At 46.7% G+C, this 67668-nt stretch overlaps 1 protein-coding gene and 3 long non-coding RNA genes across 4 annotated transcripts in view; 1 reads left to right on the top strand and 3 right to left on the bottom strand.

Annotated features, from left to right (window-relative positions):
- Positions 1-18033: 18033 nt before the first annotated feature.
- Positions 18034-20931, bottom strand: LOC121141435. Its single transcript, XR_005878350.1, has 2 exons — positions 19805-20931; positions 18034-18866 (listed from the first exon to the last, which is right to left on the bottom strand). It is a non-coding gene; the product is annotated as an uncharacterized LOC121141435 (long non-coding RNA).
- A 631-nt stretch (positions 20932-21562) lies between these two features.
- Positions 21563-24207, bottom strand: LOC121141168. Its single transcript, XR_005878063.1, has 2 exons — positions 24124-24207; positions 21563-22004 (listed from the first exon to the last, which is right to left on the bottom strand). It is a non-coding gene; the product is annotated as an uncharacterized LOC121141168 (long non-coding RNA).
- A 31597-nt stretch (positions 24208-55804) lies between these two features.
- LOC121141429 lies at positions 55805-59817 on the bottom strand. The gene is made up of 2 exons (XR_005878343.1): positions 59685-59817; positions 55805-56765 (listed from the first exon to the last, which is right to left on the bottom strand). It is a non-coding gene; the product is annotated as an uncharacterized LOC121141429 (long non-coding RNA).
- Positions 59818-59855: 38 nt separating this feature from the next.
- The window catches only part of Asic2 (acid sensing ion channel subunit 2), a 1047597-nt gene continuing 1039784 nt past the window's right edge, over positions 59856-67668 (top strand). Inside the window, exon 1 of the mRNA XM_005076970.4 lies at positions 59856-60410. Coding sequence (XP_005077027.1) covers positions 59856-60410 — 555 coding nt within the window. The remainder of the gene's footprint in view (positions 60411-67668) is intronic.

The following is a 67668-nucleotide window of genomic DNA, read 5'->3' as shown; positions in this document are numbered from 1 at the left end:
CCAGGCAAGTGGCAGGGGGATAAACCAAAGCAGCTAGCAAGGAAAAGCCTCCCTTTACAGTAGTTGACATAGATTTTAACATTTTCCAGCAAGATGGCCAGCTAAATATTTCCACTGTGGAAGAACAGCTCTGTCTGGTGAAAACCTAACAAAACAGAAGCAGAACTTGGAAATGGACTTTGGGAAGCAGAGAAAAAATTTTGTTAGTGCCAAAGGGACTTCTCTGCAGGTCCCAGACAGGCCTGGAGGCCAAAGATGGATGCATGTGCTTCAGCACCAAGTGCCGTACTAAGAGGCGGTGCATAAAAACCCTTTCTTTCTTCATAGTCCAACATTGTTAGACACTGAGAGTTTGTGGACTTTCCAGCTTGATTGGTCATCTGGCTTCATCGACAAGTCTGAGAGCAATAGGTGGGGTGTGTCTGGACTTGCCCTTCCATGATGAGACAGTCATCTGCTTTGAGGGCAGTGTCCAAACCTTTAAGTCCACATAGATGCTACAGCTTTGCAATTGCAATGGCAGCCTTGGGTGAAGACTTCAGAAGGCATCATGGAGCAAGGACCAGGTAAAGCTTTGGGTATTAGGGAGCCAGCAAGGCATGGTTACTCTTGTGGCTTCCATGAAAGCAATGACAGCCATGAGCTTTGGCCATTGGAAAATGGGTCAGGTAACCTAACCCCTGCTTTGTCAGAAACATCAACAGGACTCATGGCTTGACTGAATAGGTTCTTCATAGTGCTTGGACATGCTGAGAAAGTTGGATGGGACACTTTCCTCCTGAGATTGAAAGTTTGGGGTGACCTGAGCTTTTGAGGCTCTGAAGTAAAATGGATTACTCCATAATAGATATCTATTGTTCTCTATGGCTGGCCCAGTATACAACCATGACACCTTCTTCTCTCCCCTTTGCCCCCAGAAAAGTTAGGAAAACTTCATATTCCAGCATTTTATTAGAAGCCTTATCATTATGCAATTCTGATTTAATGCCAATTTTAGACAGAAAAGTTTGGGTATTTACTGAGTGCCTTCTAAACTTCTATCCGGTTAGTAAGGGAAGGTTTTCAAAACTACAAGGTTCCCCAAACCACAATTCATTTTATGTCCTTGATTATTTATTACATTGTTGGACCCCCACAAAAGTCCTTGTAGTCTAAGTGAACTGTATTGTTAGTCTGGATTGTTTGTTTGCTTATTTTGTGTTCTGAGATAGGACCTTAATATATAGCCTAGGATGGCTGAAACCCACTATGTAGTCTACATTGGCCTCCAAATCATGATTTTCCTGTCTCAGTCCCCCGAGGGCTGGGATTACAGGTATACACCACTATGTCCAGATTTATCCATTTTATGGATGGAGAAATTGAGGCATCCAGACTGATGTGCCCGAGTAAAAGAGAGCTGGGGAGTAGAGGCTCTAAGGCTCTGAAATTTGAACCCAGGGCTATTTACTCTTGGGCTAGTCTTCTTTCTGTTCTACAGTGCTACTTTTAGGGCCTTTCTTCTTGAACCCCTTCCTCTCCTTGTTCTTCTCCTTTCTCCTCATCCAAAGACTTGATTTTGCCTCCTGACATCCTGCAAGGGCTTGCTTGGTAAGAGGGTGGAAGGTGCAGGGAATTTGAGGGAAGGTGGCTCTCACATTTCCTGTGTATGTCTCCAGGAGAATCCATCAGGACATTAGGGTCTATCTGCCAAGGCCACATCTCAGATAATTGTTGTCCTGAATCTCTCTATTCCACAATACTCAACTTGGCAGCCTGATCCTTAGCAGCCTGCATCAACTCTGTTGGGTCCCTTTGCCACTTTCCAACCTCCTTTCCTCCCAGTCCATCTGGTGTTAGGCACTTTCTCACCAGCCGCTCATCCCAGCATCTCTAGGCTTCTGTTTCCCCACATGCTCATGCTAAGACCCAGCTCATCTGTTGTGATCATCTTCCACCCCTGACCACTCAACTTTAGGTTGTTGTCTTTCTTGAGGACTTCCTATCTCCTTGATGGCAAATGGTTTAGAAAGTCAGCAGGCTCTGCAGTGCCTGTCACTTCCTGTAGACTCTAGAGTCTAGAGGATTCTTATGTCTTCTCTGCCATACTCTATGGTATCTCTTCTGTCCTTCACCATTCCTATTACAGGCAGTGCCATAATCTTGGACTTGTCACTGTCATAAGTCTTAACTTCCCCAGTGAAAACAGAGACTATGAGACAAGAATTCCCCAGCGCCCACTTGGAAACGTCTGTCTTCATGTTAGTGCATCTCCTCTGTCTCAGATGGAGAGCTGCTTGCTCTTGGTGAGGGCCATGTTCTGCTTAAGGACTGGCACTCATTGTTAGGTGTGGGCCTTTTGTCACTTCCTGCCTTATTTCTTTCACCCACATGTAAATTGCCCTCATTGTTTAAAACATGCGTTTTCCTTAATCTTATATCTCCTTGAGCTTCTCCCATCTCTCTCTGTCTTTTTGTGAAAAACACTTTAACAGATGTTTCTACATTCTCATCTCCAATAGTTCCGTATCCAATTGCCATTTATTGTCCACATTCATAGTTCAACTGAAATTCTCAGAGTCTCAGTGATGTCTTCATTTCCTGATATGAAGAATTCTTTGTAGCTCTGATCCAACTTGAACCCAGCCTCCCCAGAACCCTGCTCACTATCTTATTTTTATGCAGGTCTCCACTCCCTCCTCATATCACTCCTTGCCTCTTCTTCCTGCCTCTTCTATTCCTCCTTAAGGACTGGAGCCCCTGCCCCACACACCAGGACAGTTTTCAAGATGGTGGTTGGTAATCCATTCTGATCTGTGGTCATAATACTCTTTCATGCTTAAAACAAATACAATTAGTTTTCAGAACCTCAAATTAGAAAATTCCTCATTTAAATTTGGATCTCCGGATTCCTTTATAAAGCCATTTTGTCAGTACTGAGTACCCAGGATGTTAGAGAAGCAATGGTCCATCTCTATGAACCATTTACAGGGCCACCAGCCTCTCTGCCATCTTATACTTGGCCCATTTCATGATCTTGCATGCCTGACCCCCGGTGTGGTACGGTTTAGGGTCTTTCCACTATGACTCTCACATTTTCCATAATTCAGGAAGAGACTCGGACGAGCTAAGGACTTCGGCTTCCTTTACTCACTGGATGTTCACACTTGGATGTTGTTCAATTCCAATGAATTCACTCTTTCTTTCTGACCTCAATCTTCTCTCTATATATTTTTTTTTCTTCAACTAGATGGAATATGCCTCCAGGGCAGATGTAAAACTTGCACGTGAGAATGCCTGGAGGGATCAAGGTGGCTGGGATTGTGCAGGCCAGTTTCTCAGTTATTCTATATACTGTCTTGGGGTGTCTTGTGAGGGAGTTTATGGAGAACTTGGGGAATGATCTTGGTGCTGTTCAAACTACACTTCGATGCCATCGCTACAAGTGCCAGGCACCATACTGGATGCATGGAAAGCAGCTGTCATAGCCATAAAGCCTGGTTCGTGTCAGAGCCACTTTCTTCCCTTGAACCTACACCCATGAATCACATCTCAGGGAGGAAGCAGAGAACCCGTTTTTCAACCTATCTTGCTTCCTTCTAAAGCTAAGAGTCACTGATATTGACCCATTCGGATTTAGAATGTTCTTGTGTTCATTTCCTCTCATCTATTCCAGAAGCCCCTGACTCACTTTGAGTTCTATTAGAATAACCTTCCAACATTTCTTGCCAAAAGAAGTTCAGCCACCCAGTTTATACTTTATGTGGTAAGCTTATTTTTCTTTCCCAAGTCATCCACATGACCTTCTAAAAATGTCTCAGCAGCCCTCTGTACATTCTTGACAGTGTGTGTGTGTGTGTGTGTCAGTGTATGTGTGTGTGTGTGTATGTGTGTGTTTGTGTCTGTGTATGTCTGTATGTATGTGTCTGTGTATGTGCATGTGTATTTGTGTGTGTCTCTGGGTGTGTATGTGTGTGCACGTGTGTGCATGTATGTGTTCATGTGTGCGTGCCTCTGTGTGTGTGTGTGTGTGCATATGTGCAGGTCAGAGGAAACCTGTAGAAGTATGATCTCTCCTTTCACCATGTGGGTCCTGAGGACTGAACTCAGATTGTCAGGCTTCATGGCAAAGGTCTTTATCCACTAAGCCATATCTGTGGCCTAAAATTCAACTGCTGAGTGTGGCCACCTTGAGAAGGGAATATTTAGTCTCATGTCAACAACCACAGCTCTTTAAATACCCTTTGACTGTAGTGACACTCCCAGAGCACCACCCTTCACAGGTAGTTTGCCTTACCTGAGAAGGCAGCTGCCCTTTTCTGGGATGTTTTTCCATTGTCTTTTCCCACACAGACCTCTGAATTCTCTTAGTGTGCTTTCCTTTCCATTTAATAGACTTGATTTTGTGTGTGCTTGAAGTAGGCTAGGTGTGCACAGTCTCTCTACCACACATGCTGGGATAGACAGGACTTCTAATTTTCCTTTGACTATATTCCAATATGTAAGGCAGGGTCCACCATTCATCCATCTACCATTCATTTATTCATTCACTGAATAAGTGGTAAGTAAGTGTTGGGCCTATGCTGGACACCAGACAAGTGTTTGTTGAAGGAATGAATGATTGGATGAATGAATGAATGGTTGAGAATGTTTAGACTTCTGCTAAACAAAGGATTAAAGTCTGCAAATAATTCCTGGCTGAGTCTGACCTCAGAGAAGACAGACTCACGAGACTCACCCCTCCACTGAGTCACTGCCTGACCTTGGCCAAGAGGACAGCTATCCAACTCTCTCCTCTGCAGAAGGGAAATGACACATCTGCAGATTCTCCCTACATCATTTTCTGTCTCCTTTTCACTTCCAAAGTAATTGTCAAAGGGAGAAGGACTTGACTTCTGGAGAGTTCCACATATGGCAGGATATGAGGCTGGATGCCCTAGATGCACTCTTTTTCTTATTAAACATTTTTACGTCATATAATATCTTTTGATTAGGTTCTTCCTCCCCATACTCCTCCCAAATTCTCCTCAGGCATATACTTAACTGCATTTTGCTCTATCTTCTTGCAGTCTTACAAGCTGAACAGGATGGGAACCATCGTGCCATTACACAGAAAGGGACCCCAGTTCTCTGGGCAAAAAATGTATCGGGGCAAGAAAGGGTTAGGAAGCCTGTCTTCTTTATGCCCAAATAGCGCAGTACAAATGCTCCAACACTGCTTTGCCGGGCATCTTACAGGAACATGAGGCTACACACAAAGACTGAAAAGCTGGAGAGGTCCACAGTAGGATGCCACACCTCAGCCCAAACTGAGTCCTTCTCATTCCTGTCTCCCGGATGTGTTTTGCAATATAATTCTTTTATCTTCACTTCCTTGGGCCAGACACTAAGTCTCTGGTTCCCTTTCCACTCGCCAGCTTCTGTGCTTGGTTTTGCTTAGCGTTATTGTTTCCAGTTCCCCATTTTATGCTATTTCTCACTTGATTTTCACCTCTTTGGAAATCGTCATAGACAATACAGTTTTGGTGACATCAGATGCCCCATTCTGAAGGATGATGCAGACTTTTTCCATGGCAATGGTAGCTTCTAGGTATTCTAGGAAAATATGTCAGAAAAGCTGACTCTGGTCAGCTCCACCCTTGATATTTGTGTCTTGTAAAATAGACTGGTCTCCCAGCTTCATGGGGTGTTGGGTCCTTGTGGTAGCCTTTAGAGAAACTTAGCTTACTCTTTTCACTCTAAATCCTTATCCGCCGTGTGTGGCTTTTTCTCCTCACTGAGTTCAGGGTACTAGCATTCTCCAAACTAGGGGATGTCCCTTCCACCAGTGAGCACAGGTTTCAGGTATGAGCACTGGTGTCCAAGCCCTGTTCCACAGACTGGGGATCTAAAAGCATAGATCACTCAGAAAATGAGTGACTTGGCACCGAGTGGCAATGTAGACCCCCTGTTAGTCTTTTAGGAAGGAGTTTTTCTTTTATTACAAGGTCTGTGGAGAAACACTGGGGATCCCTGGTGAGTTCTTTGCAAAAATCTCTGATCATGGATTTTGATGTCTTTTGTAATCACTTTTATTTATTTCATATCTTTAACCCATAAGGAAGTGATCTGATGGGAGCCCTCACATGCAAAACTCTTTAGAGACATGGCTTAGGATGTCTGATGCATCGATAAGGGAAACTGAGGCATAGGCATGTTAATGTATTTATCCCAACACTGCAGGGACACTGGCTGTGTTCAATAACCATTCCAAGGTCACCAGACATCTGATCTCAAAGCAGAACTCTTCCAATGTTACATTGTTGCAGTAATCAGCAATCCAGAGGGATTTGTCATGTGTTTTACAAGTTGACCAAGCTCATTTGCATACATTCTCTCTGGTCTGATATTTACAGTGTCCTGCTGTAAAGGCAGAGTTACATTGAGATCTGTTCAGAGAAGTTAAATGCAAAACAAGAACATACAGACAAAACAAACAAACAAAACCTAAGTTTATGGTTGTTAGGAGTTTTTGCTCTCACATACTCATCCTAATTAAAGACATTTGAAATGAGATTCCCCGGAAACCTTGCCTCTTTACAACCTTATGGCAACCTTCTCAAGTGAAGCTCTTTCAGAGGGGAAGCTGAGGTTAGAAACACACTAAGTAAACTGGCTCAGGAGGATCACAGCTTCAAGGCCCTTTCTATTCCCCGGACATGCCTCCTGTGTCCCAGCTCCAGGCCTCCTGGGAAAACCCCAGGCTGTGGTCTCAGGAAGCCAAGTTCAGGGCAGTGGCCAGCCTGCTTCCTATCCAGAGCTCTCTCTGACCCCAGCCAGGTCTCTGGGTGGGAGGGGGTCCCTTGGAGTAGATGAAAGGTTTCTGTGAGTCTCCATGTAAGTCTGGAAGGAAGTTGGAACAAGATAAACAATTTTTCAAGCTACTGGCGATCCCTTGATAGGTCTCAGAGGAAGACCTTGTTTATGTTGCTACTCATTCACTCATTTGTTCACCCACTCATCTTTTACTAAAGTCTTATCAGAGGCATTCTGTGTTGAGCATCATTGCTAGGTGCCTGGGATACAGGGATGGAAAGAGCAGAGTTTAGAACTTTTAGAGGTTGAGATTTGGGCCAGCAGATTGAATGAAGGTGTAAGCGTGTCCCCGCCTCTTCTTTTAAGCTCCAAGTCCAGCCCCATCTCACCATCCCAATTATCACCACCCTTCACTAGTATCTGTCAGTTAAGTGTTTATCCTGTTGCTTTGACAAAATACCTGACAACCTGAGCAACTTAAGGAGAGGGGTTTTTTTGGCCTCATAGCTTGAGGCTACAGTCCTCCCCAGCAGAGAATCCATGACAGCAGGAGCTCAAGGCAGCTAGCTTCTGCAGTCAGGAAGCAGAAGCAGGGATGCTGGTACTCAGTTCACACTCTCCTTTTTATTCAGGCTAGGACCCCAGCCTATGGATGGTACTGCCCATGTTCAAGACGGGTCTTCCTGACTCAATTAACCCAGACTAGAAATTCCCTCAAAAACATGCCAAAGTCTTGTCTCCTAAGTGTTTCTAGGTTCTGTCAAGTTGTCAATCACACTAATCCTCACAGTCCTGAACAATCTTCCTTTGGGTTTTGCCAGACTCCTAAGTGGACATTCTGCCTGCAACCTCACTCCTCCAACCCAGCTCCACCCTGCTGCTAACACACTCAGAAAGGCCACACGGACCATGTGTTTTCTCTGCTGAGAGTTCTTCAATGCCCCCCTCTGTCCTTAGTATGCCCACAATACTAAGAGCTCAGTCATAGTGTGGTATCTGCTTAGCACTCCAACTTCAACCTTCCCTTCTTTCTCCATGGACTCGGGTTCCTCAAAAGCCTATCTTATTTCAAGGGATCTCCATGTCCTTCTACCAAAAGGCAGGCTTCTGGGTCTTTGTGCAAGCTCCTGTCTCCTTTCTATGACAGGTCTTCCCCTTTGCCACTAGGCTAATATCTCCTGATCTCACAGGGCCCCTATCAGTGGCCTGTGTCTCCTGGGAGTCATGGGAGGAACAAATGACTTATTCACTGATGGATGGATTTATATGTCACCTAGACCACATAAAAAGCTGCCCAGAGAGCTAGACAAACATTAATGAGTAGCCTTGCTGAAGAACACTTGCCAATGTGTAGGCATCTTCCAGTGTACTGAGGGCCCAAATGGGACAAAGGGGAAGAAGAAAGGCCAATTTCTCCCCGTGTCAGAGCTAGGACATCTGTACTCTACTGACTTTAGACATCAGCACTTGATCCTCAGACCTCTGAACACAGACTAAGACCTGCCAACATTGGTCCTGGTGGTTACACACTTGGGCCACTGTACCAGCTGTCCTGGGCCTCCAGCCTGGAGATGGGGCTTTTCAACTTTCACATACCAGCCGATTTTTTTGTAAGTATTCTCTTCCTGGGCACATGTAGCTAACCTTTTCTTTTTGGTTCTCTGAAGAACACCGACCAATGCATTCTTCTACAATTCTACAGCTTGCCAGATTGCTCCATTCCATTGGCATCTCATTCCTCCTGCCTGGGTGAAGCTTGGTTCAAAATGGTGCTCACTAACAATATTCTGAAGGGGAAGCACAGGAGAAAGTCTGTAGGAAACTACAGTGCTGTCTGCTCTAAAGCACTTTTAAAGTGTAGCTCACTTAGCCTGCAGTGATGGGCAGCTGGGGGAGAGAATGTGCCCGGTGAGGGGAAACCATGGGACTCCCATGAGTCCTGCAGATGCTGTGGATGAGGCGACAGCTTAGTCACTGCATCAGGGAAACTCCAAATGCATTCCTATGTCCAGTCCTGTGACATGGGCTCCTGGGAAAGTTTCCAGAAGGAAAATAAATATCCTTTGGCCTTTCTCTTTTCTCCCAGTATTTGTTTTAGCTCCAAGGCTGGGGTTCTAGTCCAGAATACTTGTCTCACTCAAGCTAACAAAGATGAGCTTTGAAAACTAGAGGATCGGCCATGGGTACTGTTGACTTACTGGACTTAAGAGTTGGAAGTCTCCCACCTGTCAACTTTTGGGGGTCTCCTGGACACCTCAGCAAACTCCCTACTGCTGTCCTGCCTTGGGTTCATCCCCGTTGCTGACATGCTCTGGTAGCCTTCCCCAATATCGGAATGCAGGTACCTCTGGTGATAGCTCCCACTTCCAACACTTCCAAAGGCTGTTTCTTTCTGATGGACTCTTCCATATACTTTCTCACTAAATTAATAGGGAGCCTTTGCGGGACAGACACCAGAGCTGCCATCAGCACACACATTCTTGCTCTGCTAAAGCTCTCGTGATCCTCTCAATAGCCCTGTGACCAGAGTGATGTTTCCAACTCTTCCCTTGTGTGGACAAGAAACTGAGATGTGGACAGAGGATGCTACATAGGCAGAGGAACACAGATGAGGTGTGTGGTTTGCTTCTTGTCCAATTGTCTTCCCGTGGTGCAGTTCTCTCAGAGGCTTACTGGTGCCTCTGCTTGTAATGATACTGCCTCTAACAGCCAGAACCCAGGGGTTGTGGTGCCACCAATCTCATTGCCTCCTTCCCAGTTTTGTCTCCCTGGGCTCAGGCTTACTGATGAACAAGCCCTCATATTGCTTTTAAAGTTCTTCATATTAAAAACAGAAAGCAAATACTACTTGGTGAATAAATGGATAGACAGAGCAAAGAGAGGTAGATTTGACACCCTAGCTGCATGGTGGCCTTGGAGCTGAAGTATGAGAGAATGTTAAGAAAATGTGACTTGGACACTTCATCTACTTATCCAGTCATGGGATCTGGAATTCTCGGGGCTATGGTGTGTCTTTCTGATAATGCTTACTCTCAATGTTACCATCCTACTTTAAGGACTTTAAAATAAGTTTTAATCACATTATTCTCTTGTATGTATAAGAGGTATTCTTTAGAAGGATCCCTTTTTCTAATATAAATGAATGCACATGGGAAGCAATCATTTTATAAGCACCATAAATCCCAAATCAGTATTACTTCCCCCAAATGCAACCAGAACAAGCTTTGCTTTTCAATTTGAACTTGAGGCAGATTTCTGTCTAATGTTGTGAGCTTACTTGAGGGTGGTGAAAGAGGGAAGAGGAAGAAGATAAGGAGGATGCGAAGAAAGATAAAGGAGTGGGAGGAGAAGAAATAAGAGGAGGGAGGGAGGAGCATGGAGGAGGAGAATCTGGAGGAGGGAGAGATCAAGTGGGAGCACTGACATTTTTCTCTTGGAGATCAGAGGAGAAATGAAGAGCATGCTCTTCTCCTAACACGATCCTTGTCTGTCTCAGGTCACAGCCTGTGTCACCATGAGGTATTTATCAAAGTGACTCCCACTGAACCTTACTTTGGCAGTTGTGTCCCGCAACCAGATAGAACTTGTGTTTTGCAGAAGGTAGCAGGCTCCAGGTAGAGTCCAGACAGGCATCCTTACAATGCCATTAGGATGCTAAGCATCGATGGGGAAGCCCCGAGAAAGATCGGCTCACACCTCCTTTTTCACATATGTGGCTCTGAACAGAATCCGGGGCCTGGGACAAGGAAAGTTGACTGCTATCACCTAAGGGAGTCTGCATGGCTGGACATTTGTTCTCCTTGTCTGTCAGAGATTCTGGGATTTGAGGAGTTCATCTCATAGGCAGCCCCTGTTTGCAGTCCACTTTTCAGAAGCCAGAAAAGATGTGCTAAAAGCAGTCAGAGGAGGTTCTGAAAGGACCTGTAGAACCACGAGGACAGCGAAGCCTGGGTTTGGGGTTGAGAGGGGGAGCTGCCAGCATACACTGAAAGACCCCACCTGTCACAGGAATCAGGTAAGCATGAGCTTCCTTAAGCCTCCCCGTTTATCTTCCTTCACTAGTCAGTTGATGAATATGGAGGCCCAGAGAGGTTTAGTGCCAATGAAGGGTACATATGTGGAAAGAGATAGAACTAGGAGGTGTTCCGGGTTCTTTGATTCCAAGTGACCTCTCCATGGCCCACTCCCTCCCTCTGGTGAGTGAATGAAGTGTAGGCAAGATGAGCTCTCACATTAAGAAAGGAGTTTACCATCTGGCCTCTCTGATATCTGGTACGGTCATAGCTGTGTGAAGTGACTAACTTCTCCTATTCTCTTTAGAGGCATGAAAACAATGGTAGGTCAATAAGTTGAAGAGATAATGAACACACCCTGAAGTCACTTTCACTGTCCTAGCAATTATCCAGGCTAGGAGTTGGTCTGTTTGTCTGTCTTGCAGTATGAGAGAATTCCCTGGGAATTCCCAGATCATTAGAGACTAGCAAGGTCCAAGCTAGGAGGAGGAGTGGGGTGGCTGGCCAGCTTCCTTTGGCCACTGGACATTCTGAGTTGGGTTGGAAAACTGCTGGAATGTGACCTACTCTCAGGGTTTAGAGTTCAGGCCTGTCTGTGGGATTCATCCTGCCTTTGTGGGAGGTACTTCACAGAACTGGGACTTTCCCATTGTCAAGATGGGGAGGAAATTCCACACAGTCTCTATGGCTCAGAGCATGAATGTGGATCTGGCAGGGTAGAAATGGGGTGTGAGGTGTAGAAGATACTTGTATAGACCAAATGTGGCAGGGATGCCCTGATGGGTGGCAGGGCTTCTCTGATGGTTAGCAGGGTTGCCATGATGGGTGGCAGGGTTGCCATGATGGGTGGCAGGGTTGCCATGATGTTGTGCTCCAGGACCTGGTGATCAGAAAGCCACAGTCAGGAGGACCCTGACTGCTTCAGGCCCTGCCCTAGAGGCATATCCTTTTTTTCTGCTTCCTGGTCTCCAGGGCTACTATGGATTGGGTCTTTGTGCCAGAGTAGAGCTGGCCAGAACACTGTAGCCACCATGATGCTTGGAACGGCTTCAGCTTCAGACCTGTCTGGGCATCTCGACATTAACTATCTCTACAGGTCACTTTATCACCATACTATATAACCATTATATCCAGTGCCTCCATTTACTAGGTTCCTCCTGTGTATAGGCTGTGACAAGTGCTTAGAACTGTTTGTATCTAAGCCTCGGAGTCACCTGAAAACTGTATGTGATTGTCTGACACTTCCAGGTCTAGGAGAATGGCTCCTCTGGAGACTATGAGGGCTCTCCAGACTAAGGCATGACATGAGCTCAGCTGTGAGGACTCCTCCACTAGGCTCCACTTCCCAGGTGTTCTAAGTGGGAAGAAAGAGGCTTGGAGCCTGGACTTCTGCAGCTGTATGTTGAGATTGGGCCATCCTCTTAGAACAGTGAGTAAGATGGAGCCAGGTAAAGTAAGAAATGGGCCCATCAGTTCTAGAAGCCAGTCTACTGTATGTGAGCACCTGCCTGGGCATAGAGCTCTATCTGTTTTTTAAGGACATAAGAGAGAAGACTCTAGAACTTGACCCCTCGATGTGAGTAACTGCTCTGCTGCTTGTGTTGTGTGACCATGACCAAGTAACATGGTCTTGTATCTCCTCTGTTTCAACATCTACAATGCAGAGTGGTGGTTCCTGAGACCTGGGGTTGCTGCCAGGATCTGGTGAGTTAAATAAATAAATGCTTGCCAGTATCTTAGAATAGTACATGGAAGAGATCATCACATGTAAGCTATTGTTGTCAACCTGCCACCTGGCTTCATGGGTGTTGATTGTTCTGTGCGAGTGATGAGACTGATGCTTCTGGCCCTGCTGTGTATCACTTTATTTCCTTGGCTTGGCCTCATCACCTAATGAGGAGAACAGAGCCAAGGAGATTCTTAAAAGTTCTAGTGTAAGGGTCCCTGGGCCCTTCCCAGGGGGAGCCTGTGTTGCCTTATAGATGAAGTAGACTCCCAGGGCTATATGTAGACTTGTGTATATGTGTTTGTGTGTGCCTGTATGTGGATGTATGGATGTGTATGATTGTGCATGTGTGTGTGTGTGTGCGTGAGTGAGAGAGAGAAAGAGAGAGAGAGAGAAAGAGAGAGAGAGAGAGAGAGAGAGAGAGAGAGAGAGAGAGAGAGAGAGAGAGAGAGAGAGAGAGAGAGAGAGAGAGAGAGAGAGAGAGAGAGAGAGAGAGAGAGAATTATAGATAGGGCCCTCCACTGTACGGGTTAGGTCTTATGGCATCAAGTTCAGGTACACAGGGTGAGACCCTGCTGAGAGGATGCTATTGTCCAGGACATGCAGAGGGAAGTCACAGGAATCTAGCAGGTTGAGAAGATGAAGATGAGGTGGTATCACAGCAAGGCCAGTTGCTCCCAGGCACCATGTCTGTCTGTCTGTCTCTGTCTCTCTGTCTCTGTCTGTCTCTCTCTCTGTTTTTCTCTCTCTCTGTGTGTGTGTGTGTGTGTGTGTGTGTGTGTGTGTGTATGTGAGCGTGGGTGCGTGCGGTTCATGCCTGTGTGTTCCTGGTACTTGACCAGGAGATGCAGAGATACACAACGTGGAAAGAAATGAGCACAATTCATTTTCAGTGCTTTAGAAAAACCCCTGTTGACAGAGTGGGAAAATGAAATTTGTTTAGAAAATGTGTCTGCCACTGTTATTGTTGAGGTTTGAACATCTGTTTAGAGTAGATGTAGTTAGAATGATCTGAAGCGTCTGTCTTCAGACAGCTGTCACCATCACTTTCATGGTGTGTGTGTGTGTGTGTGTGTGTGTGTGTGTGTGTGTGTGTGTTTGTAGTAAGTAATGGCCATTTAGTACCAACAGCTTCCGTGGTGAATGTTCAGAGACTCTGAGCCATAGCAAAGGCAAAAATATAAGCATACTATACACTGAAATGAAGAGATTAATTGCTCAGAGACTGTCAATGCTTCCTCCTTAGAGTCAGGATGCCAATGCTACAAACACCTGCTCCCCTGGAGGGACCATTAATCACACTCACTACCTGCTTGTTGCCCTAGATAAAAGAACATTGGAGTCAAAGGCAGGAGGGACTTAAGTAGAGCAGCTGCCCGAGTCAGCCACCACTCTGTAAACCTGAATGAAACTCATTCACTCAGCTAGATTTATTTGAACTGTTCTCTGGGCTGTCAGAGCCATCCCAATTGGAAGGGACAAGATTCTTTTTATGTCTTTCCAGCAAATGCCCATTTATGGAGCTGTGTGTGTGTGGGGGGGGTACGTGCGCACACATATAGACTCATCGGGACGGAAGAATGACAGAAGTCATGTGAGGAAGGATGTGCATAGTAGCAGGGAGGAAGCGCTAAGTCCTCTGTGTATTGTTAAAAGGAGTGTGCATGTCTATCTGCCATGGTCAATAGGGACAGAAAGATGACACCTGCTGGGGAAGGATGTCCCTTCTGGAGGAAGAAAGAAAGCTCACAGTTAGAGACCTGTGTCACGCTATCTCCTTCTTTCCAAGCCTCTTTCCTGTTAGCAAGCATCCTTGTCAGCACTGAGCTATACTCAAAGCTCTTAGAGTGCCCAGCACACAGTAGGGCTTCTTGGTACTGTTTGAACCCAGCCGAACTGAGATGATCAGAGTCAGACCACCAATGGGAAAGAGATGAGCACAAAAGATATTAGATTAAATGTGTTTTAATTTAAGGTTTCCTCAGTGAACATCAACATTATGATATTCAAGACCATTGGGGTCTCTAGAGGGAAGGAGCAATATTAGCGACCAATGAAGAAGAGCAATGAAAAATGGAAGATTCCGATGAATGGAAAGGAAATGGGCTCGAGTTCATTAACCAGTGCATCATATTATGTGTGAGGCATTCTTGCAGGGCACGTCACATGAGCTTAGAAAACCTCTGTCACCAGTCTCCTCTTACAGATGAAGACCCTAAAGGATGTAATCTGCCCAGGGAAACGATGCTAATAGACCACAGGTGCAAGATTCAGTGAGTGCTTGCTGACACACATGGTATGCAAATCTCCTCTTCTAGCAAACACCCTTCCAGAACATTCTACACACTGTGCTGCTTTCTGTACACACAGCCCCAATGCTATTCAGAGCTTCAAATGCAAGGAGCATCCACAATAATTATCCCAATGCTGTCATTACTGATAGTGGAGACTAAGAGGGTAAGAGCAATGGTTGGGACATGCCATTCAGAGCAGAGGCCAGGGACATGTGTGAACAGGGGCCTTGTTTTGTGTCTCAGCTGCTCCCTGCTAAGCTTGGAAATGCAGCTTCACTTGGATTCCTGGATGTTCGGTATGTTTTCTGCTCATTTGGGCTTTGAGATGCAAGCTCCAAGGCCTTATTTTGGTGTTTGGCTCACATACCACATCTGTTGGTTTGCTTTGCCACTTCTGAGTCTCTGTGTCTGGCTTGATTTATTTAATTCCAGATGCCTGAGGCTGCTTAAAATAATGAGGTAGGGGAAGAAAATTTAACCTCAAATCAGACCTTTGGAGCTATTGGATGTAGCTTATTTATTTTAGTGATTCAGGCATTCAATGAAGAGTCAAGGGTCTGGACTCTCTTGTCAAACAGTTGGTTACTAGGCCTTCCATGCATTGGAGACCATTCTTCATAGCCTAGCTAGGTCTATACACTCTGTAAACTAAGCATTCAGTACTAAGTCCTTATTCTCAGTTGTCAAGGACTCCACTTAGTGTTTACTATGTCCTTGTAACACCTTGATGGCAAGGGCCAAGTCCTTGACACCAAGGAGCTCAGGGCCTATGGGCCCCCCAAAATGAACTGAGTTCTATCATGTCACCCACTGCTGCAGGGTTTGTCCAGCATATAGGATCTGTTTCAAAGGATAACAACACCAGCTCTGGGGTTTCAGATCACGGACACTGGCTTTGCTTAGAGTTTTATCCTTTGTGGTGAGCATACCCTATGCTGTCTGGAAGCATGAAGGGAGTTGGGATGGGGACTATTCATCGTCAGCTGAAATGGGACACTTTATGGTACTTCCTTTGACTTCAGAAAGGGCAGATGTCACTCTCTGCAAGTCTAGAAACTGAGTGACAAGGAGTTTTTCTGCCTTAGTTTTCAAGATTATCTTGGGACTATTTGACCAGGGTCTATTCTTTTTTTCTGAATCTGTGATGTCAGAGATGGCCTGGGTCTGTCCTTCCTCCACCCTCTGTCCTCTCTATGTAGGAACCATCTGGAATCCTGGGAAGTTCCCAAGAAAGGATGACTCATCACACTGAGAATTCACTGTAAAAGAAACAGAACTGTTAACAGAGATCCAGGCATCTTCTGGCCCCAGGAGGGTGAAGAAAAAACCACTTTGTTCTAGTTTACCTGTGATAGTGGCCTCCCATCTCTAGCCCTGTTATGTGTAGTCTTTCCTTTTTTTTCTTCTTTAGTTCTCCCTCCCTCCCTTCCTCCCTCATTCCCTTCCTCCCTCCCTCTCTCCTTTAAACACACCTAATCTAATTAGGGCTTCCAGCATGGGTGCAGGACCATGGACTGAAGCATGGTCAACTGACCAAAAGCCACATGCCTAAAAATAACTGACTTTCCATCCCTCCCACAGCCATCAATTGTCAACATTTCCTTAGCTAAGGGTGGGGCTTAGTGAAACATTCCCTATACTTTCTGTAATCTTGATTGCTTTGATGTTAGGCAGGTCTAGGACAGTCACAGTCACTGGAAGTCCTGACATGACCAGAAAACACTGCTTTTTTATTTTCTAGCCATCCTTCACTCCCTCTGTTCTTCACTCTTTCTGTCCCCTTCTCTGTAGTGCTTCCTGCACCTTCTGGGGAAAGGTTATGATACAGATATCCAACTTAAGTCTGATCCTGGAGTCTCATTTTGACAGATGACAGACAGACTTGGTGTGTACTTCCAAGGTTCAGCACCTCCTCGTCTGAAACCATGAGGCTGAACTGCTCCAAAGTTTCACTCTCCATTTGTAAGAAATCAGAGTGTCACCACAGCCATCTGTAAAGCGTGCGCCCTGTTTTCAGAGTTTCATGCCACAAAAAGGAATGGGGAGGAGGTAGCATGAGGGTCAGGAATGTTGGAAGAAATGTTTGCATCCTGTGTTCTTTTACACAGATCCTCAGATACACAGACACTTCCGCCCTTCCACTGGTCTTTGTGCCTTATGTGAGACTCTAGGTTATTTTAAGGAATTACTTGAATAGTTGTGGAAATGTGTAGACATTGTCACTCTACCCAGCAATATTCATTCCATCTACTTATCATAGAAGAGGAAGCTTGTATCAAACAGACCCACAGTTTCTATGAATGAGCAAGGGAAAGGTTGGGGCTTTATGGCACAGTCCAGAATAGATCTGTGGGTGAGGTTCCTTATTTTACACTCGGCTATTCTGGAACTCAGCTTCTTCTGCCTACTGTGTCTGCTGTGGCTTTGGACTCTTTCTGGCATTCTCTGAGTCCATCATAAATGAGAGATGGACTGGGATGTGGAGACACACCTCCTCTAAACTATTGCTTCTCTGGTGGTCAGGGCTCTTCCACCCTCATCTCCTCAGTAAGAACTTGTCTGTGGCCCTCTGCAGGGACCTGGGAAATGTGCTTTACCTCAGTGTCCTGGAGGAGAAGGCAACTGGGGGAAAATGGACCACAAAAGTCATTATCTGAGATGAGGACAAATACACATCCTTTATTTTATCTTGTTTGTATGGGGCTACAAATGCACCCCTAATATAGTCATCCTTGATAATCCCCATAAAGACGATTTGGGGCCCTCTTCTCTTGAATAGTTCTCACCCTCTGGAGGCTATGTGTGGGGGAACTCACTCTGACTAAACATGAGACTATCAGGGAGAAGTGAAATCCACAAAGCAGCTGCCCACTCATATTCTAGAGTTTTCAGGTGGGTGGCATTTTTATTGATCCATTGTAGGGTAAAAAGGGACATTTAAAGAACACCCTGACCCTGAGACCAGAGCCAAAGAAACATACCCTGTCCCTAACCAACTCAGGAATTAAAATCTAATCAATATCTAAGCACAAAATCTAACCAATCTCTGAGCTTGTCCCAAGCTCAGGAATTGAGATCCTATCAATCCCCACCCTGAAAATCTCCACCCCAGAAAGCTCTGCCCCTAAGAATCCCTGTATGAGCCCTGTACCTGTTCCTTTTTCCATCCTGGCAGAGATAGCCACTTTTCTGGATCCATCCCTCCAAATTAATATCTTGAGTGAAGTTTGTTGTAAGAACTTTATTTTTTTGGAGCAGAGCAGAACAGAGATGTGACAACTTTCACTGGAACAGAACAGAGTTGTAATGACTCTCACTAGAGCTGAGTTGAGCCAGAGCAAAGGAGAACTAGAGAAACTTGCCATGCTGGAGCCAAATTGCCACACTGCAGTGAAGCTGAGCAGAGCTGTAACATTTCTTTGGAGCAGAGCTGTAACAACCTCACTGGGGAAACTCTCCCCTTCTAGAGTAAAGTTGTTACACTTGCATCATGGAGATCTTTTCCTGGAGCAACGACTGTAATACTTTGTTGGGGAAACCATCCCATCTCCCCATGCTGGAACAGAGCTGTAACATTCCTGTTAGGATACCTTTCCCTTCAGAGCTGTAACACAGTCATGACTTCTCCAGTCACAGTTTAAACCTCACAATCCTGCACTCAAGCAATGAAGGACCAGGGGATAAGCACTTGGAAGAAACTCTTACATTATGTGTCACACAGTAGGTGTAATACCTGCCACAGAGTAAGTATACAGTAAATGGTAACAGACATTTAATAGGTCTGAGTTCTTCAGGTGCCAGGAGGGTTACACTGATGCTAGTTAGTTCAAAGACATCGTGGTCACTGGCAGCAACCTTTGGTTACTGGGAGCTTGTGAAAATCCAGAATCTCTGGTCCCAACTCAGAGCTCCCAAGTCAGAATTCACTTTGGTAAACTCCACAGGGGATTCTTCCATCTGCTGTGCTTCAGATTCTCTGTGACAGATGGTGTCTCTGAGGTTCTCTAGGCCTCTCCACTGGGCTGACACAAAAAGCAGAATGGGGGGACAGGGCTGGCACTGTGGACAGGGCAGAGAACGGGAGACAGTTACATTGACAGTGCTATTTCCCATCAAAGGTCTCTTTTTCTGTCTTTGTCATTCAAGATAAAGTGTTTGTCCTGCTCTTTCACTCACTTAGTTGATACACACCCTGCTGAGGCCATCCTTCTGCATTCCTTAGGAAATAAACTCTCTCTGTTTCTGTCCCTATGTCTCTTTCTCTTTCTGTGTGTATTTGTGTGTGTCCATGGATACACATGTGTGTGGAGGTGTCATTCCTCAAGAACTACCCATCTTGTGTTTTGAGATATGATCTCTCATTGGTCTGGAGGTCATCATATAGGTTTGACTGACCACCCAGCCCCAGGGATCAACCCATCTCCTCCTCCCCAGTGTTGGGATTACAACTGTATGCCGCCACAGCTAGCCTTTTAAAATGTGGGTTCTGGGGGGATCCAGAGCAGTCCTCCTGCTCACAAGGCATGCACTTTGCTGACTGAGCATCTCTCCGGCCCATCCCTCAAAGCTGCAGGATGATCAAGGACAGATACAGGTCTCTAATAATTGGATGTGGATAGAGTGATGTGCTTTTAGGGACTAATTGGCCATTCCAGGGGATCAAAGGAGGATTGCAACACCTCTAGTTATTATGGGAGGGAGGTGAAGGTTGTCATGGTGACAGGAGAACTGAAACAATGAACAGGATGTTGCAATAGTGTCTTTAAAAACGTTCATAGTCAATATTCTTTGTATTGTATGTGAGGAAGTCATATCCTGCCTCTGAGGGGTTGGGAAACAGAATCAAGTTAACCATAGTGATAGTGAGAAATGCATAAGATGCCTCCCTCCCAGTCCTTTACCTCTCTTACTATCCAAGCCTGGGTAGCAAAACCAAATTTTGAACAAAATAGCCCCTTGCTGTTTGCCTGATACTTTAAAGACATTTGCTTACTTACCGTGTACAGTAGTACATTTCCTCGGTGCATACAATGCAGTAGAAGCTGGGCCAGCTTCCAGACTCTCGGTGAGGACGAAAGCAGACATAGACTCTTCTCCCTCCCTCACACTGACTCTGCAGTGGGTTTGGAGGAGGTTTATTGAGCATTTACTGCATGTGGGCCCCAGTTCTGGGCACAGCAGCTGGCAAAGCACCCTGCTAACACTCCTCTGAGCCGGGGCTTTTATCAGCCTTTGTCAAGACTTGGGTAGCTGAGAAGCTCAAATGCTTAACTTGCCCACGATCAGACACTGGCTGTTGGGTCAGGAAAAACACGTGCCCTGAGCTCTGGAATGCTCATTCCTCTGGAGCTCTACATTTCTGCAGTGACTGTGGAGCCAAACCTTGAAAGCTTAATAGGGTGTGGAGGCAGAGGAAATAAAAGTTGAGGAAGCCTAGGAAAGGGGGTGAAGGAGAGGGACAGCCAGGGAACAATTTTGTGGTAAGGAACGTGGAGGGGAAAGCTGCCTCAGGGAAGGACAGGCCTGCCTAGTTTGGATGTAGCAGAGGCTGTAGCGAAAGTGAGAGAAGAATGAGGTTGGAAAGGTAGACTGCAGCCAGGTGATTAAAGCCTTGAGGGATGTTCCATGAAGATGGGACTTTGAGGGACAGAGAACCATAAACACACAGCAGCATGAAGTGATCAGAGGTCTGATTAAGGAAGATCACTCACTTGGGAAGATAGAAGATCTGTTTGGTCCATTCAGCTGTGATGCCTAAAAGCATCAAAAGATTATGGAACAGTACGTTAGAAAGCTGTCACCAAGGAGTCAAGACCATGATGGGGAAGCCCAAAGAATCAGCTGACCTGAGCTAATGAGAGATCACTGATCACAGTCTGACAAATGGGGAACCTGCATAAGACCAAACTAGACTCCCTTAATATAGGTGACAATGGTGCAGCTGGGACAATTATGTGAGGCCACTGGCAGTGGACCCAGGATCTAACTCTAATGCAGAAACTTAGTGGAGCCCTTTCTATATGGAGATATACCTTGCATAGCCTAGACACAGAGGTGTGGGGGGTGGGGAGGTGCCTTGGTCTTGCCTCACAAAATGATGGGACAGACTTAGTAGCCTTCCTAGGGGAGGCCTTACCCTCTCCCAGGAGCAGAGGGAATTGAGGGAGTGGAAGGAGAAGAGGGAGGGGGAACTGGGATTAGAATGTAAAAAATAAATTATTTAAAGGAAAGCTGTCACCATGCTCTACCTACTAGTTAGATAGATAGCCATTTCCCTGGTGTGTGTGTGTGTGTGTGTGTGTGAGAGAGAGAGAGAGAGAGAGAGAGAGAGAGAGAGAGAGAGAGAGAGAGAGAGAGAGAGAGAGAGAGAGAAGAGAGAAAGTTCCAACTCCAGGGGGAGCATGTGAAACTATAAATTCAGTATGGCCTTGGTGTACTTGGAGTCCTGCATTCTTCATCAGCCCCCCAGTGACACAGATGCCACTTGTTTAGGGACCATAGTGTGTATTGAGATGCAGAGAATGATGGCAGCCTGCAGGGAGGCTCCACTCCACCCAGCAGCTCGGCTGCACCTTCTGTATAACAAGTCTCAACAACCAGTAGGAGATTAGGACCACTTTCCTTGTTTTACTGATAATGAAGTAACATTTCCAAGCTTTGAGTAAATGTGTTTAAAGCTGCAGGGACAGGCTAACTCCATCACTGCATCCTTCACACCCTGCTGAACAAACAACATGCAGCCAGAGTCAAAGAACTTCTCATTAAACTCCAGGCCGTTTCAGCAGAAAGCCTGACTCTGTGTATTAACCGCAAGAGAGCACGGATCATTACTCATAGCTGAAAAGGAAGGAAAAGGCAGTTTTCTCTTTTTGTCTTGTGATCAAGAAGGGCGCCTTTAAGGAAGAGGTTTGCATGACTGGGTAAAGATGGGAATGCTCGGAGGTCAGCAAAGCCAGCTCTTAAATGACAGCGTTTGATTGGTATTAGTGCAGAGGGACTGAGGAGGAAATGGGGTCTTCTGCCTGTGATGCGGCCACGGGTACCATGGAGAACACACTCTTGCTGTGTGACAAGGCAGTGCAGGCAACCCAGGAATGTCTTCTTTCCCCTGGGGGGAGGGAATGTAGGGATCCAGGACATTACGTAATCTGCTGTTGCAACACCCATGCTGGGGTTTCCCGTTTCCTCCAGCCAGATCTGGAAAGCAAGAACAGAGGCTGATGGGTGGCAGTGTTAGGCTTCAGACTGGGCAGTCCCTTTTAAGCACAAAGACCTAGTGACTGAGAGCAGTGTTTGCCCTTAGACCGTCCATCTGTCAGTATGTGTGCTGACCAGTGGTTGTGCTTGACATTGAATCTCATTGTCCGCTAGCTTGGGTGGCAGGGGAGGTGTGATACATCATGACCAGTCCCCACATTACCTGATATGTCTTCCTTAAAAATACCTTATTTTTGTAAATTAAAACATAATTGCATAATTTCCCCCCTTCCTTTTCCTCCCTCCAACCCTTCCCATGTACTAACCCTTACTCAAATCCATGCCCTCTTTTTCTTTGATTTCTCTTTGTTACATGTGTATTTAAAAATGCATAAATATGTAAATACAAGCCGCTGAGTCTGTGTAGTGTCCACTGTATGTATATGACTTGGGGGCTGACTACTTGGTGTTGGATAACCGATTAGGGCACTCATCCCTGGGGAAGACTAAGCTCCTCTCTCTTAGCAGATATTAATTGCCTGTAGTTCTTTGTCTAGGAGTGGGGCCTCATAGGTTTTCCTCTTTCTATATTAGTGTATTTGTTGATGTTGTCATCATTTGGGTTCTGTTTGAACCAGCTGACTTCTGAGGTGGAGAGTGAGAGTAAAATTTGTTTTTAATGTATTCTTCTATGTGGTTCTTACAGACTTCAAAGCTTGGGAATTAACTATTCATAGACTCCATGAGCAAAAAGAGAGACCAGAGAAAGAAGGTATACTCTGGAGTCAGATAAATCCCCCAGACTTGGCCCCTACCCTTGTAGCTTATTACTTATGTGATTGTGTGCCAATCTGGGGACCTCACAGATTCACATCTGTAAAATGGGTTTATGGTGCTTTGCCTAGACTGTTGGGTGAGAGTCACAAAAAAAGGAAGTGTCCAAATGCCTGCTACACATCAGCTGCCTAAAGTCTGCTTTGTGGGTTTAGATTCCGGAGCTCTTGTTTCTCTTGCTCTTTTTCTTTGGTAGTTTTTGGTGTGTGCTGTGTACATGTGGTGTTTGTGCTTGTTAGTGTGGATGTTTGCCCATGTGTGTGGATGCACACATGTGTGAATGTGGAGGTCAGAGGTCAATACTATGTATTTTCCCTCAGTTTCTCTCCATCTTTATTTTTTGAGACAGAGTCCCTCACTGAACCTAAGGCCCATGGATTTGGTTAGACTGATGGCCAGTGAACTTAGGGGATCCGCCTGTCCACTAGACCCCAGGACTGGGTTTACAGACATGTGCCACCGAAACCTGGCTTCTTTTCTACAGGGGTTCTGGGTATCTAAACTCAGGTCCCTGTGCTTGTATGGCAGACATTTTACCCAGTAATCTATCTCCTTAACCTTGATCTTGTTTCTTATTAAGTAGTCTAGGGGAATTAAGCTGCCTGATACATTTCCATTGAGGGGGTAGAGGGGCTTGAGGAGCCTGGGTTACTGAGGTGATGCTAACAATCCTGTTTTTAACAGGGTTGAGGGGGAAGTTGAACTCATACTCTACACATTTAGTCATTCACATGAGGCTTAAGATGGACTAACAATGTGGAACAACTGCTTACAAAATACAAAGGAGTCAGATCATGAGACTCGTAAGTTCTAGCATGAGAGACTTGGGGTCTCACTTTGGAAACCCTCACACACTAGGAGCAGGAAGGAGAGGAGAGTGTCTCATAGTTCAAGGAGAGGACATAGGATGGAGAATGGAGTCAAGACCACAGAACCGAGTACAGGAAGTGGAAAGAGGCAGCGCATTGCTGTGTGTGATGATTTCAAATCACAGACTAAGGAAGTGAGCCAAAAGAGAAGAACCTTGGGCATAAGCGTGCCATATAAGATTAGGTTCCTTATATGGGAGATCTTCCGTGCCAGCTACTAAGATGCTGAGCTCCTCCAATGGCAATGTTGGATACCAGTTAAAGCCCATTGCCCAATAACCTCCAAACCTGTCATCCTTTCCTCCAATTCCAAGTGTGAAAATAGATTTAGAAAGAGAAGTAAGAAGGCAAAGTTACACATTTCAGCAGGAGTGAAGCCAGGGTCTAGATGCCGGTGCACAGTAGAGAATACTCACCTCTGTGTTAGACTCTGCTGCTGAGCAGGGGAAACAGAGAAGGGGCGAGCAGCCTAGGGAAGCAGTGAGGCCTGTCACTGCACGTGACCATCTGTGAAGGATTTCAGGAAAATTCTTTCTTGTTTTTTAAAGCAGTATAGTTGATCCTAGGAGTTAACCCTTAGACTCACCCCACTCACTGATTCAGCCCCACCTCATCATCATACGATTTCTGCAGTCTAAGTGATTGGCACAGGTCCATTAGAGACAGCTTTTAAGAATGACTGGAGTTGTCTGTTACGTCCTCAACATCCCTCTTAGTCCTGAGAATGTATAAGTAGTTGACTATGCTTTTGACACTGGGGTGACTGACCCTCCATTCAGCCTTGGTGTTTTTAGAAACAGCTTGAAGTCTCTGGCCCCAGGAACTTGCCAACCCCTAGTGCCAAGCCTTAAATCCTGAACATCTCCCAGACACACTGTGGAGAAATTCCATGCTGGGGAAAAGCCAGGATTACCAATGAATGGAGATGAGAAATGCGAATGCTGGTTGTTTTCAGGAGTAGAAAAAACATGACTTTGGACTTGAATGTAGAGCCCTCACTGATTAAAGGAGCCCCCTGAGTGAGTGACGTAACACTATAAAGTCTTGGTTTGAGAATCAACCATCCACAGAACCAGGCAGAATCCAGAAAGCCATGCAGGCACACAGGATTGTGCACACACTTGATGCAAGCAGGTGGTGAATCAGGCTGTGACCAAGCTAAGAACCACACAGCTGATGTTGGAGATGAGCCCCAACACACATCCAAAACTCCTGAGGAACTTACTGCTTCCAGATAACTGCAGAAATCCAAGTAATCACGTCCCGACTTCAAGAGTGAGCGATGGGAAGACTGTGGCGGCCACACCTGAGCCCCCTCCTCCACAAACATACAGCTATTGCAGAGTGGCCTCTGAAAGCCAATGGAATAAAAAGACAAACAAACAAATAAAAAAGAAACACTAAAACCTGGGGGAGACTACATTCTTTTAAAAATTTGTATGAAGGTAAGTTTTGCTTGCATGTATATCTGTACACCATGTGTGTGCCGGGCCAGTAGAGACTATAAGGGACAGCACTGTATGTCCTGGATCTAGAGTTACAGATGGTTGAGTGTGTCCAGGTGGGTGCTTCAAACCACAACCAGGTCCTCTGGAAGAGAAGCCAGTGCTCTTAACCACGGAGCCATCTCTCCAGCCCTGAGACTTCACAGAGTTCTTCACTATATTATTAAAAATGACCAGTTTCCAACTAAACTTAAGACATTAAAAGAAAAAGCCCAATAGGCTAAAGCATATATAAAGACAGACAAAATGAAACACAACAAAAGAGCTCAATATCACTCCACATCAGTTATCCCTAAAGAAGTGCATGGTTTTGCATTTATTAGATTCAAATATAACTATCCAAACCTCTACGTTAAGGATTAGAAAAAGGATAGTGACTGAAAACTAGAGGTAGTGGAAAGAATAAAGTAATAAATACTAGGACAAACCACACTAAACAGAAAATATAAAGATAATAAAGAGGACAACGACTCAGCAGTTGACAGTGCTTGCTGCTCAGCAGCAGACCCAGGCTTGGTTTCCAATGCCCATTTAGTGGCTCACAACTGCCCCTACTTGCTGTTCCAGGAGATCCAGAGCCCTCTTCTGGCCTCTAGGGGACATATATTGGCCAATAGGAAAGCAAGATAGGTGGGGCTAGGAGTCCTCGAGCAGGATTCTGGGAAGGAGAAACACAGGGAGTCATCATGTAGCTGCCATAGGGGTAAGAAGTCCAGACCCTTTTCTCTGGTAAGAGAAATACTTAGATTAACAATTATGGAGTAAATACTTAAGTCAGAGCTATCCAGTATGGAACAGCAAGGCCAACAGCTTCATAATTAATACAGCGTCTTGTGTGTTATTTGGGGACTACAACGTGGCAGAGACCAGGCGACTGGTAGGGAAAAACCAAAGCAGCTGGCAAGGAAAAGGCTTCTCTCTACAGACATAGGCACAAAGGTGGTGCACACACATGCATGCAGGTGACAATTCGTACATATAAAATAAAAATAAATAAGTCTTTTAAAAATTAGAGGAAAAATGGAAATTGGTTTTTTTAAGAGAACAAGAAAACTGATGTACTGAATAAATGCAGAGTGAACCATTGCTATCACTCTCAAAAGGGACAAGACAGATGGTGTTGTCATTGACCTCCAAAATGGGAAGGGGTCTGAGGACATAAGATGATGTCATAGGAGCCTTCACAGCTCTCACCCCATCCTGGTGAGAGAGCGAATCACTCCATGTCAGCCAAGGGAGAACTAGTGTGGCAGCTTTTGCAGCTCCTTCTGGAAAGTGCCTTTTACATTTTTACTAATTATATTTATTGTGTGTGTGTGTGAGTGTGTGCATGTGAGCATGTATGACACACTCACACAGAGGTGGTGTGGCATACTCTAGTGTGTTTTTGATATGTGTATGTGTGTGATATGGTATATGGGTGTGTTTTGTGATGGTTGTGATTTGTGGTGTATGTATGGTGTGATATGTGGGGTATGTTTTGTGTGATGTAAATGTATGATGTGTGTTTGTGGCATGTGGTGTGTAGCATGTATGTTAGAGAGATGTGGGGTGTGTGTGATATGTAGAGAGTGTGGTGTGGTGTGTGGTGGTGGTGTGTTTGTGCTGTGTATGTATGTTTAGTGTGGTGGTGTGTGTGTGTTGGTATGTTTAGTGTGTGTGGGTATGTATGTGGGGGATGTTTAGTGTGTATATGGGGGTATTTAGTGTGGTATTTTTAGTGTGGCAGGACTAATGATGCTTGTGGATTTTTTCTTTCGTGTGTGTGTGTGTGTGTGTGTGTGTGTGTGTGTGTTCTAGGCTCCACATATGTGAAAAAAACATTTGTCTGAGCTGGTTTATTTCATTTAGATGATGTTCTCTAATTCCACCCACTTTCCTGCAAATGCTATAATATTGCTGTTTTTCATGACTGAAATGCCATTGTGTGCAGAGCGTATTTTCTTTATCTATTCATCTCTTGAGGGCATCTGCGCTGACTCATCCCTTGCCTGTCATCAACAACGGACATGCAGTGTCCTGAGACTTCTGCTTATCACTGTGTAGGAGATTTTATCCAGGCCAAAAACAAAAGGCACCAGATGTCTAGATTGAAAAGAAGTGAGATGTATTTGTAGATGACAAGATTTTATACCAAGAAAACCCAAGAAGCTGAGTGTGGTGGCTCACACACATAATCCCCAAACTTGAGAGGCTGAGGCAGGAGGACTACCAGGAATCTGAGGCCAGTCTGAGACACACTGTGAAATGCTATTTAAACAACAGCAAAAATCGTAAGGAGTCTCCATAAAGCTTCCAGCAAAACTAATGACTCAACTCGGCAAGGCCATGGGGGCTGTGAGCTTGCCAAGTAAAGAATTACTTATATTTCTGTACACTGGTAACTTAAAGTGACACTAAGAACTAGTTTTGTTTGTGACAGCACCTCAAAATACTTCATAGTAAACTGAGTCGATGCAGCAAAGATTATAAAACACTGAAAGAAGATGAAAGCAAAACATGCCCCTTGCAGAGAAGTGCAAGCTATAGATGAAACCCAGAAAAGGTGGAGTCTGGAGGGCCCTGAAGCTGACTGGGGGTTTCTAAGACCCAGAGAAAGAGAAAATCACTACAAGGCTATGGGGTTTCTCAGTCATTCTGGATTAATAGTGCTGATGGCTGCCTGACTGTATTATGAAGATGCTAAGGTCTGCCTTGAGCAGTAATGTGGCTGAGCTATCTTTCCATTTTCTAAGCTTTGTGATCGCAGATGCAGGTCTGTGACTATTGCTGGGCATACCCATGACATACCACATCTGATGGTTTTCTTTCTTCCCTTCCTTCCCTTATCTGTTCCTTAAAGGGTCGTTCTGGCCTCCTTGTCTCTAAGAGTCTCTGCCAGATACATCATCATGGTGAACTCAGAAGTCAAGTGGGGCATCTCATGTCAGCTCTGGTTTTCAGGGGCTTGATGGTCTCAGGCCCCAGCCTTACCTCCAGGATGTAGGATGAAGTCTGAGACATGAGCCGGAAGTCATTTCATCCACCTGGGGTCTTCTTCCATCCTTTGTTAGTGAATGTGAGGTCACTGGACCAAGAGAAATGGTGTGTGACTGGCAGTTCCTCTAGTAAGCCTCCCTGGACATATGTTCTCATATGTCTATTTATTTCCTTCATCCTGCATCCAGAGAAGGTCTGATGACATAACTAGGCCAAACCAGACCCAGATGCACAAGTCTGCTTGACTTGAGCATCCTTAGATAATGTCCCTGCATGTATTTCCTCTGCCTTCCTGTCTGTTTTTCCAAGACTCCCCACATCCATGTGCCGAAGTGCTGTGGCCACAGTCTGGAGGGTGCGTTGGGTGGTGGGGAGTGAGGTCTGTGTGGTTGGAATGGAATGGGAAGTGTCTCAGAAGGAGAAAGACCACAGCTGCACTCAGACCTGCCTGTACTATACAGCGTTCTGGACGCAATGCCAGCTGTGATTGCAAGGACCCCTGTGGCCCAGCAATTTCAGATCTCAAGACATCAAGGGAAAGGGGGAAGCTAGGAAGAAAAATCTCTTTTCTGGATTTAATAAAATGAAAGGGTGAGTTCTGTGCCCAGAAATTCCATTCACCGCAGAAGTATTTTCAGTTTCTATTAGTAGGGACAGGACAAAGATGGGCCTACAGGAAGACGAGAGTGAAGAGGGGTGGAGGAGGGGTGCAGCAAGGAGGGGTGCAGCTCTAAGGATAAATCTTGGACAAGATGGGGTCTGTGGCAGGACAGAAGCCTAGAGTGGAGGCTGGTATTCACTGTCTAGTCAGCTCTCTCCTTGCATGGGGACGCTTGCCATGTCAAGTGGACATGGCCAAGCCTCAGGCCAGCTGTGTGCATGCTGAGGTCCTGGGGTGTAGAAGTGGCCATCGGCGCAAGAGGAAGCTCACAGCAGCAATCCAGATGGAGAAATGGGGAGACCAGCAGAATAGAACCCTAGGAGCCCTAAGGTGTCCCAGTGAGGCAGGTGGACTCCACTGTGGGTGCGGGGCTGGGGCAAGAGCTAAGGGAGATGGTAATAGACGGGGAATCCCCATGGCTAGAGGCTGTGGACCCACAGGCCTTGATGGATACTGGGTCATTCTGAAAGACACTAAGAGGCTACCTGGGAATAATTTTAGTGAATGAAGGAAGTGGTGAGGGATTGTGCCAGGTACTCAGGGCCAAAAGCTAAGTGTAGGAAGGTTGATTGGGGTTGGGGATTAGGGGTGCCCTATTCTCAGATTGTGGTGCGGGGGATCGGAGATCATTGAGGGAATCAACGGCAGGCTGTAGGCTGTCCATTAAAGAAATCACTCTCAGTGGTACATGTGGGAGACAATTGAGTCCTGAGTCAGGACTCATGATCAGGACTGGGAAGATGGAAGCCTGTAATGGAAGGGCTCACTGTCAAGAGAGGTGCTTCAATTGCTTGAGAGGTCAGAGGGCATGTTCAGTAGAGGTCAGAGGGCATGTTCAGTAGAGGTCAGAGGGCATGTTCAGTAGCGTGGAGAGCAGGAGCTGGAGCTGGGACTGGCCTGGGGGAGGTGGCTATGAGCTCCCACCCTGACATCACTGCTCACTTCCTGCAGACCTTCTTCTCTCTGTTAGCCTGCCTGTCAGGCCCAGGTGTCAGCATGGGGCAGGGCTGGCCACCTGCAGGGACATGCAAGGTTGGCATGAGCCCTCAGAGACAGAGCCCTTGGGCTATGGCTCCTGATGCCTGAGATAGGAGGTTGGCCAGACTGCAGCAGAAGCCAACAGCAGGAAGGCCACAGTCAGACTTCCCCGGGTGCTAATCCACCTTGTTTCCCTTTCTCTAGTCACACCCTCACCTGCTAATGAGGAGTGGGAAGTGGGAGGAGTCCCCATTTACATACTTACACTCCCAGAGCTGGAGTCCTCCTGCAAGGTGTGCCCGCACATCCACCAGCCCCAGCTGAGTGACTGAAACATCTCAGTAGAAAGAGAGGCGTGAACTGGGCAGCTTTCTTGCCCTCACACGGGAACTGGTGACATCCAGATACCCAGACTCTGAGTGAGCACAGGAAACCGAGTACTGCCTCTTCAGTGGGAATGGAGAGAAATGAGTGTTAGAGCAGCCAGGGAGACTGGGAACCACTTGTTACTGCAGCACCAGCTAGCCTGTCCTGACAATACCAAGATAGTGTGTCTCCCCTCTCACACTGTAACTGAGGAGTCGCACTAGGCCAGGATCCCTTTCCCCTCCAGATGCCATCTCAGCACATGGACCAGGACTACAGCTCCTGGGTTTCTTGAAGATGGCCTCTGTGAGCTGTTCACAGCCATGCAAACTTGTTGGAGTCTCAGAGCCTCACTTAGGCGAGGCTGAGCTCTTGACCATGGTGTTGTCATCTCTTCCCTCTCTGCAGCCTCCGTTTATTTGCATGTGTGTGTGCATGTGCAGAGGGGTAGATACACATGTGTATCAACCCTGGCTCACCCCTGGGTGTCATTCCTCAGGAGCCATCTGTCTTGTTTTTGAGACGATCTGTCATTGAGTTGGAAAAGAGTAAGCTAGGCTGGCTTACCAGCAAGCCCTAGGGATCTGGCTGTCTCTGCCTCCCCAGTACTGGGATTAAAAGCCTGCAGGTTTTTATGTGGCTTTTGGGGATCACGTTTTGGCCTTCATGCTTGCATGGCAAGCAGTTTACTGACTGAGTCATCTCCCAGACCATGCAACTATCCATTATAAGCACTCTTTTCTCAGAATCCACCGAGAGTCTTATCTTCTGGGAATACAGAACCCTGTGTGAGTGTGTGAGTGTGTGAGTGTGTGAGCATGTGAAAATGTGAGTGTGTAAATGTGCAAGAGTGTGAGTGTGTGACAGTTTTCCCTCGATTCTCATGAGCTTTGCCCCTGGTTCCAATTCCAGGTCTCCCCCACAGGACCTCATTGTTCTCTGCCCTTGTTTCTTGCTGAAATGGTTCCAGCACGCCCACCAGCCTGGGCTGCCTCCATGGGGTGCTTGCCCCTCCCCAGCCTCCCAGACACTATGAAGCCACTGCTACTGCTGCCTGAGACTGGGCAGGATCCTGCATGTTTTCAGGGAAATACCCGTGGAGCCTGGGGGATGTGAACCACTCCTTTCCCAGGCAGTTGAGAGAGGTGGGTCTGCAGTCCACACCCCCAGCCACACCCGCGAAGCTGGAAGGGAGCACTTCTGGTCCTACCCACCTTCCCTCTGAGCCTTTGCAGGCACAGCCTCCCCCCAATCTCTCTCTTTTCCAGGTGACAGGTGAAACAGGACATTGGCGATCCTGGTGGGTTCCTCTGAGGTTTCCTGCCTCCAAGATTCCTATCACCTTTAAGGCCACAGCCATCGAGAGTCCATTCATGCCATCCTAGAATCTGAAAGTCAGTCAAGACACTTAGCTCTCCACACTGCTGCAGTTCTGGGAATGTTTCTCCTCTATTTGGGTTAGAGAGACACTGGATTCTTGGTGCCTCCACCATCCTGCTCCGCACAGGCAGGCATCATCAGTTTTCCAGAGATCACTTCCATCTTCCCTCAGTTTCCTCCCCACTTTGTGCGGCTTGGAGCCACGAAGAGACACCTGCTTATAGCATCACTGCGGCCCAAGAATCTCATAATACGCTCCAATGCAGTTGGAAGTTTATCTGTGTCCCTCCCAGTCCCACTGGACGGGTTTCTCTCCTGCTTACCAGGTCCACACAGCTTCTTATGAAATAATCACTCAGAGGCTAATATCAAATATAATTGTTTGGCCACTGCCTCAGGCTTATTACTGGCTAGCTCCCTCTTATAAATTAACCCATTTTTAACAATCTGTGTGTCACCACATATCCATGACTTACAGGTAATATTCTGGCATCTTACCCCATTGGCGAATATATGGCATCTCCCTGCCTCGTGCTTCTTTCTTTTTCTGTCTTTGTTTAGATTTCCCGCTAACTATATTCTGCTTGACCATTGGCCAAATCAACTTTATTTATCAACCAATAAAAGCAACACATTTACAACATACAGAAGGACATCCCATATCACTCCTACTCACCTCTGTGGGCCAACTTCTAATCACGTCTCCAGCACCCCTTAACCTAGCCTGGTAACCTCCTTATTCTCACACAAGTACCCCACTCATGCCAAGGCTGCGTGCTGGTTGGTCTCTTACTCCATGCTTCAAACCTTACTCACTCCAAGGCACTGGGGAAGCCCCTCCTCTGCACTTCAAGAAGGCCTCGCTGACTGGGTAGAAATTCTGTGCCAGCCATGCGTTGCTTAGTCACATAAGGTCGTCTCTGTGGTTTTCTTTTCACTTGGTTTTACATATTCACCCCCCCACACACACACACATTGAGGGCAGGCATGTGTTTCTGTAATGAAAGTCTGTCATTTAGTAGATAGGCAATAAAGACTGCCTAACTAGATAGGTGGATAGTTATGGGTCTTAGAAGAGTTGGGAGCATCTGATGGGTGTTACTGAGTACCCCAATCTCCTGGGACTCCTGGGGAACAAGGAGGCTGGTGTGGGGCTGGGAAAAGCTGGCTGACACTCCTTCTGCAGGGCCAAGCGTCTACCTTCTCACAAACCCTCAGTGTGCTCCCTACAGAGGTTCTCAGGTTAAGTGACGCGATTGGAAGCCAGACCTTGATTCCAGCAACCACGCCAGCTTTGCCAGTGGTGGGATCTTTAGGACCTTTGTGGGTCCGTTAACCTCCCGGCACCCAGTTTCACAACCTGCTTTTAAGCCACTTTAACTGTCTCTGCCTCATCCGGTGGTGAAGAATTAATAAGGAAACGGCAGGTGGAATAGAAACTGTCTCCACTCACACCTCTCCGCACCTCTGTACTCTCTCTACTTGGGGCGTGTTGGACTTCAGGTTTGGGCAACATTATAGCAGAAAGGTTGGGTTTACACCATGTCTCCACCACTCAGTGATGGGGAGCATGGCCTCCTCTGAGTCATGCCTGTGGTGTGGGGTAAGAGGGAATGAGATATGGCTTATTAAATCTGGAGAACAGTGCTTGCTGTGTGTGTTCGGGATGAGGGGACACTTTGATACATTCTCATTCTCCTTCGTTTAAATTCTCCTTTTCTGCCAGGCAGGGTGCTTGGACTGATGCAGCCACAACTGGAGGAAAGAGACACAGCAAGGATTCAGTGTAGTGTCTGGAGCTGAGGTTAGTGGAGGATTGCTGCCCTCTGCTGGAATGAATTGGCATGACATGTCTGCTTGCTCTCTGGTGCCACCTGATGGTAAAGGAAATTAGTGACAAAGAGCGGCTCTGTAGTGCCTGATCTCAGGATGTGAGAGTGCACATTTGGCTGGTCTCCTTTATTTTTATTACACACAGCACTGCAATGACTCTTCTTTTACACAGCTCTTTGAATATCTGATTATTTCCCTAGGTATAAATCATAGAAGTGCAATTTCCTACCTCCTTGGTATAGCTATTTTATAGGTGTGTGTGTGTGTGTTATCTCTCAGAAAGAAAGTAGCAATCAGGAGCCCCATCATCTCACCTCACCTCATCTTCAGCAGTGCTGAGTGATGTCTTGGTTTTATTTTCACTGCTTTGATAAAATACCCAGACCAAAAGGCAAGAGACAGGGAGGTTTACTGGCTTATGATTCCAGGTTGCAGTCCATAATTGCAGAGAAATCAAGGTAGGAACTTAAGCAGAGAGAGCTGAGCGTACCCGTGATGTATGCTTGCGAGGTTGTTCTTATGCTGCTAGTGCTCTTTATACTTATACAATTCAGGGCTCAGCCCACAAAATGGTGCCACCCACAACAGGCTGAGTGCTACATCAATTAAAAGTCAAAACAATCCCACACAGACATGACCGTCATCCAGTGTGATCTAGATAATTCTTCAGCTGAGACTTTCCCCCAGGGGATTCTAGGTTGTGTGAAGCTGGCAGTTAAAACACAACCCGGATAGTGCGTTTATGGGATATTGTTGAATATAGCCATACAGTCTTCCTGTCCCTTGCCGTATAATATTCCATGGTGTGAGTGAAAACTGTGTTTTCCTTCCTCGTGCTACCATTGGTCTGTGTTTGCATTGATTCTCAGTTTAGAACTGTTATAAATAACGCTGCCACGAATGTTTCTGTACCAAATGAGAACACGTTTGTGCAAGTCATGTGTGAGCGAATGTTAGCAGATTGTCTGGGCTGCTCCTAGAAGTGGGATTGTTACACTGTGGTGTATGTAAAAGGAACCTTCAGGTAGATAGTGCTGAACAGTTTTGCAGAGCAGTTGTTATCAATTTGCAATCACTCCAGCAGTACAAGCAGTACCTGTGCCTTTGCCAACACTTAGTATTTTCTGACATATTTACTTAGCTCTACCTCTATGGGTAAAGTTTGGATTTCCTTTTCTATGTTCTGTGAGGCTGGGGACATTTTTGTAGTTTCATTGATCATTTGTGTGCCCCACATTGCTAGGGCTTTGCTCAGATGTCTTACTTTTTAACCACCTGATTTGGAAGGAGTCTTTCCATGTTTGGGATTTGTGTCCACACACACTCCAATTGCACATCACTTCCTGTCTGTCTTTGTACTCTCACATCGACTTGATGGCATCCCTGAGATTTTGGCATCATATAATGCATGGGTTTTTTTCTCATGAGCCACTTCTCATAAGCTGCCCAAGAACTCTCTGCCTCCTCCGCAAGTGTATTTTCTTAGATAATACTTAGAGTTTTCATCTTCCCATTCTCCTGCGCTTCATCTAAAGTTGGCTTTTGTACATTCTGTGCAGCAGAAGGGCAACATGTGTTTTTACCAATATGGATGCACAACCGACCCAGAATGAATTATTGATGCGATTGGATTCCCTCCATTGCACTGGTGAACCATGCCACACAAAGGAATGCTATACAGCGCTGAGCACAGATGACTTGAAACTGTATCTAGCAATATGGATGCAGCATCGCAAACGTGGTGGCAGGCGATTTCTGGAGTCGTAAAGCAGACACTCGTGCATGTCGGGGACTGTTGGTGGACTCTCTGTTTGTCCCATTGCTCATTTTCCTCTTGTGCAGATACACGATGTCTTAGTCGCTAAAACTTTAAACCAGACATTTGCACCTGGCAGTCTTAGGCCCTCAGCTTGGCTCAGCGCTTCTGGATAATCAACTATTACACCAGCCCCTGCTGTGGTCTGACTGAGATGGCTCTTGTCTGGGTTTGATCTTCCAAATTAATTTTGTTCTGTGAAGATTAAAACATATCCCTTTGGAGTTTTGGCTAGGATTTTATTAATCCCATAATTTCATTGGCAGCATGTTGAATCCTTTCTACTATTATTTTGATTTCATGGCTGTGAATATTGATTTCCCTGCCAGACTATCGGCAGCTTTCGGAGAAGTTTCACGTCACCGCAACTTTCATTTTCTATATTGTTCTCTAGATTTTTGAGGCAGATAGTACTGAATATCTTTCTTAAATATATCTTAATCTCTTGCCAAACAGCTTTGTGATGGTCTTTCTTCTCAGCTGTTCTGTGCCCACCTTCACCCCGTGGAACTCCTGACAGAGTATAATCTTACACAGGCATCGGTTCACACTACCTGTTACCTCACCTGGCAAGGGCTTGGGTCTCTTCCTGTTCCCTGGGAACCATTCTGTCCAGTTAAAGCAACCAATGCAAACCCAACAGCATTAGATGCTTTTCCCATGACTGTGACAAAAGCATCTTAAGTGCAGAGGCTCTGCTTCGGCTCACAGTTCAAGGGCATCTTGGCGGGACAGGTGTTGTGCTATTGGCCAGATAACAGAGAGAGAGAGGAAGGCCTGTGCTCAGCTCACTCTCTCAGCCCACAGCCAAGGGCAGTCCACAGTTAGGGCGGGTCTCCCCCCTTCAGTCAAGCCAATCTAGAAACTTCCTCACAGACACACCCAGAATCTCATCTCCTTGGTGATTCTGGGTCCTGTCAATTTGACAATAAATATCTACCCTCACACTGGCTACCTAAAATGTGCTCTCCTTGTGCTAAAACTTCATAACTATAGCAGGGCCATGTTCCAGCTGAGATATCACAGTGAAGTTGATACACTCTAATGGAAAAAAAAGCTGGGTTGGGTTTTAATGTATAGGTGAGAATTCTCCAGGCAGCAGGACCTAGCAGTTGGTGATGGAGCCAAGGGAGCACTGGGAGGGAGAATGAAACATGACAAGAGACCAGGGAAGCTCGCTGGGGCCTGAGTGTGGGAATAGCCTGGGGAGGCTGTGGGATGCAGGTAGAGTATAACACAGGTGAAGTTAGCTAAGTTAGGCTACACTGTGAACAGCTTTTGCAAGCATGTCAGCACTTTTTTTCACTTTATTATCTGGGATAGTTAGTATATGTGTCTGTTGTGATCCAAGTTGTCGTTGAAAAACATTCCTTATTCTGTGGTCCAAATGTCCCTCCAAACTCACATTGAAATCAAATTGTATTGCAGTAGTATTAAGAGGTGAGACCTTCAAGGGGTGATTAGATTATGAGGGTCCTGCCTACTAAGTTGCTCCTAGAAGGAGTAGGCTGCCGGTAAAAACCAAATTCAGCTGTCTCTTGTCCATGTGTGTGTGCCCTTCTGTGACCCAGCATGGAGGCCCTCACCAGGTGTCACATCAGCCACAATATCGAGCCAAACGTCTGTTGTGTATAAACTACACAGCTTGTGGTGCTCTGTTATAGCAACTGAAAATGGACTGAGTCACCCTGAGAGCATCAAGGAGGAGGTTGGGCAGAGAGCACTGGAAACAGAGACGGGAATTTGAAGTTATCTTAGGGGTGATGAGCTGCATTGATGAGTATTCATCAGTGGAAAGGTATCTTGAGTGTCTGGGTGTATGTCATGAGATGTCACCAGCCAAGCCCCCAACAACCCCCTCTGGATCCCTGGACTGAAAAGATCAAGTATTCCGTGAGCATTTCAGGAGCAAGCTTTGTTTGGTAGTTGGCAGAGAAAGCACCACACAACACCACTTCCTTCTCTTCTACAGTTTAGCTGCATAATGATCACGTGGGGTTTCATTTTGCAGGAGTTTCTTCTGTTCCCTGTCCATCTGTGTATTTACCACCACTCCTCTGGGATGTAATTTCAGAAAATCAAACCCAACCCCAAACTGCCCCTCCAAGACTCTGTTTTGGGATCAGATCATTTGGTCAGACTGGGTTGGGAAGGAATCTTGAATCGTTCAGTATGAACTGCTTGTGTTGTAAATGAGGAGGCCGAGTCTAAGTGAGGATGAATTATTTGTTGGTCATCTATGGAATCATGGGAGCTAGCTGGGAATGGTGCAACGTGGAAGACGAGCAGGGTCTGTGCCAGCCACCAGGCAAGACTGTTGCTTACTAGTGTGGAGCTTGACGGATGTTTCACTGTTTTCAAGTACAAGCATTCTTACTTACATAGATAGGTGGTAAGAGTTAGATGAAAAAAAATTCAGTGATGCCACATCTGAATGCCCATTGGGTGTTGGTGACAATGAGGATAAAGAGGCTGTTGACAGCAGTAATAATGATGACAATAATGGTGATGGTGATAACATGTACCTGTAACCACAGTCTTAAGATGTGGGAATAGAAAGGAATGAATCCTTGAAAGTCACTGGCCAGACAGTCTGACTGGACCAATGAGTCCTAGGCTCTAAGTGAAAGGCTCTGTCCCCATAATTAAGATGGAGAGCAATCGAGGACAATGATGCCTGAGGTTGATTATGAGCCCCGAGTGCACACACACATAGGGGCACACTTATCAGGGTGCACACATTCAAACTCTCTCTCTCTCTCTCTCTCTCTCTCTCTCTCTCTTTCTCACACACACACACTCTCTCTCACACACACACACACTCTCGGTGTCTTTCTCTCTCACACACACATGCACATGTGATTTCATTTTGTCTTTATTAGAATGCTCTGACTTCTACATATGCCCATTGGTTTGCATGTAAGATAAAGAAGCCATATCTATCATGCTTTATTCTTTAAATGACAGCAATGCATGTAGTTAAAATACATAGCAAAATGCTTGGCTCAGGGACCAGGGCACAGTCAGCTTTCTCTCTCTCTAAATCCAAACCTCCCTCTTCATCCTTTTCTCTTTCCTTCTCAGCTGCCTCTCTCCTCTTCTCTATTAACAATCTTTGTTTTATTAAATGATTTTAAGTTTCAGTCTCACAGGAAAGCTGATGAAAGTCACAGTGACTTCCAGCACACCCCTCTTTCCCTATATGCATGTCCCCTCCCCTGCCATTGATACCAGTCAGGACTTTGTCATATTGTTATCACCCAGAGGGTACTGTGTGGTTGGGACTCTTTCTTGTCTTCTAAAGGTCTAATGCACTACAATGTAACCACCATAGAACCATACTGAGTAGTTTGACTGACCTAAATTCATGTTTTCAAGTCCTAATCCATGATAACTACTCATTTCTTACTGTCTACATAGTTTTGCTTTTCCAGAAATGCCAGAGCGTTGAAATAATCCAGTCTCTGAGTTTTAGCTTCTTCACATAGGCTTCTTCCACTTAGGGATGCATGTGTGTCTTCTAGTCACTGTTTGCCTGGCTTGGTAGTTGATCTACTTTATAGGGCTGCATAATATTCCATCTGTGGATTTACTACAGTTTATTTATCCATTCGTATACTGAATTGTGTCTTTGGTTTCTTCCAAATTGGGGAATTATGTACAAAGCTGCTACAAACATCAGTCGATAGGAAATACAGGCTGTTATAATTGTTCTCTGAGCTCTGCTGATGCTCCAGTCTTTGTGTTCTCACTGCCCGTTTGGTGCTCGGTCACCAGTGGATGACCCAGATGGTGTCACATCGTTCAGAGCATCGCTGGGTAGAGTTACCTTCAGGACAAGGTCAGTTCCTCTGGGAATCTTCATCCTGCTAAAGAACAAAGGCATGTATATGAGGATGCTCCATCTCCAGCCAGACATTAGCAGGTTGCTATAATGTATCTCTGTTGTTTGGCGGAGTTTAGCAGTTTCAGTGATAAAATAACAGTTTATCTTTGGAGCTACTTTTTACTGAAATCCTAAGACTGGAAATAGAAGAGCAGCCTCTGGGCCCCTTCTGCTGGGGGCATGTGTGTTCCCCAGTTACTGTAAAGAAATAGGAAGCGCTACCTTTTCCTGGTGTTGGGTAGCAACAGTGGCTCTCTCCAGTGTGGACAGAGCGGCTTGACGGCTGGCTATGGTTGAACATCAGGCCAGGCGTTGTCTCCCTGGTGGGGGTCGGGGGGAAGTGGCCTACAACGGTAATTATGCACTCCATGGCCTGTCCCTGTAGAGGGGCATCACAATGTTGCCTGTCCCCATTAAAGTCTCCAGTCACTGTCTCCAAATGTTATGGAACACATATTTAATGTTTTCATTAAAGACAATAGGTCTGGAGATTCCAGAAGAGAAATTTGACTCCACCCAAGGGGTGGAGGCTGCAAATCAGACATAGGCCAGCTTCGGGCAGCAAGCCTCACAGCCACAGAGCCTCGTCCAGGCTCCTTGATTTATGCATGAAAAGAACTGGAGACTTTGTCTCAGGGTGTCTGGGGTGGGAGGGATGGGTACCGGTTCACAGGGGTCACAGGCTTGCAGGTGTGGGTTTTTTTTCTCACAGAAAAGGAAAAGGGACGGAGGAAAGAATAGCAGCACGTGTGTTGCCTTCACCTTGTTATCCTCTGACTCCTCAATCTGTCATTCTCCATGCACCTGGATATAGCTGTGGGTTTAGATAACTCTCTCTCTTCCCCTCCTGACCTTTATTATGACTGCGAAATTCTCTGCTCGGGGTTAAATAATGCATGCTTTCTGTCAAAGAGGCAAGAAGAACCCAAGCAAACACTGCAGCTGTGAGGGAGCAGCATCTCTGTCTCCAGAATGTGCTTTCTTTCCAACCCACTTCTCCCTGCCTCTGCCCCCACCCCTGCCAATCAAGGCAGGAAAACCCAGAAGCAGGGGGCTAACAGAGTCGAGGGTTGGAGCTCCAGCTTACATTAAAAAATGCTTACAGGGCTGAGGAGTCAGCTCTGTCGGTCAAGTGCTTGTCTCAGAAACAAGATCTGAGTTTTTGTCCCCAGCATCCTTGGAACAGGCCAGGCACACATGAGCTGTGCCACCAGTCCCAGCACTTGGGAGGTGGAGACAGGATGGTGCCTAGGGCTTGCTGGTCAGCCAGGCTATTCAAACCAGCAAACTCTGGGTTCAGTGTGAGACCCTGTCTCAGAGCAGAAAGGTGAAGAGAAATAAAAGAAGACACCTGTCTGGCCTACACATGCACACACAGGTGCATATACACATAAGCATGTGTCACACACACATACACACACACACACACACACACACGCACACACACACACACACTTCATTGGGGAATGCTTTCAGGTTAGATTGTTAGTAATGTTACCTTAGCCATATCCCCTCTTCTCTCCCCACTCAGGCCTTCACTGCAGAACACAGGTACATCTTGGCATTTCTTTGCCAAAAGTTTGGCAAGGCCAGTTTATCTACATATATGCATCAGAATGTTCTAGCTACATTGTGGGAATGGATAGAAAAAAAACCAGAATGTCCATCCTGACTAGTCATTTTGGCTCCAGACATCAGTGGACAAGGGGCGGGACGGGGGCAGGTTGGGGAGTTGCTTCTCAGGGAGTCTAGCCTTACCTCTGAGGTAAGGCTTGTCTTTGCATCCTTCTGGATGGCTTCTATAACTGCATGGGAATCAAAAGCCTCCTGGGTCACCGTGGGGTGGGAGGCTTGCCAAATCAGAGCCCACAGCTCCTTGCAGTTATAGCAGGAATGGACAAAGACACAGCCTTGAGGATAAAGGCACAGCCTTGAATGCCAAGTTCAGTATTTAAATCAGAATCAACTTCCGGCTGATTGCACAGGCACCTGTTCTATTTCTTATTTATACCTGTACTTTGCTGAGGTATGGGGGACAATGACTGTTTTCTGTTTGATGACTTAAATAAGGACCCAGTACTTCACCCTCAAATGTTTGGATTAGGAAATAAGATGGGAAAGAAAATGATTGTAGAGCGAAGACGCCAGCTTGGCTCCTGTGTCTGTGGGAGGAAGTCAGAGGCAGCAACAGAAATGAAGTTTGGGAACTGTTTGCTCATTTTCGCATTGTCTCAGACTCCCCAATTACACACCTAATTAAGAGTTGGACAATTAAACACACAGTTTAAATGTATGATCATGGAGTTTGGGATTAACACCCAGATCAGGGAAGAGGCACATCTTGGAAGAAAACGTGGGAAGGACTGTTCCCGTGCAGTATCTTTCAGAGCTCAAGTCGTGGCTGCTGTGCTGTGGATACCGTTGTTACCTTCTAGAAATCTCTTCCAGTAACCCACAACTCACTGTCTCTACTAAACATGAATGGAAGAGTAAGGATGGCGGGTGCAAGAAGGGAGACAGCTGCTCACATTCGGGCCAGGTCAGACCAGGCCTGGAGGGTCCAGCTTGTCTTCTTTCTCTATGCTAGCCCTGGTTCTTTTGTAGGTCACATCCTGGGCAGCCGTGAGGACTGTTGGTGCTTGTGTGTTCACGAGCACTTGAGAAGGTGCACATGCAGGTCCATGTTGGATATCTTCCTCTATTACTCTTCACTTTATTTCTGGAGGTAGGTCTCTATTGCCGTCAGTTTAACTCTGTTGGCTGACCAATGAGCTCCAGGGATTGCTCTGTCCCCACCTCCCTAGTGCTGGGATTACGGGCATGCGTAGCTTCTTACATGGGTGCTGGGAATCCTAACCCAGATCCTCATGCATGCTTGGGCAGCACCTAACAGGCTGAGCATCTCTCCAGCTCCAAGGGATGGTGTTACTCAGACTCACCAGACACTGCTTACAGCCCTTTGCCCTTTGGCCTATAGGGCGATGCTCAGTAGATGCATGTCTGGTCCATCATAGCCCTGCCCTGGGATGGCTTTACTACAGACACTCAGTGGATTTTTGCAATCACTGAAAATTTTTTCTTGCCCTTGTCTCACCAGGTGTTTCAGAATTATTGGGTCTCAAAAACAAATGGGGTGAGAGGGGAACCGACTTGCTACGTGTGAAGGGCCTGTGGCAGAGCTGCATGGGAATGGAGGTAACCTGTTGGCCAGGCTGGGGAATTTGAAAGCCTCATGGTTTTTCATGAGAGCCAGGAAAATCCTTGACTCCAGATGTGAAGGGAGCAGCCCGGGGAAAGCTGCATGATCAAGCTTCTCTCATACTTGCTTCTGATTAGATGTAACCTTGCCATCTCCATGGCAACCCAGGAGCTTCATGGGTTTCGTTGAGCCATTGCTTAGTGAGATATGGAGGGACCAGATGGGCTAGGTAGGTGCAGAGACTGGGATGTATGAATCTGCAGAGTTTTATCCCTAAGTTTGTCATCAACTTGGACGAGGCAGGGTAAGAAGCAGCTATTCACTTATGACCTGGAGGCTTTGGTACTATTCCTGAGTAACAGGGATTCACGATGTGTCAAAGAGGTCTTCATTAGATGGATTCCATGTCTCAGCTTCCTACTGTAACATTGTGGACCCACAGGTCTCCTGGCCCTCCTGACTGATGTGGGAGGTCCTTCTGTATGCTGTGAATATATGTTCCTCTTATTGGTTGATAAATAAAGTTGTTTTGGCCAGTGGACAGGCAGGATTTATCCAGATGGGAAATCCAAACAGGGATAGAGAAAGGTAATAGGTGGAGTCGGGGAGATGCCATGTAGCTACCAGGAAGGTAGAATGTCCCAGCATTCTCTGGTAAGATAAGGCCATGTTGAGATAACTAGCCAGTAAGAAGACTAAGCCAATGGGCAAACAATTATGAATAGATATTAAGTCTTAGAGTGGGTATTTCATAGGGGCTGCAGGAACCTGATTGAGTGGGAAAAAAAGGAGAAAATCTCAACACCTGACTGGCCCTCTGTGAGTTTCTCCCCAAGGCACCAGCAGAGGGCAGGATGGATGCCAGAACCAGTGAGAAATTATACTTTCCTTTGCTACTGGCTGAGAGACTGAAGGGAAGGAGTACTAGGTACGCATACTCTGAGCGATGTCTACCTTCTTGCTCTGCAGTTTTGACCTTCAGCTGTTGCATCAGCAATGTAGGGGCAGTACCTCTGCATTTATTGTTTTTCCTTATTACCAATGAAAATACCCAACCAAAATACCGTATAGAAAAAAGACCTTATTGTAGTTCTTATTGTAGCCGTCTATCATGGTTTGGAAGGCTTCGCTACAGGAGAATGAGGCAGATGGTCACATTACAAATGCAGTCCAAAAGTAGAGCTGCAGACAGGAAATTCAAACTTACTATAGAAACTTCAAGGCCCACCCCTAGTGAAACACTTCTTCCAGTGAAGCTCCATCTCCTAAATGTTCCACAATATTACAAAACAGCATGACCAACAAGAGACCAAGTGTTCGAACACATGAACCTGTGTGAGGCATTTTGTGTTCAAACCACAGGAGCTGCCTTAACTGGGGTTGTCTCGGAATAAATGGGTGACTGGGTGGGGAACCCCTGTGACAGAACCAGTCATGTACAAGACCTTTTGCAACCAGAGAGCTGAATCTGCATGTTTTCCTGCCAAGGTTGCTAAGATTTTTGGCCTCTTCTGTTATTAGACATGAAGTTCCTTGAGGGGAGATGTCTGGATCTGTCTAACACCAAATGCCACAGTGCTCAGCATGGTGCCTGTAAGGGAGCTCTCCTCCCTGAGTGCAGAAGGAATAGATTCTGCATGCATGATGTGCGTTCTTGGAAATAAATATATGAACTTCCTGCCCTTCCCGCTTACTGCATCATAGCTAATCATTGTTAGAGATGAAGGCTTTGGGGACTTAATGATTTTTGAAAACTATATTCAAGGTTAAATTACGAGTCAAGCCAAGAGTGTAAACTGCTGGAAGCAATTTCCTCATATTTTAACTATTGCTTGGTCCTGGCCGCTACTTGTTTGAATCCCAGGAAGCCCTCCCCTCCCGTGATCCTGCATCTGAAACATGACCACATTCCTGCTCAGCTTCCTGGAAGGGAAGCCAAGGCACACAGTGCAGTTTCAGTAGAAATACCTCAGAATTTGTGTATTCAATGGGAATTGACTAAAAAGTAGGGGATATTTGTCCTTGACCTGCCAATGTCTTTACATCCCAAATTCTGCAATGGTTCACAACTAACATGTGAGGGATAGAAAAGTGGGCTAATTTTGAAATCTACCCTGCTTCTACTTAACGCATGGGCTTTATTCTTCCCGAAGTGAGGAACAGCATCTCCTAAATGGGTAGTGGAGTGGAGGTATGTGTGTGTGTTCATGCATGCGTGCATGTATGTGTGTGTGTGTGCGCACACGCGTTCGTGCGTGTGGGTTTTTGTGTGTGTGTGTGTGTCAAGGGGCAGGTGGATTAAAACTGTCTTTGTCTGTTAAGCGTTGCCATGCCCTTCATATGTCCTCTTGGCCATCTTCTCGGGTGCCTAGGATTCCTCTGTTCCTCCAGACATCCCAGAATGGATCGATATCTAGTTAAGCAGTATAAGTTCCAGTGTACCTGGGGTGAAGCAGGGCTATGAGGCTCTTCTTCGGAGTGTGAGCTTCCACAAGGCAGCTGTTTTGTTTGCTTTGCATTGTAGTCTTAATAAGTAAGCATGAGACATAACTTCAACATTCAGGAACATCCTCCAAGTGTCTCTGGGAAGGACAAGTGAACTGCACTGCACAGGGACCTCTTAGGGTGTGGTCCCTGTTCTTCCACTGAGGTAGTGGAAGGGCATTGCATGTTGCTAGAGGGCCATGGATTCTTTCAGGAGCTGCTGTTTTCTCTGCTATGCGGAGACCTGGATGTGGACCAACATGCAAAGGGATCCTGTAGACCTGCATGACAGAAAATGGATAAAGGGACTACCCTGACCCAGAGACACAAGGTGAGCAAGGGATCAGAGTGCAGGGTGGCGGGGCTATCGTCATCGGGACTCATGGACAGGAGAGAAGAGGATAAATGAGCTACCGTGTGAAGGAGAGTGTCTCAGTACTGGTTCCCCTCACATTCTGTACAGAGCATACTTCTGAGTATGCTTATTAATGTTCTCGGAAAACCTTGTACCCTGAAATGATCTTAGCAGCCCTGGTACAGCCTAGGCTCTGCAATGGTGCCCCTGACTGTACCGCTTACATGAGACCATTCTTCAACTGTGTCCTCTGGTGGTGATGGTGAGCATTGCACTTAGAATGTAAAGTGCCTTGATACTCAAAAGCTAGAGTGACTGGGAGGTCCTTGGATAAGCAGCAAGGATGGGGAGAAGGAAAACTAAATTAAGGTCAAGAATAAAGGGGATCCTGGGATTTGTGCTAATTAGGATGCAAGCCTTAAGTGTTTCATTTAATAGTAACAAAATACATGGCTACAATGACATCTTTAATTAATAAAATGGCTCACACCAGTTACAAAACACGTGTGGTGGAGAATACCACTCCATGCTGTCAAACATTGTCAAATGAAAAGGATGGTTGGTTGGACGAGGGAAGAGAATTAAGGCTTATAACCCCCCACACTCTAACGGAACCTTGCATATTTGGCAATGCATTCCTCACAAGTTGGAGAATACCCTTAGCTTTTGGCTGCACATGATCCCTTCAAGGACCCATCTCCAATAGCAAATAATAGGAAGCAGCATTTGAACCCAGAGCCAATTTCCAAACCCAGGCTGGCCCCTCTCCATGCCAGATGGGAGTCTTCCTTAAGTAGAATAGACCATGAATGCTTTGGCCATGGCTCCTGCAGTGAACGTGGTGCAGGGGAGAGTGGCTTACACTGAAACTGGGTCAAAAGAAGTCTTTACAAAGGGACACATCTGCTTTTCTTCAGAGTCAGTGTGGCAGTGATGGGAGACGGTACTGAAGACTGCCAGCAATGCCTATGGGTGCGGTGAGTTATGATGGCCTGCTATTAGGGTGGGAAGGGGGTAAAGAAAAGCAAGCCAAAGTATGGATTGGAAGACAGAAGAGGGAAAGACTGGCAGTAGGGTGAGGGAAGAGGGGAGAAAAGGGAGACTCGTGAACAAATGGATGTATTATTTTGCTGAAATATGAGACGCACATGGTGATATTGCAAGGAGCGCTGCCAAAAATCACATGAGGTTAATTATTTTGACCTCCATTTCCGGCTCTCGCACTTGACTGAGGGCATCTTCAACTGGCGATGACACCACTGCCCTCAATAACATGTGCGCACCGACTAATGATCTCTCTGGAGCGCAGCTGTAGCTCGGGAAGCAAGCAGGCTTTGCGGCAAAGGCCCCAGCATAATTGCTGCCTGTTCCTCGTCCACTTAGGCAAGAAACCCAAAGAATGCTGTTGTTGTGTTTTATTGTTTTCAAGGACCCGTGGTTCACCTCCGAGTATCAGAAAATATGTGAACATTGGCAGGTGGTTTGTGCAGAATCTCTAGTTGCAGTGAGCCTTGGGGACTGTGGCTGTCTTGTGTACCTGTTTCCTGTGGGGCCTGGAACAGGAAAAAAAAACATGGGGGCTTTAGAATGGAGTGAGACAATGCATGTCCATGCACGGCTCCATTGTTTTGAAGCTATTCTTTTCCGTTCTTAGCTTTGAGCCTGTCTGATATATTAAGTTTGTTTGTTTGTTTTTTTCATATGCAAACCTGCAAGTTCCCTGTCCTCAGTGAGCTTGGTGTTGGTAAACCGATTCTGAAGGAGGTAGGCATGCTGAAGCTGTAGAGTTGACTTTGTCATGGCTTGAAGGTGTCTGTTTCTGAAGGAGCATTTCTATGCACATGAAAGACTATGAGTGGCAATTTTGGGAAACCAGGAGCCACAAATAGGGTTCACTTTCAGTCTCATTCACTAATTCAACAAACGTTGGCTGTGCCTCCATGGAACAGGTGTTTCTGCTGGTGAGTCCTACTGTGAGCTGGTGTGGGACAGCTGGAGTTTTACTCTGAGATGGGGAAGATCACAATATTGCCCCACATTCTCCCAATTCCTCTTCAGACAAGCAAGTCCTTTACATTGTCTCCATTTTCCTGGCCACCACATCATACTCTGTAGTGGTTCTCACAGGTGTGAGTTTCTGAGACCCGTGACAACCATCCACTATTTTCTAACTCTGGGAATTCCGTGAAAACCACAAGCCAGAGACTTCCCTCCTATGATCCTCAGGGGCCTCTACCCTCAGGGGAGGGTCACAAGATCTGCAGGACTATTGCTCTTCAAGAGAAAATGGTCACTAAGCAGCGGAAGCCCAGGGCCTTCTGACGGCTGTTTGTTCTGAAAGCTAAGTGTGAGTCCTCTGGGAAGAAGCAGATCCTTCATGACTAATGTCGACATAAATCATTTCGAGTGGTTTATACGCCTGTGTGCATGGAGGTGCACATTCTTGCACATGGGTGTGCAAGCTACAGGACAGCCTCGGTGCCATTACTTAGGAGCTATCTTGTGTTCTCTCACCATACTGAGACATGCCAAGTAGGCTACACTGGGTGGCCAGAGCCCCCAGGGTCTTCTTCTGCTTCCCAGTGCTGGGATTGGGTGCACACTCCAGCATACACCAACCTGTGCATTTGTTTACTTATTATTTTAGTGTAGCTTCTGGAAATTGAACTCGGGTCCTAGTGTCTGTAAGCACTTTACCCACTGAGATATCACCAGCTTCAGGGGACATTCCCACACCACAGCGTGACTGCAGCATCAGCACTTTGTGGCCTGGAAGACCTTCAATGCTTAGGAAGATGTAAATGCTCATGATAATGTTCCCACCCATCTCTGGGGTGGGAGAAATCCCTGAAACCATCCTTCACTTTCTTTTGTCCCCTGGGGCCTTATGTGCACCCAGGCTCATAAATATTTGAATTCCCTTTCTCATGTGTCCCTAATTCTTGACTAACTAAACTCTTCCTATTTAGCTTGGATATGAGACAGGGAACACTGGATAAGATGGGAGGGAAGATCATAGACACATAATGCAGGAGCTCTTATCACCTGGGTCTCCTTTTGAAGACAACAGGAATTATCAGGATGCTGTCTTACAGTCAGCAAGTGTGTTTAATCCCAGACCAACTTTGACCTTGCAGTGTGGCCAAAGATGACCTTGACTTCTTATCCCCATGTCTCCAGCCCTGGAGTGCTGTGGTTACATATGTGTGGCACCACAGCAGTTTACGTGGTGCTGGGAATGGAACCTTGGGCTGTGTGAATGTTAGGCAAGCCGTCTGTAGATTGACCTATAACCCCAGTTACCAAGCTTCACTTAGCTTGTTCTTGGTGCTCTATGCATGTCAATGTGTCACATCTCCTTTCAGTGCTTCGAGGTTTGGGACTGCTGCAGTCGGCTTTTACGGGAGAGTAAACCAAGTTGTAGTCGGATTAAACAGCACGCTTCAGGTAGCCATGCTGGTTTTGTTGGGCTCAGGATTTGCATTCATCTCACACTATTGTTCTTGCTCTCTTTCCCATAAATACCTGGGCCTCAGAAGACACAGAGTGCAGAGTGACTTAGTCTTACCAGCAGCTTATCTCGATAGCAGAGGAGTCGTGAGTTTCTTATTTCTCCTCTTTAAACCTGGATCCCTGTATTTTTAGATTTTTTTAAGGGAACAGAGCTGATTGAATTGGTATCTATATCTCTCTATATACATATATTTATTAGAGAGGCTAACAGGCCGTGGTCCAGGTGGCCTAACAATGCTGTCTCATAATGGAAAGGCCAATGACTGGGTAGTTGTTCAATTCACCCGACTAGACGTCTCAGCAGTTTCAATCTGGTGCTGGACTCCTGGGGGATTCCTAAGGAGCCACTTTTCTGCAGTCTGCATTGGGATCCTGAAGAAGTAGGTTCTAACACCAGCAAAGGAATGCCTCAGCAACAGGGTAGATGAACTTGCCAGTGAGAGTGAGGGCAAGCAGGTAAAAAGCAAAAGCTTCCATCTTCCAAATACTTTTATGTGGGCAGCTAGCAGAAGGTATGGCCCAGATGTAGTATGGGTCTTTCCACTTCAAATGATCAATGAAGAAAATCCCTCATTGGTAAGTCCAGCTCCTTTAAGATGAGTTAATTCCAGATATACACAAATTGGTAACCAAGATTAAGCATCACAGACTTCTTTGTGAAAAAAAAATGCACAGAGTAATTCCCCAGTGTCATACATGATTGTTCTCCAGTATAGATTGGTCCACTTACCTCTGTGAGATCCATCTACACAAAGGACCCTAGAAGTCACCTCAATGTCGGGAAGGCCACAGAATCCACAAGTACACACTGAGAACTGGAGCTGTCCTTGGGGAGTCAGCCTCCTCCACACAGGATGTCATGACTTGCACTGTTCCTTTAAGGGACACCGTGAATGTTGTGTTTTTGGGTGGCAGCCTCCCCATGTTTCCCCAGCAAATTTAATGAAATGTCACTGGTGCTCTGCCTGCACCTCCTGTCTCCCACACAGCCGGGCTGGCAAGTCCACGTGCTCTCCTTTGATCTATTTTTATACCACCACATAATAATTCATCCTCCTAAATATATCCATCATCCTGGATTTGCATTTTTTTATTAAGTCGCCTGCCTGCCTCCCATCATTTAATCAGTGTTGACTTGACACAGAGAGAGGCCTGACAAGATGTGGATCCAAGTCTAGCCTCCGGTAGTTGGCCTGCTAACTTGGGGTGATCTTCTCCTATCAGTCCAGGTCTCAGTGTGCTCATGTGTAAAGTGAGGGTGTGATTCATGAGGCACTGTAGTTGTCAGGGATTGCTACTGGTAAGTGTCCATCGTTCTATGGGTTCTGTGTGTGTGTATGTATGTGTATGTGTGTGTATGCATGTGTATGTATGTACATATGTGTGGAGAACAGAGGCCAACCTTAGATGGTGACATTACACAGGAGCCATCCACCTCATTTTTTGTGGCAGGTTTCTCAGTGGCCTGGAACTTGCCAATACAGCTAGGCTGGATAGCCAGTGAGACCTCAAGAACCCATCTCCCTATGTATACTAAGCTCTGGGATTATAAAATTCTGCTACTGGTATGATGCCCAGCTTTTTATGTGTATTCTGTGGGCTAGAACTCAGGTCCTCAGGCTTGCATGATGAGCACTTTACCAACTGAACCGTCTCCCTAGCCCGGTACCTGTGCGCTCACCGAGCATCCTCCGGCAAGACATGAGCACAACAAGATCATGTGAAACAGACTGACCCTGCCTAGCCCTTCCAAGATTAAGCCTTGAACTCAGATTTAACTTACCTGCATCTCAGTTAGAGAAGGGACAGCTGCATACTATGGATAATAATTATACACACAGCCCTGGGCTATGTGAGAGTTCATATCCTCAGTGGTTCCCAGCTAGTGGTGATATTGCCTCCAGGGAACACATTTTTATAGGCACAACTGGGTGTGATCACTATTGTCATCTGCAGTAGAGGAGGTGAAACTCCTCACAATGTATCAGTATCTCCCACAGCATAGACATAGCCAGCTCAGCCCCAAGTATTAACAGAGCTGAGGTAGGGAAATCCTCACTGACTGACATGATAGGAATAGACACTTAACACAGTTATTGGTACTTGAGTGTCAACCTTGAGTGAAGCTGATGATGTCTGGACACAATGACAGAACACTCTACTGTCACTCACAGGAGTGGGATGGGATGGCAGCTGCTCTTCTAAGTCCCCTCGCTCTTGCTCATACACCGCTCTATTGCACACCTGTGCTCAAGTGTGATATTCTGGTTTGTTTACCCAACTGGCAGTGAGTTAGCATGCAAAGCATTTGCCTGACTCCTCTCTCGTCTCTCACTGTTTAGTGTTGTGGCTACACAGGGGACACGTTCCATCACTCTCACTGAAATCAGCCCTGTCACAGAGGTGGCTGGCAGCTTGGTTTCTGAGTGTGTTTATGGGGTGGTGTAAATATATAGATTTAGGGGTCTAGTGTTTAAGGCCTTAGTGACATGATAATGAGGTCCAGTCCCCTAGTCCAGGCTCCAACCTTCACAGAACACACGAAAACGAAGGAGTGGCTGTCTCTGTGTCAGACCCTATGAGAGTGACTATTCTCAGAACTGCTCAAGGCCATCCCCAAATATCTGCCAGAGCCTGCAGGCATCCTGTCACCTTGGGTTTGTTTTGGGAGGAAATTGGAATCCATCTACAGGTAAAAGATGGGCTGGGTTTGCAAGCATGTTTTGAGGAGTTGTATTGCTTTTTAAGGTGCAAATGTCCTGAGCAAAGTTTCCCCACTAACCTCAGTTACCCTTGAAACCGATTGTGAAAGAAACCTTTGTTCCTTTCCCCTGACACCTAGATGTATCTTGATTTCTGAATGTTCAAATTCCGCCATGCTCTGATCGCGTGTATACACTGCATCTGTGACTGTGCACTGCCTCTCCCCATTTTGCATGGAGGTAGGGTGGGGCACAAAGCTAGTTCCCAAGCATACTAGGTGGAGCTCGTTCCCCAGATCCTCCTTTTCATGGTAGTAACTGCCATGGTGATGGTGTTAACAACGCCTTCCATGGACTGGACTGATGGAAGATGCCCAGTGCTTTTCCCACCTTAGCGGCTTACACCTCCCGCCATTCCTCTGAGGTTGGGTCTGTCATTGTCTCTGTCTTACAGATGAGCAAAGCAAGGCTGCACACAACACGACCAATGTGTGTGTTGGGTCCTGGATGTGAACCCACTGATTTCTGCTCTCAGGCCCTGACCCTTACCGACACACCCCAGGCCTCCAAGGGCACAGGGAAGCAGCGTGAGTCAGTCACCATGGACTCCTGCCTGACATGCATCCCCACACCAGTGTTGGGGCTGTGGTCGCATTACTTCACCCATTTAAGCCTGGCCTGCCTGCTTGTGAAAAGGCCAAAATGTGTTCATGACCCTGGAATACACACCCCGTGATGTACATAGATTCCTTTCCCTCCATGGGATCTGACCTCCAGAGAGCTGAGAAGCATGTCTCAATGACATGGTTCCCAGAAGCCACAGCCCTGTGTACACAAAATATTGGACAATGATATGATGTTCTTTACTTCCTGGTCCCTTTCTACTATGCTCGAGCAAAGGATTCAGACCTAACCTAGTAAGCTGTGAATCCTTAGTAGCTAGCTCGATCACTTCATCAGACATGAGGCAAGGACACACATCACATGCATCTCTCTGTGCCAGGGTCAGGGTGGGATGGTTTCACCCCCAGGACTTCAAAAGTGCTCTTTAGCCATGCCTCCTCCTATTGTGACAGACCCAGAGACACTGTGAAAAGGACAGTGTTGTCTTTGGCCGGGTCCTGGGGCTGGCTAAGACATCCATTTCTTTTGAATTTGGAGCATGAATCACGTTGATGGACAGAAAATGCTGAACAGAGATGCGTTTCTCCTTTCTCCCTCTCTACCTTGCTTTCTGCTTTTTAAAATTCACATTTCATTGTGTTGGTTTCACTTGGCATTTAGAAAAATTACAGAATAAAAGAATTGACTTGAAACAAATACACAACTACTTACACAGAGGATACAGGATGGTCAGTCAATGCACACAGGTATGTGGTGCATTCTGTCCTGGGCATGCTTTCGGGTTTTTAAGAGCGGGAGAGTGATGATTCGGAAGGCAGGCCGGGTAGGGCACTGGTGCAAGCAAGGAAGCCGGTGAGGTGCTCAGAGTCCTGCAGTCACCGCTGCCATCAAGGATGTGCAGCAGAGGCTGCAACCCCACATGCAGAACACAAGGGGGAGAGGCAGCTCCACTCAGAGCACAGAGGCTGACTCCACACTACCTCTCCACTGCTCCACACCTCACCCATGGCCAAGGTGGTACTAATAAAGTTTTTGTTGAAAGCCTGCTGTGAATGTTTGACTTCAGACCCACCTGTGCCTTTTCCTCCTTCTGTGAAGCAGTTGACTCCAGGGACTGAGTGACCAAGAGCAAACAAATAATGGCCATGGCTTCTTTCTTCTACTTTCTTCCCAGGGGACAGAAGGGCAGAGGCAGATTAGAAGAGGACTCTTACAAAGGAGGTTGCTTTGAGACACAGACACAGAGCTGGCAGCAAAGGGTGGGCTAGCCTCCCAGGCACTCGAGGCAGGGAAATGACTTGAAAACAGATGAGATTGCAGGGCCTCCTGGTGCGGGTACCTTCCTACTGCTGGGTCTTGCTTTATTTACCTGAGTGAGGGTATTTATGTGCCATCTTTAAGCAGGCGCTCTAGATTAAAGGCTTTCAGGATCAAAGTGGCTGTGGTCAGACAGGGCCCAAAAGCAAAAGCCTCCTCTGAGACTAGTGGAGAGGAAGTCAGCCCACCCATGAGCCTCGGGTTAAGGGGAGATGTGCTACAGTAAACAAAATCAGAATTAAAGGTACTAATTCCATACTACAAGGCAAGGATGCATGATCAACTGGTTTTTGGTTATTCAAAAGTTGCCTGAAGGGCAAGGCACAATTTGAAGTTGTGAACTGCATCGCTGTTTTCACAGGAGCTGGCATTTATTGACTACCTACTGTTTATGTAGTTTATTTTGGCTAGCACCATCCTGGAGCTGGGGTGTGGGGAGGGGGGAGACGAGCTTGTGAGAAGCCTTGGCTGTTCATTCATGCATGTGGGGTGCAAAGAAGATGAAATCACTCCCTGGGGGGGCAGACAGGCGGCTCAGGGTCCTCTCTAGCCCCACTCTCACCTACATACACGTGCCCAGACGAGGAAGGAAGAGATACGTGGTTTGCAGGGCCTGACATCAGGCGTTTCCCGTTCCAGTATGGAACTAGGGCGTGTCCCGTAAGGAACAGAGTCAAGGGCAGAGGAACCCTTACCTTCCTCAGGGCAGGCCCTAGGTCCCCAGGGGTGAAAGGATTCCCATTTCTGCAGTCTTGACAGCAGAGAGACATGAGCAAATCCAGTCATATGTCCATTGATTCATGAATTCCTATAACCTCCAGCAAGACACAGGCCCCAACCAGCCAGGCAGGTTGTCTTCTCTCATAAGGGGAAAGGGTATGAATTCACACTCTAGTAAGAATAACAGACACTTCACAAGGAGATGAGACAAGTTACCAAAAATTATTAGTACCCAGAAGAGGGGCAGATGTGCTGGGGCAGATAGGGAGCGGAGATGGAGGCGGGCGGCCAGCCAAGGCTCCTCTGGGGAGGTGAAGGCTGGCAAGCTCTTCCTAGGCAGAGGGAAATACAACATGAAAGGCCACAGAGCAGTTTTGCAGGGCTGGCAAACAGGAAGAGCCTCCATCAGGCCCCGCACAGCTGGTCTTGGGTGATGTCTTAAGCTGCTTTTCACCAGCTTCACAGGGACTCAGTCCTACAGCCCCTAAAACTGTGGAAGTGGCCTGGGAGGGGAGGTTGGCAGGAATCTGTATATCTGACAAGTACTAGGTGATCCCCAATGCCCCTGACCCTACCCTCATCTTACTCCAGCAGATGGTGACATGGGGTTAATGACCAGAATCCCAGATTCCAGCTCATTTTTATCCCATTAACTGGGCATTTATGATTCGGTCAAGGCCAGAGTCAAATTGCAGCAGCAGCAGTACCAGCAACCAGAGGCCCCAGGAATGAGTTAGCACAAATAACACAGAGATGTTCTATGGTTTACTGAAGGCCACACAGCAAATTAAATCCATCGCAGGGTCAGGCCAATTTGCAACCAAGTCCCATGAGTCCACTCTTGCGAACAGACTTCTTTAGTTTACTTGGTGAACAAACAACAGTAGATAAGATTTTAAGAAATTACTCATTAGGAGTTGCAGAGATGGCTCACCCATTAAGAACACCGGGTGCTTTCCCTAGATTCAATTCCCGGCACTCATATGGTGGTTCACAGCTATCTGTACCTCCAGTCCTAGAGGATCTAATGACTTCTTCTTCTTCTTCTTCTCCTTCACCTTCCCTTCTCCTCACCCTCCTCCTTCTCCTCCTTCTACTTCTCTTCGTCCTCCTCCTCCTCGTTCTCCTTCCTTCCTTCCTTCCGTCCGTCCTTCCTTCCTTCCTCCAAGGACACCAGACATGCACATTATGCACAGACACACAAACAGGTAAAACATCCATATAAATGAAAATGAATGAATGAATAAATAAATAAACAAACAAATAAAAGGCCTCATTAAATGCACTGCTTTGCTTCATGTCCCCTCCTGGTATGCCCTTTAAAGAGAATTACTACTACAAATTCACAGAAGAAAGGAAAGAAATAAGACTCATTGCTATAAGAGCCGTGCGCATATAATCCAGTCTATAGCAGAGCCATGCTTGATTAACTTTTTTTTACCACAATGAGGAACCAGGAGGAAAAGTTGTGCAAGTAAGCCATGGGAGTCTGAAAAATAATTCTGTTTGAATGTTAGAAAAGACTGCATATTTTTCTAATTAGGGGTGATGGCAGTAGCAGCCAGTATCTAGTACAAGTTAAGGAAAATAATAGCTTTGGGGCTGATTGTAGGGCCCACCCTGTCTAACTCTGTCTGCCACTCTCTTTAGAGGCAAAAGGAGACTGCCCTCTACCCTGTGACCACCAGGGAGACACATTTAGGGCAGGCCTTATGGTCCCCAAGGTTGGAAGAGAGCGCCCCCTGCCTCCTGGCACCTCATAACAAAAACAGAGAGAAATTCATAAATACATCCATTTATTTGTTCTTAAGCAAATAATAGATTTGCTGTAGCAAAACTCTGGGAACATGGGCTAATAGGGGGTTAAATTGGTTAATTTTCACATGAATTTGTCTGGAAAGGTTTTTTATTTTTTAATGTTTAGTTGTGCCATGCACAAAAAAGACCATAATTATACGCAATTAGGGCAACGCCTAAAAAACTGGGCCAAGTAGACCCACTCTAAACCTGATGCCTGTGCCCTTGGCATGTGCCCCAGAGCTAAGCAAAAGGTATTGGGAATCAGATGGATGCTGAGAATGTTTAACCAACTGAATGCTACAAAAACATTTTCAAGAATCAGACAATATCTAATGTTTGTGTGTAAACCATGGTGTTAATTGCAAGAGATTCTTACCAGCTCAATGGGGCTCTTAAGAAGAGCCATGCAGGAACACTTTATTAGCCATTGTGCAGACCTAGTTTTGATAGAGAATGGTACAGTGGTTATCTCTTGAAAAACCCCGTCCATCTCTGGCCCTTCTGTTCAGTGCTAGCGCCATAATGATCTGCACTGGTATCTGATGCAGGTCTGTGGAACGTATCTTCCAGCTCAGATGTTCAAGAGTTTGGCTGTCAGCTGTCCTAGTTTTCAGCAGTGGTTTCATGAATCAGGTAGCTCTTCTCCCCATCTTCAGGGTCTTCTGTAACATACTCTTGGCATTTGACAGATCTAGAAACACCCAGCAGAAAGCCTGGTGGCTTGCACTGAAAATCACCATTAGCATCTTTATTCTTTGGTCTTTTACTCATTCTAAAGTGCCTAGCCTGTTTACAAGAGTCAAGAAGACCCTGAGGTCATCTTTGGGCTGTGGACAGGAAGCAGAAGAGAAGGCAAAGTTGTGTTTGACCTTGGCCTTTCGGATATGCAGTGCCCGAGGCAAATCACATCTTTGAGAGCTATAAACGATTCCCCAGTCACCTGGAAGAGAACACCAACATCAACAGAGCACCTTCTCCCAGTGTTCATCAAAAGCGTTCATCGCTAGGTGTCTAAATTGTACAAACACTTCACAATGTCATCTGATTTCCTTTAGCCATTCCAAAGCCCCACTATAGTGGAGGAGGGGAATGGAAGTTCAGAGAAGTTTAGGCACTTTCTCCAAGGTCACACTGCAGAAGGAGGCAGAGCAGATGGGAGATGCAAACTGAGGTCTGTGTGACTGTACCACAGCACCAAGCCCTGCCATGCTTGTGAGCCTCCAATCCAATATGGAGGTGAAGGAGCATGAATGGGCCTACATGGGGGTACGGTGATCTATTCTGGGGTCTGTCTCTGAATATATGACAAAACCTGTCTGGACAGAGGGAAACTGACTCCAGGAGAAGAAGAGGGAGGGGATCATAGCATGGGCAATTGTTAGTGGTGAGGGGACAGAATGTAACTGAAATTATATTACATGAATTCCAACTGGGCACAGCTAAGAGTAGGAGCCTACCAAGAGAAATGGCAAGGAGACCCATGTGACTGCCTCTGTCTTCACGTCCCTGAGCCTTGAGGTATCAATAGTAGGACACACATTTCATTCATTTTGTTTTGCCCAAACCAACATAACATCTGGACTAGAGATAAGGGGGAACACACTTACTAATTAGACTGGTGAGCCAAAGGTTTGTGAGAAGAATTCACAAGCCTTCTGCATGAGAACCTTCAACTGTGAAAAGGGGCAACAGGGTGTCATTTGACCAACAGAAGGCAAGGAGGAATCTATACATGTGAGTGGGTGGTCTGTATGTGAAACACAGAGAGAACATGTGGGTAAGGGGTAGAAATTCTTTCCTAAATTTGAACTGGAGAAATTTGAATCTGCTTTTTAAAACCTGTTTCAGAGGCGAACATACCCAGGATGAAGTCTCGGCTCCCACCCCACTGCCTGCGTGATTTGGACATGGCAGGTCATTGTTGCAGGCTTGAACTGCTTCTTCCATAGGATGGGGATAAAACCCAGAACATTCACTTGCCCGGGCAGCTGAAAGGGGTGCATGGACCAATACAGCCTATCACAGAGGTCTGGAGGCATTGAAAATTCAGACTGTTTTTGGTCCTCCTTGTCTACAAGCCTGTGTCCTGGTGAGGTCAGGACTCCGGGCTAGCAAAGGCACAAGGCCCCTCAGTCTTTGCCATTTGCCTACTTGCCAATACGTCCCCAATTGATAAACTACCAAGGCCATGCCCCATGTGTCACCTCAGAGTGCTTTCCGAAACTGTCTCCATGGGTTTTGCTTAGTGAGAGGCCAGATGGGACAGGAGAACATTTCAGAATGGCCATTGGCCTAGAAGAACATGACCTAAGCCGCCCTTTTCTCCACCTTCTTAAGCCTGGCATGCCCTGGAGACACCAGCTTGGCTCTCCAAGACACTTGCCTTCATGTGGCTCTATCCCAGCTTGGCCGAGTGACTCAGTTGGCTACCCTAACTTTCAATTCCTTTCACCCTGATGAGAATTTATCCCTGATTCAATAGATGCCAGGCACTTGATCCTTGGCAAGGGGCAGGCAGTCAGGCCACACCTATCAGCCAGCAGGGGTCTGACTTACAAGGGATTTTCAGGAAGCAGGAGGTAGGAGGCTGAGAGCCCATTCTCCCTCACCTACAGCTCCAGCTGTGATTCCATCTGGCAAATCCTGAGACAGAACACACACACACACACACACACACACACACACACACACACACACACACACACACACACACACACACACACACCCCTACCTCAAACAGAATGGAATGCAGCCAGTCTTACCTGGCACCCAGCTGTCTTCCTTTGTTAAACACAAAAAGTCCTGACAGCCAGCCATATGGGGGTGGGTGGTACTTGTTGCTCTTCCTCTGGGGTTCCTATGGGCACACTGATTTTTCAGTCTCTAAAAGGGCTTTTCTCTACTCTTCTGGAGTATCCCCCTCCAGCCTGCAGCGGAGACCCCGTGGTTTTAAATTGCTCCCTTCATTTTCAGCATCTCTCCCGTGGGGTCTCCCGTGGATGAGACCCTGAAGCTCATACTGGCAAGGAACAGTTGCCACACACGCAGTTAAGTATCCACTTCCCTGCCATCCATGGGGAAAGGGGGTCAAGTTCTTCCTCTGGGGGTGGCTCCCTACCTGGAGTAGTGGACCCCCAGCAGCTCCTCAAAAATAAAAAAAAGGTTAAAAACTTTCTCCATGTCCTCAGCCCCTGCTTCCCGCACAAGCCTCCCTTCCTTCCCTTAGCAGCCTCGCGGGAAGGCAGGCCAGGCCAGGGAGACAGGCTCGCTCTGAGTCCACGGGTTTCCCACTGCTCTTCTGAGACTGGGAGCGAGCGCGGAGCCCACAGGAGCCCCCGCATCCCTGCTTCTCCTGTTGGAGGCGGAGCGCAGCGTCCTCTCCCAAGCAGCAGCCGCGGCCCTCAATTGGAATTCTGTCCCCAAAAAGGGGGCCGGAAAAGGAGGAGAGAAAGGAGGGATGGAAGCAAGCAGTGAGAAGCCGCGACCAGGGTCCCAGACATCCCCAGGAAGAAGCTAAGTGTCCGCTGCTAGGAAGCTGCACCGCGGCGCCCCACCGCACTGCATCAGCGTGGCTGTGCTGACATCCCCCCATGCTTAACACGGGGCATTATGCGCCGGTTAACAGGCTCCGAGCTGCTCAGCGACTTGTTTTAAGCATTTTCTCCCTCGCTCTCGCTTTTAATCTTGTCTCTAGTGGCGTGTGTAGGGGGGAGGACTTTATTTCCATTGGCTAAGCGCTCCCTTCCCACCCACATCCCTTCCACATCACCTTGGTGTCTCCCTAAATAAAACCAGCCCTCCTTATCGCCTGGAAAAAATCAGGAGCTAGAGTTTGAATGGGTTTTATATAAACACTCACCCCTGTCAGCGTGCGGCCAGGCTCTCAGGATAAACTCCCAGTGTCTGGCCTGATGCTTGCCTGGCGATCTCTGTCTTGAACGCCAAGGTTTAAGCAGAATTCAGAGGACTGAGAACTCTTCCCTGAGATTTGATCAACCTGAAGCCAGTTGCGGAACTGCACAGGGTCCCGATGGACCTGAAGGAGAGCCCCAGCGAGGGCAGCCTGCAACCTTCCAGCATTCAGATCTTCGCCAACACATCCACTCTCCATGGCATCCGCCACATCTTCGTGTATGGGCCACTGACCATCCGGCGTGTGCTTTGGGCAGTGGCCTTCGTGGGCTCCCTGGGCCTGCTGCTGGTTGAAAGCTCTGAGAGAGTGTCCTACTACTTCTCATATCAGCATGTTACCAAGGTGGATGAGGTGGTGGCCCAGAGCCTGGTCTTCCCGGCTGTGACCCTCTGCAACCTCAATGGCTTTCGGTTCTCCAGGCTCACCACCAATGACCTGTACCATGCTGGGGAGTTACTGGCCCTGCTGGATGTCAACCTGCAGATTCCTGACCCTCATCTGGCGGACCCCACAGTCTTGGAGGCTCTGCGACAGAAGGCCAACTTCAAACACTACAAACCAAAGCAGTTCAGCATGCTGGAGTTCCTGCACCGGGTAGGCCACGACCTGAAGGATATGATGCTCTACTGTAAGTTCAAGGGGCAGGAGTGTGGACACCAAGACTTCACCACGGTGAGTACTTGGTTTTCAGTTCACGCTTGTGCTTACTCTTCGGCAGAAGTGGTGCGCTGGTGGCCTTCTGTTTGGCTTGGGGGTCTCTGCCATGCAGGAGAGAGGGCAGAGACCCAGCTGAAGACCAAAAGGGTAGCTGGTGAGAGTTGTTGGACCTGTTTGTAGAAAAGGTTACCTGCCAGATGAGTACTGTGGTCCTTTCAGATTGGAGAGCTACAGGGGGGCTTGCTGTTGGAGTGTGCTGAGTTGGCCTTTCTCCCAGTCAGAGGGAAGAGGCCTGGCTTGTCCATTGTCCAAGGTGCTTGATGTCCGAGCTGTGTGACAGGAACAGCTTGTCACTGGTGAGATGGCATCCTCTCCTCTCTTTTTCTCTCCCCTCTCCCTCTCTCCCTCTCTCTCTCTCTGTGCTCGGAAGTGGCATCAGGCTCTGCATCCTGTGGGCTGGGCTGGAGCTAAAGCTGTCACAGGAGGGGGTGTGGGGCCCCAGACAGCCTGAAAGGCTTCTGTGGCTGTGGGAACTCACTGAGCAGGTGATGCTGCAGAGGTGTGGAAGGCTCTTTCCTTCCTTTTCTTGCCTGAATTGTGTGGGGAGGAGAGGACCCCAGAGGCTTCATCTGGTCTTCCTGCAGGCAGGATGAAGCCTGAAGCCGTGAGCTGTCCATGGTGCATGGACAGAGAAGAGAGTGAGGACAGAGGTTTCTGTAGATGCAGTGAGGAGGTCCCGGAGGCTGGCTTGTCTGGGAGCTTTAGCTTGAAACTCGAAGGCTCGCTTTCTCTGTGTACAATTGCTTCACAACGTGGGTCCAGGAGGAGGGTGTGGGGAGGGGGGCGAGCAGCTGTGGGATTGGAAAGCCTGGAGGGGAGTGTGGCGCTGAGTAAAGAGGAGGGGATGTGGCTCACGTTCTGGAAGGGTTTGCCAGAGGGGGCTGAGAGGGAAAGATGGGAGCGGATCTGCTGCCGCTAGGGTTCTCAGCCCAATTAGTGGACTGCTAGGCGTAACTTGGTGTAACAGGTCAGACAGTAGCTGCCATCTCTTCCACACTGCCAGACAAGTCTGGGGTATCAGGAACTGTGGGATCCTCCTGTAGCCCAGTGTGTCTGCTTTCCCCACAGCTTCCTGGGGCAAGGGAGGGAGAGCTTCAGGGACCCAGAGTCTTGATTCAAAAATGCAGTGACAAGTTGGGGGTGGCAGGCTCAGCAGTCATCCAGGGAACTGGACTGTGTCGTCAGCACTTGTCTGAGGTGCTCTGCCTCATTAAGACATTCCTCCCTTTCCCGTAGTGCAGCCCTTCCCACCCCCTCTCAGAGCCACCTGCCTCTTGCTCTGAGGTTCTCTTTATGTTCTAGCCCGTCTCTGGCTTCAGCCTCTGCACTTACTGTTGGCTGTCTCTCATTCTGAAAGAGCCCAGAGTGCCAGGGGCATTGCCTCTCACAGCCTGTGTGCTGGAGCTGTTTCCTGGGGGAGCCGTTTTGTATTATTATCCCTTTGAAACATTCCAAGGAAGAGCACAGCCAAACTGACAGCAGCATTTGCTAAAGATGAAGCCAGTCTGAGCTGGAGAAGGAAGTGGGCAGCTCTTCTTAAAGGAGCAAACAGGATCCTAAAATATGTCATGCACAAATGATGTCTGAGGGGCCTTTGGGAGGGATGGGGAAAATGCCTCGTTCTTGGAGGCTGAAACCATCCCTGTCTCCCTGCCCGTGCTTTCAAGTGCCTGGCAACGCTCAGCCTCACTGCTGTACAGTGAAGCTTGAATGTGCATTCAGCTCTTCCTCTGTCTGCCTGCACACACATGGAACCCACAGACAACAGATGCCGGGTGCCTCCGGGTGGCCGTCCTGGGCAGTAAACCCCAGGACAAGTCTTTAAGCACCCTCAAAAAGCATTCTCATGATGGCATTGCCAACTGGAAGCTAAGCTCATGCCCCAGTTCTGTTTACAAGCAGAGTCTTGTTGATTTCAGTCTGCGTGCTTGTATTTGGCCCATCATCTAAATTGCTGGTATCCCAAGCCACCTAAAGTCAGGTCATAAATCCTTACCTGATCTTCTGACCCTCTGAAACACTGAAGTTGCCTGCAGACAAGGTTGACTCTTTGATTAGTAGCATACGGCATCTCTGTCAATCTCATCTGTTTGAATGCCCATCATTTGATTGGCCCCTCTGTGTGTAACAACTCCAAGCACTGAAGAGAGGGAGCCTCTTGGTGTTCTCTTCTGTCTGCTCATGAATGTCAGGATGGCACCCACTCTAGGTGTGTGATAGGAAGCTGGTCTTCACCAATGGGTGACAGTGGACACCCTTAACCAGTCCCTGTTGCAGGGCAATGCAATAGGGAATATGTCCAAGCCCCCATATTGAGGAGCAAATCTGTGACACACCTTTGTTTTCTTTGGGACTTGGGTGTAGGCAAGCTTTCCTTGGGCTCCCACATCAGCGGTGAGCCTATGTTGCTGTTGGAGAAGCCTATTTCCCAGCGCCCTTTCTCATTCTGGGGTGGCCATCCCTCTCCAGTGGGCTTTCTTACAAGCTCTGCTGGGGGTTGTGACACACCGGGTGCCTTCTTTCTCTAAGCATCGTGGCTGACTTATGAGACAATTTAAGTGTTGGGGACGCTCTTTTTCTGAATTTGGTTTTTCTATAAAGCCCAGAGCATCATCTCCAGGGCGAATGCTGTAGCACAAGCTCCCTTATTCCAAGTTCTTAGCTGGTGTGCAATGAAGTGTGTAATACCCTTTAATTAGTGAATGAGCTGTGATTCTAGCAGAGTGAAAGAAGGTTGTTCATGGAGACTAAAAGTCCCCGGGAAGCCAGGTGTGGAATGCTGAGTGCCGAGTAAGCAGGCGTGTTCCCTGCCTATGCAGATACTTACACCCTGAGCCGTCTCCCTCCAACAGTCTGGCTTCACACAGCTCTGTGGTTATTCTTCCCTGTAAACTGTAACAAAGATTTGATTCTGGGCCTTCTACTCACAGGAGGTGACCCCAGTGACCCAGCGTAGAAAGGGGATGAGATGGGAGTTGATGAAGGTTGTGACTCTGTGATCTGAGTTCAAGGACAATGTAGTAGGCATGGGTTTATTGCCCTGCACCGCCCTTATTTCTTTGTTCCCTTGCATGCTTTCTAGTTGGGCACTCATTCCCCTAACCTTGACCTTCTGACCCACAGTATTGTTGGAGGAAAAAGCATATGTGACACTCTGTGAGGAAGTCTTCTATGTTTTTGCCAGCTGTGTAGCTATGCACTGGGGTTCTTAGCAGTATTTGTAACGGGTTTTTTGTTGTCTCACCTGCCTCTACCGTTTTCAGGCATCAGATTGATGAGGAATGCTGCAAAGATGAGGGCAGGGAGGTGGAAGGGCCTCTGCTTTCTCTGGTGAAAACTTATCCTCCAGAGAGAGCTGCTTCAAGGGGAGGAGGTCCTGTCAGAGTCAGGAGCTGACTATTGCTGCTGGGTGAATTCCATCATTTTCGATTAGCACGTGACAGGGCCTTATGTTGTCCCTTTGCTTAGTAACATTGTGATTCACCTGCATTCAGGTCTAGGAATGAGAATGACCACTCCATTTTCACACCTAACCCGTCCACTATTGGGGGTATTATTTTTTTAATGTGAAGTATCTCAGGAAATTCTTGGTTTTCCTTCTTCCTCCACTGAATGGATCTTACTACCCTACAAACTACCCGACAACATAAAACATTATAGAGATGGTAGAGGTGGAGGCTGAGGAAGGTTGTATCTTTGGGGTTCTTTGACAAGGCCACATAGGGCTCTAGCTAATCTCATCTAATCACTTCTCACTACACTGGAGTCTGCTTGAGGAAGATGTGGACTTTGAGAAACAATCTGAGCTGAGATTCCAACTCTACGGGATAAAAGTGGTGGGAACTGGTATGAGTTTGCTTAGCTCCAGTTTTTCCATCTCTGAGGTAGGACCAGGAACACCCAGGACCTAGCTGGAGCTGGGGTTTACTCTGTGTGGTACACAAAGGGACTGCTAACTGAACTTGAACTCCACTTTTTCCAGTCTTCCAGCCCAGGACCATGGCAGCTTCAGAGCACAGGCACCTGCTGTGTTCTTGATGTTTCCAGGGCTCCTCATTGTGCCTGGTACCCTGAACATTGTCTCGTGTGCACTGGATTGGCCTCCGTGTTGCCTCTCACACTTCCCAGCTTGCCTCCAGGAGGCACACCCTGCTACAGCCCCTGACATGGGTGGGGTATGCTCTGAACCATGTGTATGGTAGTTTTCCTCGCTTGTGTATCATGTTTATGTCTGTATGGTTATCCCTTTGTCCGTCAAACAGGACCTATGGTGCAGCAACAATCCAAGTAGACCATGTCTGTGCTATCACAATCCATCTTTATCCCAGCCATCCCAGGGCTAGTCTCAGAACAGATTCTGCAAATATTGTGTCAAGTAGAGGACCCATAACCCTGCCAATACCAGACAGAACCTCACTGGTTTAGTTGTTGTCTATTCCTGAATTTCCCATAGTCCTAGCTCATGGGCATTTCTTATTCTCTGTCTTCTGTGCTCTACCTGGTTGTATCTTTCAATGCTATGCTACCTTCAAAGTCCAGTTTTGTTATAACTGAAGCTTTTTACAGTACCACCATCTAAATTCCCCTCTTCCTCTTCTGTCTTCTCAGCATCATGTACTACTTGTCCTTGGTGCAGACATGGAATGCTGTTGTTAAAAAGGACTTTGGAGATAAAGGAATTCAGTTCCTAAGTTTTTTAGCCACTGATAGTTTTAAAATTTGTTTTCAAACTGATAAAAATATAGATACTATGATGTGTAACATGATGCTCTAAATAGTCATATATATATTACCTACATATATAAATGGTATATGTGTTGCCATGCACACTTATCTTCTGTGTGGGTGTGTATGTATGCTGGCCACACAAGAAACCTTTGGTTTTTCAAGATTATGGTATATTGTTATTAACTGTACCAGAGTGTCAGTAAATTGAACTTACTTCTCTTGAAGTCCTGTGTCCTTTGATCAACTTTCTACTTGATCACCCAGACCTCTGGTAATCATCATCTTTCTTTGGGTCTTTGAATTTGATATCATTAAAATATTACACACATGGAACTGGAGAGATTGTTCAGTGGTTAAGAACACTGACTGATCTTCCAGAGAGCTGAGGTTCTATTCCTAGCACCCACATGGTGATTCCAACCATCTCTAAGTCTAGTTCCAAGGGATCTGATGGCTTCCTCTGGCTTCCATGGTTGCTAGGCACACATGTGGTGGTACACAGACATACATTCAGGTAAAACACTAATGCATATTTAAAAAAGAGGCAGGATCATCAGGAGTTGTAGGTCATCCTCAACTACACATTGAGTTTGAGACCCATCTTGGCTACATGTGACAGCTGCCTCCCCACAATGCTTTCATTCATCTACACATTCTGAAGACCCAGAACTTCTTAGCACATAGCTATTAAAATTTATCCTTGAAGTCAGTATTACATAGGCTTAAAGCCATGAATGTAAGGTGACTGCTTACTATGGGGTAGAATACACATCTTTCAGCTTCCCTCTTCCTCACATGTACCTGGATCTGGGGAAGTTAGTCTTTATTATTACTCTTATCCTCCCTGGTTGTATAAAACAATCCATGGCCACTGACAAACATGAGAAATAAGGGGCGTGGAGAGGAAGGAATGGAAATTGCCCTTGATAACCTTCCTAATAGAATAGCTTGCAACATTTTGGTATTTTGAGGGTATTTCTCTTCAGCCATATGATGTGTATGGATGTGTGTTTCACTGGGATGGTATCATGCCTCCTATGTATATGGTACAATGTGTACTGTATGGTGTGCACACAATCAATGTTGGTTTACTATATTTTAATGTTACAGTGAACTTCAATTTCTCTTCCTTGATGGCAATGCATTGCTATTATCACACATTTGTGTCATGCTATCTTGGTCCCCCCATTTCGTCAGTGTGTGCTCGCATATACTGGAGACCTGTTCTTGAACACCAAGTCAGAGCTCCTGAGTGAAACCCACCCCGATCCTCAGTGAGGCCTAGTTGTGCTGCTCCTTACGCAGCTGCCTGTACTGCAGTCCTCACCTCACAGGTGGGAATCCTGATCCTCTGTCACCTGTGCAGTCTGGGCTTGACATCACAATGATCTAAGGCAGCAGTACTGCAAACGAGATGATCTCCTTAGGAGGTTCAGCACCTGGGAGCCTTTGGCATGCCCTGGAGAGGCAAGCTTTGCTGTGCTGGCCAAGGAGGTTTGTATGATGCCAGTCTCCGGTTCCTGCTTTCCAGTTTGTAGACTGGTAGGTGTGGGCTGTCTGGAAGCAAATCTTTGGGGGCACATTGCATGTTTTCTGTTGTGCTGATGGGCTAAGGCTGTGGTTGGGAGCTCTTAGGGTGACTCATACTGTCGCCTTGCAAACAAAAAGTGAACAGCTCTGAGCTAATGCCCAGTAACTTGCTGGGCGGATGTGTATCTCTTTGTCTTCTTCCTTGGGAATTCTACCTCCAGAACTGTTGATAAAAGAGGAGCCTGGACTCAGTGGATAAAGAGCATGTCCTGTAAATGTGAGGACTGGAGTTCAAATCCCTAGAATCCACATTAAAAACCCAGGTGGGCATAGGGTCCTCTTTTTAATCCCAGCACCCAGTAGCTGGAGACAGAGGATCTCTAGAGCAAATTGTCTAACCAGACTAGCCTTATCAGTGTGCTCTGGGCTCAGCTAAGAGATGCTAACTCAATGAACAAGATGGAGAAAGATTAAGGAAGGCTCCCAACACATGGGCCTTTATGTGTATTCACACCTATGTACAAGCACACCAGCACACACATATGTGAACACACATGCAAACACATGTGCATGCATGCATACACAACACACAAACACATATGAGAGAGAGAGAACATGCAAGTTAACTAAGTGCTTGTTTGCTTAGAAATTTACCTGTCTTTTAGTTCTACAGAAAATCTTTCCAGCTCTAAAATCCTCTCTCTAAAGTGAATCTAGTTTGCTGCTACTTTCCATAGGAGGAGCTGAGATAGGACCCCCCACACACTACCACCATCCCATATCCAAAACCCACTTCCTCAAAGGATGAGGCAGCTTTTAGCATCAGGCTTGCTGCTGGAAGCAGTACCTTTTAGAGTAGTTCACACTTCAAAGTAACAAGCTTCTCGTTCCTTTCAAAGGACCGAAAACATGGCGCTCAAGGCTGGCTTTGTGCATTCTTAGTTTTGTATGTTCA

Source organism: Mesocricetus auratus, unplaced genomic scaffold, assembly GCF_017639785.1.
Source record: "Mesocricetus auratus isolate SY011 unplaced genomic scaffold, BCM_Maur_2.0 Super-Scaffold_100007, whole genome shotgun sequence".
In the NCBI taxonomy this organism is placed as follows: domain Eukaryota; kingdom Metazoa; phylum Chordata; class Mammalia; order Rodentia; family Cricetidae; genus Mesocricetus; species Mesocricetus auratus.
The sequence above is the reverse complement of the archived record's forward strand: the minus strand, read 5'-3'. Positions and strand labels throughout refer to the sequence as shown.